Raw genomic sequence first — 72,089 nt, forward strand, 5'->3', positions numbered from 1 at the left:
CTTTGAATTGAACTTACTAGTATTTTTGTTCAAATACGGTCTAAATAAATACGGATAGTAATTACAGGAATAAATAAGTATGAACAGCGAGATAGGACGTGAGGAGCAACGTAGTACAAAAAGCCATTACAAGATGGCGCTGGCGCAGAACGCCATTTGACACGCGAGAGAAATATTACAAACGGTAAGCCAAAGATAGGGGCTGCTCTCATAGTATTAAGGACAGAAGAGTATATATCTCATTATGGTTTATTTCACTTACAGACACGTACACGTGTGGTGATTAAAGATAGGATTGGAATATAAGGAGTATATTGAATCGAGACTAGGAGGTAAGAATTAAAGTTTCTGTAAGGTTATGTGGTCTAACAGAGACCAATAAAGTCATAATCAACTTTGCATATAAATATAATATTGTGTTATGTGAGAGTATTACAGTACGCATATTTGAGACATATACATATATAATTTTGGATATACTTGCAGGATGTTACGTGAATAGATATCGGAAATACAGTTTGGAATACAGTGCTGGATACTTAAATTTGGAGGTGAGAGTCCCCAAATTTATGGTTTTAGATGAAGTTCGAATTGCCATGTTGTTGCGCTAAGTTAGGGCGAGGACTTATTATTTATAATATTCAGTCTCATTGGGCGTGGACCTAGCGTCTGTGGCATCACCAGGGACCCTTATTTAGGATACTTTGATCATGACATAACGTTAGTTGTCTAAATTAATTTTACTTTATGTCTGAACACAAGGCATTACTGATGAAAACACGACTTTGGTTTACATGTCCTCTCTTTCTGCACACACTATTAAGCATCTTACGGCTTGTGGATGTATCTCTTTTTCTCTCTCTATGAAATCTATTAGAGAGTAGGAAAATCTTTGGTTAAATTGTAAATAATGTATATAGATAATGTTACTTATTGTGGATATTTTGGGTTGCAGCCCTGAGGAAGTCAATGGTCTTACTGACCAGACGAAACACGTGTTGGCTGCATCGTTTCATATGTTGGATTTTTGATTTGGAATACGACTGGAACTTATGATTTGTGATACAACTGAAGAAATTGGATATTAAATGGACTGGTGAAAACCATAAAAGACTTTTGTGATACTGAACGAGTGCTCGGATGGACAATTTACATCCTTACAATAAGCACACTGATTGGAAGACAGAGTAGCTCAAGGGAAAGAGGGTGTGCAAGGACGAAACACTGCACGTCCACCTCTACCACCACCTCTATCAGATGAACCTAAGCTAACCTCACCTTTGTTTTTAAATCCTTAACACTTTTATACTCCTTGCCTTTTTCTTCCAATTCCTGAGGTTCATAATACTGGGCCATAGTCAAAAGGGAAACAGGGGAAGGCATAGACCATGAACTCTCACTGGCCTTTAGGCGACTAGCTATTCCTGGCAACATGATCGCGACAAATTTGTCAATGAACAGATGCTTGCCCGTGTCATCTGTCAATGACTGTTCACTAAAATCATGGAATGTCTCCTCAAAACGTGCAAAGAAATCAGAAACTGACTCATTCGCCTTTTGCTTACAGGATGCTAACATAGTCCAATCTATCTTTTCTATCTATCTTTTTAGGAGGTACAAGGGTTTTCAACTAAATTATGATAGCCTTTGGGAGGTCTATCTCTTGCGGCGGTTTCTGCATGGGTGCCCTTTCTGCATCTTTTCTCTCTATTTCTGTCCAAATATCTCCAAAAGTTGCATGATCATCTACTTTCCGAATCAATCTCTACATATCAGAGGGTAAGATAAGCCCAAAAAACATGTCAATATCAGGCAAAGTAATAGTGCAAGAACTAATACCTCCTTCAACTTCTTCATAAAAAGCAGCTGGATTTTTCCGCGGGTCAGACATAGCAGCTTTAAGATCCAAGACATACGCTGTACTCCAAGGAGTATAGACCCAATTATAGACAAAATATCCCTTCGCATCAGCTGAATCTTTAATGTCACTCTTTCCCGCACCCCTAGGTGGGACATACAAAGGCGCAGCTTCACGCATTGGTTTCCCATGAACTACAATATCTTTATTTGTCCCTGGAACTTCCTCCTGCGGCACGGGGGTCCGAGCTGTTTGGTCAGCTGCAGCAGCTGCCTTTTTCTCCTCTCGCAAATGTAATATATCAGTTCGCAGTTTAACCAAACGTCTAATTCAATCGGCCACCTGGGAAGGGGGAAAAAGACTATCACTCAATTGTTTATGATCAGTTTTTATATCAACAGGCTCTAATTCCTTGGAATGTTTCCTGAAATTTTCAGTTACTTCTCCAGTAAACGACTCTACAAAATATAACTGCTCTGACTCTGGCCATTGCTGAACATCTGCTATATTGTCTGGAGCAGAGGTGTCACCACGAGCTTCTTTACGAGCAGCAGATCTGAGAGTGGCCGCACGGTCAGCAGTCAAAAAGGAGCGAGTCTGTCGTTTAATGTCTAATTCTGTCCCTTTCTGACCTGAGGTAGATCGATCGTCAGTGACGTGGTGTGGGATAGGATATCCCACACCACGTCACTGATTTCCAAGGCACGGTCAGACTCCGTGTGTCAGATGTGGCGCCAACCCTATTTTTGGAAAAACAGTATAAATTCATCAGTTCAACCGAGTGCGCGGGGATAACATAGTTTTGTAGATCAATCGTCATCAGAATCATCCTCGGGGGCAGAGGGAAAAGTATATGGATGCAGCGATCGATCTGACAAAATTGAATCGTCCTGTGGTTTTTTAAGTAGAGGATGGAGAGGGCGCCAAACAGGATATTGGCCATTTATCTGTAGCCGATGCTCCTTATCCTCTTTCTCTTTTATTTCCTTCATTTCTTTATTTTTCATTTCCGGCGCTTTCAGATAGATATTTTTGCGCTGTTCTTTGTCTGCTAAAGCTTGCTCTTTCCTCACTCTCTCATGCGCTTCTTTCTCCCACATTCGTACACAGTCAAACATATCTAGTCAATTTTATGCTTAAACACACATTGTTCCACATACTGAATACTCTTTTGAAGATCAAATGACCCACTTATTGGCCATCGTAAATCAGGATCTCTTTTAGTGTATTTATTCCACAGTGCACTATACATTATGGACGAAATACAGTTTTTAATGTACATATACCTATTTGGTATCTCCTCAGGAGAATCCGGGTGACTTTGTTCTAAATCCATATTGGTACCTTCAAGAAAGCAATACATCCTTCAAAGCGTGCTTGAAACAGGCATGCCAAAAATATTATAATAAATATAACATTATAGCAAAATAGTGTTGTGTATCGAATTAGATGTCCGTATACAGGTTTTCCTTATATGTGTCCTTATATAGGCACAATTCGCTTTGCCCTTTTATAGGTATAAGTTCCCAGTCCTTATTTAGGCATTAGCCATGCTATCCAAATGCAGGCATGGTTACCTACATCCGTCCATCCCAACATCACAACGAGTTCTTAGAAACCAGACCCTTAAGCTGTTGGGAGTTTCCCGCCCAGGTTTATTGATTTCTCCAAGAACTCATTTATTAAGCATTAACCGCTATACCCTAAGGGTTCATTCATGACGTCTTCCTCTGCCCGACTTAACGTCAATGTAAACATTCATAAGCACCTTCCATGTATAAATATACCTTCCCTTACCATGGCAAACTACGGCTTGGCTGCACAGCTCGATACAACTGGCCACTGCATTAAGGAGGAGACCTCAACTTAGAGGAGCCTGTGTCCCGGCCTGACACACTGAAAAGACGCTGTCATCCCTGCTCGAAGAGAATCCAGCTTCCAGTGTTCTGACTCCCTTCGCGGGATGTTAGAGTTCGAGACCCGGAAAGAGATTCCAAACTCTCTCATTCGCAAGGCATGGAGCTGACTAGAGCCAAGAGGGACTCTTGGCATAACAAACTATAGCTTACCATACTATAGAAAACAGCACCTACTTCTTACCTTGTACTACACTTAGGTTAGGTACACTGGGGTAGAACTAGTTAGAGAACGCATCATAAGAGTACTCGCATTTTGCCTGAGTTATTTATGTATATGTATATGAATATGTATCATAGCTAAAAGACCATGCTATTGCAGTATTATTTCTTTTTACTGCTTACGCTGTACATTATATATCTTGCATTCTGTCTTATGATTGTAACAGCACATATCTCTTACACGAGAAATAAGACTGTTCAATAAATCCCTTTTATTGAAACGCCCGTCTACTCTTTCTGTGTAACTCTGCAGAAACTAAGCATGCACGATTAAGCTCAGTGAAACTGTTATCTATTGTTTCGCCGATTCTGAGAGTGTTCCGATTCTAAAGGAAAACAAAGTTGTCATGTTTATGCGGTTGCTAGAAAATACTCCCTTCTTGTTTGACAAGAAGTTTCTAGTGGCCTCTGAGTTAGCTGGCACAAAAAGTAATTAAGTTTAATATACTCGATAGGGGCATACTGACCTCAGTCCTATGCCAAAACTATAGTGTACATTATTCCAATGCGCAGAGCCTATTAGGGAAATAGGAACTACACTATAATAGTACTTATCGCAAATATAATACCGTTCAAGAATTCACAAGTTAGAGAAAAATCTCCACATTGCCTGCCTATATAAATTGCAATTTATGTATTAACCCGAACTAAACAGGAATCTTGGCCAAGTAAATTCAAAACAAAAAGTGTCGCTTTTGCGACCTTACCAAGCAAAAAGTCTCCAGCCTCCAACTGCCAAGCTCTGAATCGACCTAATGGTCACTGTAAGACGAACGCCAAAGGGATCTCATTCGGAGACCGGCACCACCTGGATGGGCTAATCGGGCAAATCGGAAAAGTACTTCGGTCTTTTAAGACAAGGGTCTCCTCATGCAGTGTACATCCTTAGCGAGATTCCAAACCTTGTTTGAGACCACTCCGCCAGGCATCCGAGTCGCCGATGAGCCCCACCTGACGGGTGCCAATTTGTGGGGGTGAGCCTTTTTAGGGGCTCAGCAGTGCAGGGGTTCTCCCTTCTTTGTGGACTGGTCCTTTAGACTGACAAAATAGAGGTTGGCACGGAAGCTGTAATATTAAAGAAATAGTTTATTAGGACTCATGAGTGGAACTACATCGATACATAACCCTCAGGCAATGTATGAGGCAGCACATGGAGTACACAAACCATGGTGCTTATAAACTTGGATAGTTGCAGTGTAAGCATGGAGGTTCAAAAAGAGGCAGTACAAGTGTACACACAAATAGCTAGTCACATATAAGGGCACATGAGAATCACTTAGTCAACAAAGTGGGAGGAATTAAATAGTTGCTAATGTCAGTTAAAATAGCCTGAGAGTTAAGTCTGTAGCAGGTGCATTCTAGCAGCTACAGGCCTTTCTGAGCATGTGCAGTGTCAGGCTCAGTGCTGAAGGAGTTAACTATAGATGATGACTCAGGTGTAATAGAGAAGCAGGCAACAGCGAAGACAGGGAAGCACATGGCAAACACATGGCTAACTAAAATAGATGCCACAAGCAAAATGTCTTCAGCTCATGCTAACAGTGATCTCTACCAAGTTTCCACACTTGGCCTAAGGTCCAGAATGGTTGAGTACATGGAAAAGGCATCCAAAAATCTTGAGGCCAGCCAGCAGCTTCAGAAGCACTGGTATGATCAAAAAGCTGCACTGGTTGAATTTCAACTTGGGCAAAAGGTGTGCGTTTTGGCACCAGTGGGACCAAGGGCACTCCAGGACAGATGGAGTGCCCCATACCCTATCCTAGAAAAAAAGAGTGAGGTCACCTACTTAGTTGCCCTGGGCACAAGCAGGACACCCAAAAGGGTTATCCATGTGAACCGCCTAAAGCTCTACAATGACAGGGCTGACATCACCATGCTGATGGTGACTGATGAGGAACAGGAATCAGAGAGTGAATCTCTTCCTGACCTCCTCTTCTACAGCCCAAAAGATGGGTCAGTAGATGGAGTTGTCTTTTCAGACTGCCCAACAGCAGACTAACTGCAAGCAAGTCTTGCAACAGTATGCTATGATCTTTTCCTTGTCCCCTGGTCTCACAAACTGGTGTACCCATGATGTGGACACTGGTGACTGTGCACCTGTCAAAAACAAAATCTATCGACAGTCAGACCAAGTCAAGGAAAGCATCAGAGCTGAAGTCAGCAAGATGCTGGAGTTAGGGGTTATTGAACCCTCTGAGAGCCCCTGTTCCAGCCCAGTGATTCTAGTCCCCAAACCTCATCCACAGGGTGAACGAGAGAAATTAGGTTCTGTGTGGACTATAGAGGGCTCAACTCTGTCACCAAGACAGATGCTCATCCTATCCCAAGAGCAGATACATTGATAGACAAATTGGGTGCAGACAAATTTCTAAGTACCTTTGACTTAACTGCAGGATACCGGCAAATTGGCATGGCCCCTGGACCGAAAGAGAAAACAGCATTCTCCACACCTGATGGGCATTATTGGTTCACTGCTATACCCTTTGGTTTAAAGAATGCCCCAGCCACCTTCCAGAGGTTGGTGAATCAAGTCCTTGCTGGTTTGGAGTTCTTTAGTGCAGCTTATATTGATGATATTGCTGTCTTTAGTTCCACCTGGCAGGAACACCTGATCCACCTTGGGAAGGTTTTAAATGCCCTGCAAACTGTTGGACTAACTATCAAGGCATCCAAATACCAGATAGGGCAAAGAACTGTGGTGTCCTTGGGCCACCTTGTTGGTAGAGACCAGGTACAGCCCTTACAGCCCAAGATTCAGGCCATCCTGGACTGGGCAGCTCCAATCACCCATACCCAAGTCAGGGAATTCCTCGGCTTGACTGGGTACTACAGGGGGTTTGTGAAGGGATATGGGTCCATTGTGACTCCCCTCATAGAACTCGCCTCCAAGAAAATGCCCAAGAAGGTTAACTGGACAGTTAGTTGCCCGAATGCGTTTGACAACCTGAAAGAAGCATGTGCTCAGCACCAATTCTGAAGGCTCTGATGCCTCTGAGCTAGGGATCGGAGTGGTCCTATCCCAGACCAATGATGAAGGCCAAGACCAACCTGTTGCTTTTATAATCAGAAGGCTTCTCCCCAGGGAGCTGCATTGGAGTGCCATTGAGAGGGAGGCCTTTGCTGTGGTTTGGTCCCTGAAGAAATTGAGATCATACTTGTTTTGGTACTCACTTCCTAGTTCAAACTGATCACAGACCTCTCAGGTGGCTAATGCAAATGAAAGGAGAAAATCCTAAACTGTTGAGATGGTCCATCTCCCTACAGGGAATGGACTTTGAAGTGGAACACAGTCAGACAGACAGACTGTCAGTGCCTATGGAGATGGACTTTCCAGATTCTTCCACTTAGACAATGAAGACTCTCTAGGGAAAGGTTAGTCTCATCATCTTTCGTTTGGGGTGAAGGTTGTGTGAGAAAGTGCCCTCTATCTTGCATGGTATGCCCCCACTTTTTTCTGAATTGCTGATGTTCTTTGACTGAGTGTGCCCTGGGCACCTGCTACTCAGGGACCCAGGGCCTATGCTCCTTCCCTAAAACTGCATTGAAGCCTAAACCCAATTGGCATCTCTGGCCACATGTCAGCCCCTGGTAAATGGTACCACAGGTACCCAGGGCACTGTGACCACAGAAGACCTCTAAGGGCTGCGGCACTTATTGTGCCACCCTTAGAGGCCCTGTACCCTGACACTCACACAGTGCCTTCACACGTTGAAACAACACTCTGCAGCCGGCTGCCCCAGTGCCGCTGAGGGTGCACCTTTTGTGCTACTTTGTTTCCCCATTTGCTCTGCCCTAAACCCTAGGAGCTTTTGCTCCCACAACCCAGGGGCTTGCTTTCCAGCAGCCACCAACCGGATGCCCCCTATCCCTCATTAGATAACATTGGGCCTCAACACTCTGTACCCGGCCGCCCTAGTGCCGCTGAGGGTGAAACAAAAGTGCTTCACTGACCCTGGGGGACGCCTGAGTCCAACCCCAGAACCTTAAATCCCACAGACGATTACTTACTCCTGAACCGTTAACCTGTTTTTCCTTCATAGGATAACATTGACAATTTTCTTCCAAAAGTTTTGAAATCTAAAAATACTCTTTAAAAATCGCTCAAATAACCAAAACGTATTTACTTACCTGTTTGCAGGAAATGTCCCAGTGCCGAATATAGGTATCCAGCACTGAGTTAGAAAAGTAACGTAAAAATTAAGTTACCTGTAATTTACTGAAAAAGCCTATTAATTTCACTGTACTGTATTTGTTACGTGTTGCATCCTACTGCATCCCCTGTAAATCAAACCAAGCACAATTTCTATTACATTTTCATCGGTAACACAGGCTAAAGGCAGTATGAGCTTACTGGAACAGATAGGCATTACAGTGATGGGTGACACATATCCAAACGGAACATTTCTCACACCAGCCAACCTGACTTTTTTCAGCAATCAGACATTATTGTTTAAATTTCCATACCACAGATTGCGTGCAGCGCTTCAGGAATTATATCCCACATTCCCAAAGGAACCCCCCACACTAGAGACGCTACAATTATTAATCACCACTTCAAACAATACACACATCGTAGCGAGACTCTACATGACCCTGCAGAGGGAAATTGGCCCAAACACGCACAAAGCACACAACAAATGGAATATATTATTAGCTACACCTCTGACTGTGGAGGAATGGCAAGCTTGCTGCGCACTTACTGAACTTCTCACACCCAATGGGAATTTACGTATAATACATGTTAAATACTTGCACCAAACCTGCCACGCCCCACTCCACCTGCACAAGCATGGCTTGCGTGTAGATGCAAAATGTAAACGCTGCAAGACAGACCAGGCCGATTTTGTGCACCTAACGTGGTGTTGTAGCAAAGTGAACTCTACTGGGAGAAGGTGGTTCTCAGTGTGATCCTGAATTGTAAATTAGATTTCTCGCCACAATTATGCCTGTTGGGTCACATAACACATTTGAAATCTGCCAAGAAAAAGCTAGCCGCCATAATGTTGCATTTAGCAAAACGTAGAGTAGCCATGCATTGGGATAGCAGGAGGACACCTATCATAGCTCATTGGATATTGGAATCCATTTACTGTAAAGACAATTTTTTGATACATGCAGAAGAGCTGCCCACAGCTGCCAAGCCCTCTTACTTCTGGTAACCTCTTACCACCTATTTACGTGGACATCCGGACCTCCATAACGCTGCTACTTAACTACTTTATATGTTAATGTTATGTGACATTGCTGGGATGTATCAGTGCTCTGCTAAATATTACCAAGTGTTATATTATGCGTATTCATTATCTGAATGATGTATAGTGGAAGATAGACTTAATGGTGTATGTAAACGTGATTTGTTTCATGTATGGAAAATCTTATAAAAAAAATAAACAATTTCTATTGCATTTTCAAACTGTTCTATATCCAGTAACTTATTACTGAAAAGTATTGAATGCTTACCTGTGCCAGGCTTGCTTGGTTCTAAAATTAAAACAACAGTATATATTTTTTATACAAACACAATTGGCCTAGAGTTCAGTTATTGAGTGTGTGAATTCATTTGCTGACTGGGTGTTTACATCAAGTGCTTAACACTGTCCTCTGATACTGCCTTACTGCTCGGCCACTCTACCACAAATAGACAGTACGGTTCTATCTAACTTTAACTTCTGCCTACCTCTGGGGTCACTTGGACTCTATACACACTAGACCTCATTTTGGTGTAGTATATATAGAGCCAGTTTCCTACAGAGGGGCATCCTCTAACTTTATATGTGGGGGTCTCACTGTAGATTGTGGTTACAATGGCCAACGCTTTTTCCATGTTTAGTGAAATTTGCAGGATACACAGGTCGCTGCCACTGGGGTCAGTACATGAATTAATAGCAGAGGGAGATGATTTGGGGTGTGTTGCAAATAAACTGGAGATGTGAACATTAAAATCACTATCCAGGCAAAGATAGAGCGGTCGTCCTCTTGAAGCTGTATGTCCCCTTAGATTTTGTACAAAGGTCGGTAAAGAAGGAAACCTGGTGTTTGGGATAGTTGATAACGTGCAGGTAAATTGAGGACCTGACAACTATTACTTTCAACTATCTGCATGTGTTTTGATAGCTTTAACAGTACCCCTCATAGTAGTTTTGTTCCAGATAGCCAGGCCCCGCCCCCTATATCAAGGCTTTGCTAAATTTGAGAAGCACTGGTACCCACCAAATTAAGTAGGTTGCGTCTCCCATGTTTCCTGTCATAAGATAATGTCATAGCTCCTCACATGTTTCTGCCACTCAGCTATGTGAATCTTGGTGTTAAGGTCGACCACATTCCAGCTAAGATTCCAACTGTAGTGTTATGTGCATTGGTAGATGGCACTAGGGAAGCAGGAGTTAGATCCCCAAACGTTGGTGGGGAACTGGGGGTAAGAGCTAAAATAGGCCTACTTGAGATAGTGGTCGTTTCAGTTGATTTAAATTTGGTCATTCCACACTACTCAATATCTCCATTATGTTTGGTGGCAGTTCTTGTCCCTTTAAATGCATTCCATGTGAACAGTTGCTATTGTTAACAGTCACCTTAGTCTGCTGGAGCAACTGTGTAGCCTGGTCAATTGCATTTTAGAAAACAGGAGATTGTCTTATAGGTAACACGAAACATATGACTGCTGTACAATATTACTATGCAAAGCAACAGCATGTTCCCTCTGTAGCAGTGAGCATCTGGGGCTAGATGTAGGTAATCCCATTTTACTGAGTCTAAAATACCGAATTTTACCGATTCGGTATTTTAGAATCGGTAAATGGGATGTACGCAAAAATTCGGTAATTTTTACTGATTCTGTAAAATTTGTTATCAGCCATTCGGAATTTACTGATTCGGTATGTACCATATCGGTATTTACCGATTTGGTAATTCCCATTCAATCCTTGTGGACTTTTGGCCCATAGGAATGAATGGGAAATACCGAATCGGTATTTACCGATTAGGTAAATACTGAATCGGTAAATACCGAATCGGCTAGGAAAGAAAAGTGAACCTAAGGTCAGCCAATCAGGTGCAACCACTCCCCTCCCAACCAGGAAGGTGCTACACCCAGGCAGCTGGAAGCAATTAGAAGGTACTGGAGAGGCTGTGAGAGCAGAGCTGAGTCCCAGAGCCACAGGAAAACTTGTGTGCTTTTAAATTTGGAAAATGGCAAGCAGCAGTGAAATGGAAGTTCCAGAGAGGAAGGGAAAAATAAAATTCAGCACCATGGAGCTGCAGGTCCTCGTGGAGGAGGTGGTGAAAGAACACCATAAATTGGTTGGAAAGCAGTCCCTGACTGTGGCTGAATCTGCCAAAAGAAAGATTTGGCTGGAAATACAGTCCAAGGTGAATGCAGTAGGAGTGATTCCACGGGACATAGATGACCTGAAAAAGAGGTGGTACGACCTCAGGAGCTTGACTAAGAAGAAAATTGCAGAGCTCCACAAAGAGGCAAACCGAACTGGAGTAGGGAAGAACCGTGCACCTCCCCTGACTGAGCTGGAGGAGCTGGTGGAGTCCATCATAGAACCAGAGAGCGTCTGTGGACTGGGAGATGCAGACAGCTCAGCCAGAGCTGCCACCAGAAAAGGTAAGAAGCATGCACAGCAATCACCCCCACCCCATCACCTTCCCTTTCCCCTATGTGGCAGTGTTAACCCCACTCCAGTAGAGGTAGCAGTATACAGGAGCAATGCATTATGGGAGATGTAGTCATTGAAATACCTACCATGACATACAGCACACCAAGCACCAAGTTATACAAAACATATCAGTCATAATCAAGCTGAGGCAATATGTACAGTGTTTCAGTGAGAAGAATTTAATTGTATAAGCAGTGAGACAGGAGCACAGAGCTAATGTACGCTTTTATGTCCACAGGCGAGACATCTCGCAGGCGTACCAGGGAGAAGGAAGGCACTGCACCACAGAGGGATGACAGCCAGGAGGCAGGCACAAGTGCAGGGAATGTCACAGAGGACACTGGTGCACCAACAACACAGCCACCATCCCAAGAGCTTGAAATGTCTCCACAGCTGCAGTCCTCCCCAGAGCATTCAGGATCCCCTCTGCTACTGTCCTCACCTGAACTGCCTGCATCACTTCCGCAAACAACACCTGCAGCTCAAAAGAGTAGGAGGCATACAGTTGGCCCACTGGTTGAAATGGAAACATCAGCAGGTGACATGGAGGGGGATGACACTCCAACCTTGGCTGGGGAAGGAAGCACTGCCACACAGCAGTCCAGCGCAGAGGGTGCCCGCACAGGACCAGGCGCCGCAGACTCAGAGATAGCAGTACTGCACAACATGTGGAGGATCCCAGTGTCTTCCGTGGGCTGGAAGGCAGCATGGTAAAGATTCAAAGAATGCAGGGGAAGGCCATCCAGCCTGTGCAACGCCAGATGAGGCACCTAAATGCAAACATGGAAAACATAGGGAAGGGCATCAGTGCACTGGTTGATGAGAACAAAGAGATGGCATCAAGTATGAGGGAGATGGCTGCAGGGATGCGGGAGATGGCCACAGGGGTGCGGGACATGACACAATCGGTGCAGCTTCTGTGCACAAAACTGGACCAGGACAGGTCAACAAGGTGCAAGGACAGGCAGCAAGCGCAGAAACACACTAAGGCAGTGAACCACCTGGCCACAGCCACTTCCTTTCTATGCAGACAATGCGTCAACATGCAAGAGGGACTTACACAAAGCAGTAATGAGGTGTGCAGGGGCCTTGCAAGGGTGACGAGTGCTGTAGAGGTGCTGCTTAATGCACAGTCAGCACGTACTGCTGCTCTGGATGTACCTGAAAGCGAGGAAAGCACCAGTAGGAGCAGCATGACAAGCCCCCCTGTTGCTGAGACACGGAGGAGCAGCAGGCACCATGGGGATCCAACAGCCCAGACACCCAGTGAGGACAGCCAGCCACTTTCATTTGGCACCGGCAGGAGTGGCCGTAAATGACTTATGCTGCCCACAGTCCATGACCTTTAATGGTGAAATGAGCCAGGACTACCATTATTACATGGATAATATTTGTGTTGCACATTTGTGCCCTTGAGTACCTGCGTAGTGCCAATGATTAAACTACGTTGGGTACATACTCCACCTGTCTGTGTCTCCATGTGATCTCTACCTGTCTCTGACTGCCATCTCTTGCTGGTGCAACTCCTGCTGTGTTGGGTTCAGGCAGTGCATGTTCATCATCGTGGTCCTTATAGTTGCTCAATTCCACCTCTATGCCCTTCTTTGTAGCAAGGTTGTGCAACATTGCGCAAGTTGCAATCATCTTACAGCGATGAGTGGTGAGTACTGCCGTGCCCCTCCGCTTTTGTGGAGGCAGCGGAACCTGCTTTATAACAGCCTAAAGGTGCGCTCCACAACGTTCCTAATGGATTTGTGTGCCACGTTGTATCGTCTCTGGCTCAGGGTTGAAGGGTTGAGGTAGGGTGTCAGGATGAACGAACGGACGGCATATGCGCTATCCCCTATTTGTAAATGAGAGAGCCATTAATCACAATCACACAAACACATACATCTGCAATATCTATCAGGGTGTGTCACAGTGTTTTACCTAGCAGGTATCCTTCTCCGAATTCCCCCGCTGTCAGGCGTGTGTAGATCCTACTGTTCTGAAAGATGTAGGAGTCGTGGGTACTTCCTGGGAACTTGGCCACTATGTCTGTGATAATGTTGTTGACATTTATTTTTATTTTTATTTTTATTTTGAAAGTTTTATATAGCGCGAACAAGATCTTTGCAGATATCAGAGCGCTTTACATAGAAAGGGGGAACATGAGGGAGCATAGTCAAACAGATACGTCAGTAGTGCTAATAGTACAAATACGTGGGAACATAGAAAATCACGTAAGTCGATAATACAAGTAAAACAAATGAGCAAAGGGGTCGACCAAGTAGTAAAGATCGGTGCAGAGTCTTAAAAGTGTCCAAAATAATAGTTCAAGTGTATTTAGCCATGAGGATAGCTTTTACTCCTTTCTTAAACAGTGTCGCGGAGGAGATGAGCCTCGTTTCAGGAGGGAGTGAGTTCCAGATCCTGGGTGCCATTCCTGAGAAGGAGCGTTTATAAGTTTTTTCCTTCCGAAATCTTCAAGGCTTCAGCAGAAGATTGTTTGTGCCTCTGGTGTTTCTAGAGCCGCCAGAAATTGTCAGCTTCTGAGTGAGATAGCCGGGTGAGCTCAGGTGGACAGCCTTGTGCGTCATGCAGGCGATTTTCAGATGTATTCTGGCTTCAAAAGGTAGCCAGTTCAGGTATTTCTAGTCAGGGGAGATATGTGAGCGTTTTTTTGACCCAGTGATGAGTCTCGCTGCAGCGTTTAGAGAAGCTCTTAGGTGTGCGGTAGTAGTTAGGGGGAGTCCGCAGGGGGCGATGCTGCCATATTCTATTCGAGGGATGAATAGTGCTTGGACTGCAGTTTGGAAGTCTTTGGCAGGGAGGAAGGGTTTAAGTTTCCTCAGGGTATTGACTTGGTAGTTCGCTCCCTTAGTAGCCTTGCTGATATGTTGCTGCATGTTGAGATTGGTGTCAAGTGTTATGCCTAAAGATTTTGCTGAGTCCACGATGGTGGGTTGGACATTGAGTGCAGTTAAGTGTTTAAGCCAAATTTGAGTGGTAGAGATCTTCGCGGGAGGAGAGATAAGAAGGAACTCTGTTTTCAGAGCATTGAGTTTGAGATGATTACCGGCAAGCCAGGATTGGGTGCTTCTGATCGTTGAGTTCAGGAGCAAAATGTCATTGGTGGATTGTAATTTGAGATATAGTTGGGTATCATCGGCGTACATATGAAAGTGTACATTGGATGCTTGTAACAAGGTGGTGAGAGGTTCCATAACTAGGTTGAACAAAGTTGGGGATAGGGAGGAACCTTGGGGGACGCCTAACGAAACAGGTATTGGCGAGGACATCAGGTTGTTGCTCTTGAATTTCTGCGACCTGTTGTGTAGAAAGGAAGTGAACCACTTGAGAACAGTCCCAGATAGACCCATTCTTGTGTTTAATAGTTCGAGTAAATTCTCATGTTTGACGGTGTCGAATGCTGAAGAGAGATCAAGAAGGATGAGGAGGCAGATATCGTTTTGATCTAGGATTTGAAGGGCGTCGTCAATTTTGTGGGTCATATCAGTTTCTGTGCTGTGTCCTGCTCGGAAGCCTGATTGATGAGGGTTGAGGAGATCAAACTGATCAATGTGTTTAGTTAGTTGTAGTTGTGCGCATTTTTCCAGCAATTTGGCGAGAGTGGCGATATTGGTAATGGGACGGTAGTTGTTTAAATCAGAGGGGTCGGCTGTAGGTTTCTTTAGTAAAGGTGTGACTTGTCCCACTTTGAGGGAGTCAGGGATGGTTCCTTGTTGAAGTGAGCTGTTGATAATTTTAGTCCAGAGTGGGAGGAGCAAATGGGTAAAGTCTTTCACAGCGTTAGCAGGAAGGGGGTCCGTGAGGTGATTGGATGGTTTCAAGGTGCTGAGCAGTTTGCCGATTTCTTCTTCAGAGTAGGTGACAAAGGATGACCATGTAGCATTGTTTTTTGGTTCAGTGGGTGCTATGCAGTGAGGTTTAGAGTAGAGGCTTGCGTCAATGAGGAGATCGCTCTTTATGTTGTCAGTTTTTTGGATAAAGAAGGCGGAGAAGTCTTCACAGGAGGGAGCCTCGCGCATAGTGCTGAGTGGCTGGGGTTGTTCCTTGGATTGTGTTCTGATTAGCTCAAACAGTTTTCTCAGACGTTTTTTTGCTTGGTCGAGCTGGAGGCTGAAGAACTCTGTTTTTGAGCGTTTAATTTTCCTGAAATAGGCGTTTCTCTTTTTCTTCAGTGTTTTTAGGTGCAGTGCAGATGGAGCTGATCTCCAGGTGCGCTCTGCCATTCGCATGGCTCGTCTATCCTCATTGAGACTCCCGTCGTACCATGGATTGGAGATTTTAGTGGAGACTCTTTTTAGTTGCATAGGTGCAGCCTCATTAATTATTGAGGTCATCGCGTTGAGATAGTGGTCAGTCAAGGATTGAACGTCCGTAGTGCCGGTAGGGGGAAGTAGGAGATTGCAGCTGTTAGGGGGTAAAGAGTTTGGGTTGAGTTTTTTCAGGTCTCTTTTCCAGATTTTGGGCTTGGAGGATTGAGCCGTGTTAAATTTGACTTTTTCATTGATGAAGAATGTGACAATATGATGATCTGACCAGTCACAGGGTTGGATAGATTCGAGTTGGATAGAGTCTTCTTTGGAGATGATAAGGTCGAGGATAGAGCCTTTCTCGTGGGTCGGGCTGTTGCATATTTGGGTGAGGTCAAGGGCATTGAGGACATTTTTAAGACTATTTACCACCGCGTCATTGTGATCGTTCCAGTGGAGGTTGAAGTCCCCGAGGTATATTTGGGTGAGCTGCCTTCCGGAATTGGTTCAGATCATATCCATGATTTGTTGGGAGAAGGTGGGGTTGTCCCCGGGTGGGTGGTAAATGCCGTGAAGAGAGCATATCGGTTTGCCCTCACTGATAATATCGAGGCAGATGTATTCACAGGAAGTTGGGGAGGGTAGGGAGGGGGAGGTGACTTTCAGAACAGAGAGGTTGTTCCTGTAAATGCATGCAATTCCACCACCTATTTTGCCGGACCTGTCAAGTCTAATGATGTGGTAGTTTGGAGGAACCAGAATGTCCATTATAGGTGTAGAAGATTCGGTTAGCCAGGTTTCAGTCATGATGATTAGGTCAAGCTCCAGTGTTAAGATGAGATCAGCGATGGCGGAGGAGTGTCTAGAGGCCGATCTGCAGTTGAGGAGAGTGCATTTGAGACGGGGTGTGTCGAGGGAGGTAGCGGGTTCTAGAGAGAGGGGGACTTTTCTAAGGTTATTAGGGATGGAGATTCTGTTGTTTAGTGTGGGGGGTCTAAGGGGATTTGAGTGTATCGTGGGAATGGCGAGGTGTGTGGTGGATGTGTGGTATAGGGGAGCTGGGTCGTAGGAGCGGAGGAGGGTGAGAGTGTCGAGGTCCGAAAGAGTGTTGCGTGGGCGACAGGGGCGGTTGTTGCGATTGCGGACAGGGATTGAAGTCCAGTGAGGGGAGTGTTGAGTGAGAGAGTCATCCGGAAGGGTGGGGGACAAGTTGGGGCGGTTGTTGCGATTGCGAACAGGGATTGAAGTCCGGTTTGTGGAGAGTTGAATGTGGGAATCATCAGAATGGGTGTGGGACCTGTTGGGAGGGGAGGTGGTGGTGGGCGAGGGGTGTTTGTTGTGATTGCGAACAGGGATTGAAGTCCAGTGTGGGGAGTGTTGGGTGAGAGAGTCATCCGGAAGGGTGGGGGACATGTTGGGGCGGTTGTTGCGCTTGCGAATAGGGATTGAAGTCCGGTGAGTGGAGTGTTGAATGTGGGACTCATCCGGAAGGGTGGAGGACCTGTTGGGAGGGGAGGTGTTGGTGGGTGAGGGGTGTTTGGGGTGTGTGAAGAGTAGTTCTTTGATGATGTGAATGTCTTCTTTGACGTGGAGGAGGGTGGCCATAATCATGTCCAGCGTGGGATAGGTGTTGGTGGTGGGGAGTGGGTGAGTCAGGGGTGAGTGACTGACCCGGGAATTGGCGTGCAGGTGGGGGGGTGGGCTGGTGTTCGTGCAGGGCTCCGTGGAGGGGGCCCGGAGGAGAGAGGGTTTGGGAGGGAGGGGTGTGTTTGAAGTAGGGGGGAGGTTGGTGGTATAGGTGAGGACCTTGGTGGTAGGCGGAGAGAGCAGGGTGGAGGATGAGTGTATGTTAGTGGTGGTGGGGGTGCAGGTAGGGTAATGGGGGCTGAGAATGGGGGGGGAAATGGGGTTGGAGATGGTCCTGTTGTGGGGAGGAGGTGTTAAATTTAGAAAGGTGGCGTGTTCTGCGTGATTAGTTAGAGGGTGGTAGTGGGGACTGAGAATGGGGGGGATAAAGGGTGGGATTTGTCGTTGTGCGCATCGGACTGTTGCTGAACTAGGTTAGACGGGTTGTGGGTGGGAGCTGTGATGTCAGGGATGAAAGGAGTGGACGTGGTATGAGTGGAGGTCCGTGGGTAGGTTGGGGGGTGGGGGTGCGGATGGTGTAAATGGGGGAGAGATCTGTGTCTGTGATTGCGGAGTGTGTGGTAGCTTCAGCTGGTGGGTGATTGACCAGGGTGCTGGGGGTAAAGGTGAGGTGCGTGTCGTTCTGGTGCTGAACTAGCATGGAAGGGTTGTGAGTGGGAGCTGTGAGGTCAGGGGTGGTAGGACTGGAGGTGATAAGAGTGGAGGTCCGAGGATTGGAGAGGTGCTCTTTGAAGGTGGGGAACAGGTTGTCTAGTAGTTCCAGGTTCCTGTCTCTGGATTGCATTAGGACAATCCCGTTGTTGTAGATAGTAATGGTGGCTCTGTCTGGGAATAGTTGGGATGGTGTGATGGATAATGTTAGGCCATGCGCTGATTTCCTGGAGGTGGAGACGGTGAGTAAGGTGAGGAACGCTTTTCTCCATTGAGCTCTGCGTATGGTGTGGAAGATGATATCGGTGTTCAGGGATCCATTGACCGGTGAGAAGTAGGAGTCGGCAAAGGGGGTTTCAGGGTGGGACCTCAGGCAGTTGTGTTTGAAGCGTTTAGCGGCTTTTTTGGTGAGTACGGGTGGGTAGTTGATTTTATATGTGTGCTTGCAGACGGGATCCATGGTGGTATAGGTAGGTGCGGGAGGGTGAACAATAATGATATATGGGAATAAAATACAAATGTAAACAAGTTACATGGATCAATAGTGACACTAGTGAGCACAGCATATGAGGTAGCAATCGGTGCATTACAGGAGAATAAAAGTGAAATGAGTGCAGGTTATAAAAAATTTACAAAAAATAAGTAAAATATATGAGGTAACAATCGGTGCATTACAGGAGCATAAAAAAGTGAAATGCGTGCAGGTTATACAAAAATCAAGTAGAAGTAAAATACTGCAATAAAAGGCAGACACTCTATCACAAGAAGGTGTAGGTACAAGGCTATGAAAAATGCGCGGTAGTTGAGATTAGTCTAAGATGGCCAGCTCTTAGGGTATGAACAAATAGTGAGAATGACTAGTCCATGATGGCCGCCAATGAGAAAGACCAGTCTAAAATGGCCGTCAAATAGGGGAGATAGAGACAGTAGTCCTCTGTTTGTTGTTGTTGCTTTGAGAGCAGGGAAGGGCAGTTTCACATTCTATTTGAGTAAGCCCAGATCCTAGCTTGCTGGGAGGGAGTCTTATCTCTATTTTGGTGGTCCTATGTGGAGGAGTTAAGTCGAGGAGCCTTGTGGGCCTCTGGAGGTACAGGAGGAGATTTATAGTTTCAGTTAATGACCTCTGCCATTTTGAACAAAGGAGGTCTAAAAATGTGAGCAAGCGAGTGATGTGAATTAAATACCTTTTAGATATTTTCTGCTCAGTCGGTCCCTTAATGTTGACAGTGGAGTTTTGCAGGCATCCCGTTTTGCAAACATCGAGGGTCTAAGCAAAATGTGAAATCTGAACGATGCGGTGAGCATCAACTTCTGTCAGGTTGCATGTTAGTCCCCATGCACGTCCGGGGAGCCTCGATCCCCGCCAGCGTCTGTAGGTCCGCAGGTCTGCTCCCAGGGTCCCGGCAGCAGCAGGGGGGGACCGCAGGGAGTCACATCCGCCGAGGGAACCTCGCTGTTGCCCGCTGAGCTGCAGCCCCTCCCTCCTCGATAGGCGATGTCGTGTGTCTCACAGATTACCTGTACATTGATAGAGTGGGTTGACTTCCTGTTTCTGTAAATGTACTCTGTGGCAGCAGGTGGGCATATTGGGATGTGGTTGCCATCAATACAGCCGATGACGTGTGGGAACTGTGCAATTTAATAAAAGTCAGTCTTGGTCTTGAGCAGTTCCGCGTGTGTGTTAGGGAAGCAGATGTAATGATGCATCCTTTGCATCATGGCCTCTAGGAACTTCCTGAAGTAACGGGACAGGCAGCTCTGGGACACCCCACCTACCGCAGCAATCGCTCCCTGGTAACTCCCAGATGCAAGCAGGTGTAGGCTACAGAGCACCTGCACATGGGGTGGGATGGCATGCGCCCTAGGGGTTGGGTGCTCCAAAAGTGGGTGAAGGTCCCTGATCAAGTCCAGGATGGTTTGGGGGTATAGCCTGTACCTTTGCAATATCTCTGGCTCAGTGAGTTGAAAGAGCGTTATCCTCTGTCTGTAGACTTGCTCTTCCCTTCTCCAGACCCTCTCTCCTGCTGCCTGTAGCCGTCTTGCTATCACGTAGAATGCCGCCATTCTGGTCACACTGTTGCATTTTGGGGCCTTTTTTTATAGCCTGCACCTGGTTACCACCTGCTTTCAATCCATGGTCATTACCGACTCTTAAATACCGAATTTCATGAAATTCGGTATTTTAGAAGTTACATACATCTGAAAACTAATTTTTTACCATTTCTTACTTACCGATTCGGTAAATAAGAATTCGGTAAATTCCGTTTCTGTAAATTCCGATTCGGTATTTTCCGATTCGGTAAATTCCGAATCGGTAAATTCCGATTCAGTAATTTCCGATTCGGTAAATTACCGACTCATATTTAATCAGTCGGTCTTTTTTCGGCACCTACATCACAAAAGCACAATACCGGTTGGTAACGGCCGAAATTCGGTATTTTTGGCTGTTACCGACCGGTATTTGCCTACCTACATCTGGCCCCTAATTCTGAACACACGCCTAACCGAATTGATTTTATAGGTTTTCTACATACATTGCTCTGAATGAGAGAGAAACCGACACCCGGATTAGCAAGTGCAGAGGTTTCTGATAACAAGAAAAAAAATCCATGAAAGAACCTTGAAAAATAGTTTAAACTGCTAGACGTTGAGCTAATCATATATGAAATCTCACTTATAAGTTTCAAACACGAGAATGAGGCTACCTTGTCAGAAACGAGAAGGCTGAACAAGCTGTGTATAACATGGGACCATCACGAGAACAAGATGGCAGCTAAGATTTTATCATGGCGCTAGATATTATACTGGTTTTAAAGCAAATTTTTGTGCAGTTTCTCAAAAGTCTTTGGGACTGATATTAACAAAGGTGGAAAACCAGGTGGAAGGAAATGGTATTCATCCTAGGAAACATGGCGGATTTTGCCCTCGTTGTGGCACAATGATCCAGTTTTTTGCTTGCTGGAACATGGGCATGAGGTCAGTGAGCACTACAGGTTAGTTGCGTGGTTGCCTTTTTTTCTTCCAGAATGTTATTTGCAGGGTTGATTCAGTTTTACTGTGGGAAAACTGAACCTCCATCCAATCCCAACTAGTCTTCTACATATCACACCATTTATTCAGAAAATTGGATGCTTGTCCAATCCAGTTTAGATGGTAAATGCGTGTCTAGAAATGTAATTAGAAACATCCCAAAATAGGGATTTATTCTCATCCCTTCATCGTTTTGCAATTCCTTGGCAGACTTACTCTCATATCTTCAGAACTCACAGGGCTCCAGTTAATGTGGGCAGCCTCCATGTTACTACACTGATGCGCGCTATTGGGTTACTCGACAGTAGTCCAATCGGTGTGCTAAGGCATTTTAAGCCACTTTGTGGCTATTTTAGGGCAAGTTTATTGACCATTACCAAAGACAAAAAGGCATGTTATCGTTTTTGGATGGAAAATCACGTTGGGCTATTGAATACTTATTTTAAATTAGGACAGTGGAGTTATACGTTGTACTAGCCCTTAATTTTAGGTCGAGCCTATATCGCTTGTGCTGCAGGATGATCTGTTGCATGTACATTTTGGGGTTTGCCTCCTCCCTTTGCTGCAGATTGGTTAAGGAAAGTGTCACTTGGAACAGCATGCTTTTCAGTTGGTTAATTGCTTCTATGTTCCACCTTCTTGTGTTCTTGTCCTCTCCTGGAGTTTTGGCCTAGTGATGCTTTTGGTTGGCCATCACAGCGCTTTCTTTGCATCCCACAAAAGCTTCACCTCCTCCCGCTGCTCGAGTGATGGATATCTTGTTTCAGGTTTTTGTTCTCCTTAAAGCTGATTAACATATACTGTTTGCTGGAGTGCTGCTGCCAACAATCAGTTATCACACGTGTGACTGATAAATGCAACAAAGCTGTAGCCCTTACAAGCCATGCTAGTTTAAAAAAGAACTGGCTATTTTTTCATATGTCTATGTTTACAAGAGCGCCTGTCATTGTTGACCAGTTTTAAATTGAAGTCTGGACAATTTGACCCTGTGATGGCGCTGGCGTGAGCGCTTCGGTTTACAGTGCATCTTCCTGGTGGTTCCTAATGGTTGCTAATGATGCTGGGTTGACAGGTTTGCTGGCTGGAGACTGAAGGTCTGTTCTTTATTATAACATTGCACATGTTTTGAGTCATATTTATTGAATGTTTTCTTTCACTTGTAGAGAGCTTTTATGGTACATAGGCAAACAGCCTCATTGGCAGTGCTCCTTCAGAAGGAGCATTTCAATGTGGCTTCCATTTAATAACTTGGTGCCCCGTTTTAGGTCAAGCCCACAGAACTAGCAGTGACGTCACGCTAAGTCATGTTAAAGAAACTTTATTCGGCCAACCTAGGGCCTAAAAGCAGATAAAACACAGTACCAAAACTGATCAATACAATATATTAAAAAGGACAGATTGACCATTCATATAACTGTTTCAGACAGAGTTTGTGGCTCAGAAAACGCCGCAACTAGAGATTTAAACTGCTCTGTAAAGTGAATATAGTGCAGTACATATATATACATATATAAACCACTGATAAAATATAATAAAACTACCAAAAACACTCAGTGCTAAAAAGCCAATAGATGAGGTGGGGGAACAGATCCAAGAACTAACACACTTAAGTTGTGAGCAGTTTTTTCCTTAGTCTTAATGCACCTAATAAGAAACTGGCAACTCCATAGAAAATCAGAGGGGAAGACAGCATTTGCAAATATATCAGAGCTGGTTTCACTAGTGCAAAGTAACATTGCTTTAACAATGGAAGAATATATTTTTTCCGTAAGTTACCATAAAAATCACAGAAGAAAAAGTGTATGAAGCTATAACTGGCAGAGTTAACCGGCGAAGGTGATGAGACGGCCATGCTCCATCTCTCTCTCTCTCTCTCTCTCTGGCTATCTTCTTCTCTCTGTTTACCCTCTCTCTCGCTGTCTGCCAGTCAGCGCTCAGCAATAGAACTGTGTGGGAAACAGAACCAGCGAGAGCAGCAGCCAGCAGTCCGTCACCATTCACGAGGGCGGCCCCTGTCCCAGAGACTGGCAGTCCCTACAGCCAATTCTATTACAGGACCGGAGGCTTCAGATTATGCTTCTCTTTCTATTTATTTGCTTCTCCTAGCAGCCAATGAAAACTTTTTTGTAGGCAAATAAAACTTCATTTCCCAGGATGCATAGTCTGCACATCACATCCTGTATGACCCTACAAGAGTCACCATAACCGGAAACTGAGCCTCTTTCTTTGCTGCTCACGCAGGAGTTAAGTTGCATTTATGATTACTTCAATTGCGATAGATTTGCCGCGATGGTTTATGTTTGTTTAAATCGATGGCACGTTGCGCGCTATGTTGATTTATGGCCCGCGCGGGCTCTGTTCTTGTGACTCTCCTGCTGGGAGCTCTAAGACATTGATGTTCACCGCCCGCCGGGGCTGAATTGGTGTTCAAGCTCCCGCTGGGAGTACAGGGTACCACGCTGCTCGCTGCAGCGCTTCGAAGGCTGTTATTGCCTGCGCACTCATCGGGGTTACCGCACCAGGCTTCCCTAGTGTGCCGGACGGCTGTAATTGAAAGCAGTAGCGGTCAGTGGTGGGAGTAGCTGCCAGGCGACATGGGGAGGTGGAGGGGCAGGGGCAGGGGCTGGGGGGTGGTGGTAATCTATGGATTACGGAGGATTACAGGTAAGTAAACATATACATAAATAAAACAAATTTTGTTGCGCGCACTTCATCCCCAAATGCAATGCAATGCACGCAACCAAATTAGTTTTATTTATTTATATGTTTACTTACCTGTAATCCTCCGTAATCCATAGATTACTACCCCCCACCCTGCCCCTCCCCCTCCTCACGTCACCGCCTGGCAGCTACTCCCACCACCGACCGCTACTGATTGAGAGCGCTGATCGCTCGGCCTGCATTAGCCTCGAGAACCTTCTTGGTGATGAAGTACTGGGTTTTTAGAACCCAGCGGTGCCAGGGGTACACCCTAAGACTTCGGGTCCTTCCTGATTAGACTACAGAAACTCAGAGTCTTCTAGGTGAAGTCAAAGATCGAATTTATTGGCTGCAACCAAGTAACAGGTATCCTAGAAGTACAACACGGTGTATATTCTCAGGAGACTGCTCAATCTTACAAAGCCAGCCATCTCTTTTTATACAAAATATTATGCTTCAGGCAAACATTCTTTATATTACAGTTGACCATTCACATATTTTCACTACAAAGAAAAAGCAGAGTCATGATGACAAGCCCATATTTCAGTTTGTCCAGCCCACAATCAATTATCCGGCAAGGCCCAGTATTTTCATCAGATATCGACGGACCCCCAATAAAAACGGGCACCTCCTCCTCGTAAAGCAAGTCATAAAGTAGGAAACAGGGACAGGTGTGTGCAAGATTAGGCGTGGTTTGTGTTCGATGAAAGGTTTATGGCATGTTGTGCCTTGATACTATCTCGTTCGGCCACTGGGAGAGGAACTGACCGAACAGGTTTGGCCTTGGGCAGTGGAGTCAGCTTGCCCAGGTCGCAGAGAAGTCAGGAAAGGTGTATGTGTCCTTCAGGATCGCGTTTGGCCTTAATCATTGGCCTATGTGAGGGCAACTCACAAAATGGCTGCCGTACACAAAATGGAACCCGAGGGTTCAGGACGAAAACTACGATTTCAAGGTGAAATCATCACTCGAATATGACGAGAATGCTTGTGCATAATGTACTAGCCATTCTCGGTCTTCTGATATCAAAATCATCATGGTACGATGATGTTTATAACACGAGTCCAGATTTTTTAGTACTACAGACCCTCCTTTTGCCCTTACATAGGCAATAACCTATACTCACGCTAATCTGAGTCCAGGTCTATATTCCTAAAGTCATTGAGATGTTGCTGTAGCATCATCCTATTACTTAGCTCGTCCCTTGATACAGGTTTCCTTACACATGATGTAGCACAGAGGCCACATATTGCAGGAGCACACTGTACGCACAGACAGAACAGGAAAAGAATGGCTAAGATCATCCCAATGACCATCAGAATTTTCCAACCCCAGGCGGATATCAGTTCCCAGAACCATCCCATTAACGACCAATCTCCTTTGTCCACATGAATAGATTCGGAAATCTTATGCAGTTTGGAGATGGCCTGGTACACTGTTGGAGCGTTATTTGGAATGAAAACACAGCAACTCGATTGGATCACTCTACATACCCCACCTCGGTCTGCAAGTATGACGTCTAACGCGACCCTGTTCTGAAGGGTCATAAGACGATCCGACTGGAGCTCAGCAGTCAAGTTACTAAGGGCACCGGCAGTTTCAACTACGGGGCGACTCAACCACCCTTGTCAATTGCCTAATGTTCCTGCTGTTAACCATGGGTCCCCAGAACGGCAGAAAACCTTTTACGAAGTCTCCAAATTCTTGTCCTGCAGTGTCTTCTTTACTGAAGACACCTCTAACAATCCTTGTCTTATGGTAATCTGCCGCAGCTGTGTAGGTGGGAGGCAACAGGAATGAAACAAAGTATGTGCCCGAAAAGTCAGGGGGCAACCATGTATAGGCTCTATCATGGCAGATGAAATAGGTACCCTTAGCTGCTAGGAACGAAGGGGAAGTCTGGGACGCAAAAACATACGTTTCAGTACAGATACTCTTCCCTAACTGAGCTCTGGGATTCTTGCCATTACCTTGCAGACATAGGTGACCCTGATGGGGTACAATCCAAATCGGGGAAGATCTCTTAGCTTGCTGTTTCTCACTCAGTGTAACTCCATATCCGGTCACGTTCCATCCTATATATACTAGTGTCTCATCTCTCGGGATAGTCTCATAGGAGATATCTTCCTTAATCATATTTACTATACCCCTGACTAGAGCACTATTCTTAGGATTGTCTTTTACAGAACGTAGGGGGTAGGTCTCATGTGCGTAGATGAACATTGTTCTGTATGCCCACACAGAACCATTATGGCTGAAAGGCAAAACCAGATAAGGGATACCTTTATCCATTGTGTGAGGAATAAGACCACACACCCAACAGTTAGTCGTGTTCATTACTAGTTGGTGTTGGTGCAAAAGCTGAACGAAGGAGTTATTAATAAACTCTAATCTCCTAGCGGATTCATGTTCAGGAAGAGGTTGAAAAGAATGTGAGGAAACAGTAGAAGGAGGAGGTATAGACGGTGTAGTGGGTGCAAATGTCACTTGAAAAGAAAATAAAACATATCCTATTAAAAACATCATTACACTGAACAACATAAAAATGCATAGTATCAAAAAGCGTTTCGTGGTCATCATTTTACATATTCTGGCTTTAAAGTTCATTGTTTTGGCAGGTCTCTCCATCTCGAAAAAATCCATCCTCTCTAAAATGCTGCTCGCGATGGTAGGGTGTTCTATGCTAAGGAATGCTTCTGTCAGTCCAGGGCAACTCCCTTAGACCAACCAGAACTGTCGACCTAACGTCTTCAGCTGCACCCCAAAGATTTGGGCAACCGCGACCCTACAGCGGGACCCGGATGGTGGTTCGAAAAACAAAAATAAAAAAGTTTCTCAGATGAGAGAGCTGCACTTTCAAAAATAGCAAAGAAAAGGAATATTTTTTATTAGTTCATAGTTCTCGGCCTCAGATTATATTGTTTCTTCCTAGGTACTGTCTGGTCTTGAAACAGGAGTTCAGGCTCTGTCGTGTCCAATCGAATTGACGGCGGCACAGCTTCTTGCAAGAGATTGTCACTTTCTTTTTCAGAAATTGTTCCTTTTACACGTGCATCGCTGAAAGGCAGAAAACGAGGAACAGTTTCAGTCTCTGAGTCGGCGACACCCTCCTGGACCCACCGGTCGTACGGCAGAGGTAAAGGCACCCTCTTGCAGTGTACACCGTGGATCCAGTGCTTCTTTCCTTTCACTCGAACGGCTGATCTCGTTGAGAGAAGAACTAGGTGAGGGCTGGTCCACCGGGGCTGGTCATTCTTTGTTCGCTGAAAATTTTTCACCAGCACCCAGGATCCAGGGTCGATTTGGTGTCCTGGAGCTTCAGAGACCTGAGGCAAAGTATTGTGAACCTGTTGGTGTAAAACAGGCAATTTAGCCGTCAATTCATACAAATAGTCAAGCAGTACAGGGTGTTCGATCTCACTGAATTTTGTAGGCCTTGGCACTCCCCATATGTTGGCCGGACGGCCGAACACTATTTCATACGGACTAAGTCCCACTCGCGAATGCACAGTCATTCTTGTTGATAGGAGTGCTAAAGGCAGAGCGTCAGGCCATTTAAGACCAGAGCTTGCTTGGATCTTGGCTAATTTTAGCTTTAACGTGCCATTGTAGCATTCTACTAGTCCAGCTGATTGGGGGTGATTTGCAGCATGGAATTTTTGTTGGATGCCTAGCCCTTCGCATACTTTCCTCATCACTCGACCCACAAATTCACTCCCATTGTCACTCCAGACCATTCTCGGCATTCCAAATCTAGGGAAAAACTCTTTCACAAGGGCTTTAGCTGTGGATAAGGCAGTGTTGTCTTTTAGGGGATATGCTTCTACCCATCTTGAAAAGGCACAAACAACATCGAGTACGTATTTCAAATTGTTGCACCTTTCCATGTGGATGAAATCTAGCTGCAAAACCTCGAACGGATACGTTGGAGGCGCAAAATGACCAGCTGGAGTTGGGGTTCCCCTACCAAGATTGTATTTCAGACACACCATACAATTCTTGACCACATTCTCTGCACACTTAGGAATTCCAGCATTTTGCCATACTGGAGCCAACAACTTACAAATCCCTTTCACACTGATATGAGCCATTCCATGGGCCATCGTAACCACTGCAAGCACATACACATCGGGTAACAACCATCTCTGATGCTCTGTCAATTCAACCCAACAACCATTGGCATCCATTTTACCTGTACTTTCTCTCCATACACTCAATTCTTTCTCTGTAGCTTCAGCTTGAATAGATTTCACACTCTCTATCGTGTCTTCACACATTCCAACGTCACCAACCCATCTTGCAGGGCCTGCAACATACATTTGGCTCATCACATCCCTTGCTGTTTCTTTAGCGACTTCGTCAGCAAATGCATTTCCACGACCAACATCATCCGTCACCTTCTTGTGTGCACTGCATTTTACAATCGCAACTTGCAACGGCAAGGTGAGTGACTCGAGAAGCTCATTCACCAACTGACCATGCTGTATCTTAGCTCCATGCGAAGTCAGAAACCCACGTTCTTTCCACAATCGTCCAAAACTGTGAGCCACACCAAATGCATACTGGCTGTCGGTATATATGGTCACTTTCATTCCTTTCGACAACACACACGCTCGTGTAAGTGCAATCAACTCTGCTGCTTGAGCTGAATTATGTGGGATACGTGCAGCTTCAACAATCGTATGCAAAGTTGTGACAGCATATGCTGCAGTCGTGTCACCATTCGGAAGCTTGAAGCATGACCCATCCACCCATAAGGTACCATGACACTTTACAAGAGGAGTGTCCTGAAGGTCTATTCTTCCTTTCGTTTCTTCTTCTGTTCTCAGAAAACAATCATGCTGTTCAGAAGCATCTAACTCTGCTACAATAGGCAACAACGTAGCTGGATTCAACGTGTTGCATCTCTTTATGTGCACATGACTCGCTAAAAGTGTCAACTCGTAACCTGACAACCGAGCACTAGTTAAGTGCTGTGTCTTGGTCCTGTTTAACAACGTGTTCACTGCATGTGGAACCATCACAATCAATGTATTATTCATCACTAAACCAGCAGACTGTCGAATAGAAACAGCTGCTGCCGCTGTGGCTCTTAAGCAACTCGGCAATGCTTTAGCTACCGGGTCCAAAGTCGACGAAAAATATGCACATGGACGCTGCTTGTCTCCGAACAACTGTGTCAACACTGACAATGCACAACCTTCTTTCTCATGGACATACAATGTAAAGGGCTTACTGTAGTCGGGGGTACCCAACACAGGAGCCGAACATAATGCATTGCGCAATTCGGAAAAACTTTTCTGACACTCTTCAGACCACGGAAGGGGATTCGGTGTATCTTTACAAGTTAATGCCACCAAAGGTTTGGCCAACAAAGAAAAATTCGGTATCCATTGTCTGCAATATGATGTAATACCTAGGAAAGCACGCACTTCTCTCTGTGTCCTTGGCACACTCAATTTCGCTATTGCCTGAATTCTTTCTGGGGTCAGTTTCCTTCCCTCCTTCGATAAGAGATGACCTAGGTAGGTCACTTCTTGTTGACAATATTGCAATTTGGAAAGGGACACTTTGTGGTGCAACTCAGACAAATGACGCAATAATGACAACGTGGCTTCTTTACAGATTTCCTCAGTATCTGCAGCAACAAGCAAATCATCAACGTACTGAATAAGGGTAGCGCCATCAGGTAAAACAATCGTATCAAGCTGTGTTTTTAAAGCCTGACTATATATCGATGGGCTTTCACAGTAGCCCTGGGGAGCGCGTTTGAAGCGGAAGCTTCGGCCTCCTAAACTGAAGCCAAAAATATCCCTACTCTCCTCGGCAATCGGGATGCTGAAGAAAGCATTCTTCAAGTCAATCACCGAGAACCAGGTCGCGGAAGCTGGAATCATAGTTAATAGGGCAGTGATATCAGGAACAACTGGAAATTGTGGCACAACGATTTTATTCACCTCTCTAAGATCAATCACGAACCTGTAAACAGGTGGCTGAGAAGGATCATTACGTTTCAAAACAGGCAGAACAGGACTATTGCAAACGTTGCCTCTTGTCTCTTCAATTACATCTTTTTCAATCAAATCGTAAATGATTGCTAGCAACGCTTTCTCACCTTCACTGGAAATCTTATATTGGGGAATTCGTGGCATTTTAACATTGGCTTTCAATGTCACAACATATGGCGGTATTTCCAAAAGACCTACATCATTAGGACCAGTAGCCCAAAGAATATCAGGAAGAAACGACAATTCTGTCGGAAGCTTGTCCTTTGACAAATACATTGGAGAGATCACTTTCTTACCCAGTGTAAGTTGTAGTCCCGAGGGAGAACAGTACAAAGTCGCATACAATCTTTTCAACAGATCCAATCCTAACAAGTTTTCACCACAACCTGTCGTTAGAATAAGGGGTGCTTCGAATTCACAAGGTCCAACAGAAAGGGACATAGGACTAGAAACCGGGTTTCTAACCGGGGCGCCAGAAAAACCTACTGAAACATTTGTTTCGCCAGACAAAGGTGCGCCAGGGAGTTTAGAGTGCATAATAGAACTCTTTGTAGCACCAGTATCCAACAAAAAAGGCTCTGACACACCTGATGTAATCACCTCAACATAAGGTCCACTCTGATCTACTGGAACTGAAACAGCTCCCTCTCTTTGTCTATGGCTGTCCTAGCAATCATTATCTTCCATATGTTCATCTTCTGCATAGTAGTCATCAGCATAGTACTGAGCTGTCCTACCAGACGCAATATTCTGCTGATCAAACCTATTCATTGAATTTTGAGGCGGAAGGGAACGTGCGTTCTGGGGGAAATTTCCACGTCCTCTACCTCTAGGCGCTTGTTAAACACCTCGACCTCGTGCACCAGAAGCACCATTCATACGCTGTAACAAAATAGGACAACTATACTTGAAATTACCCTCTTCCTTACAATATGAACACTGATTGGGACCTATAGGAACACGCTGTTGAGGATACTCGAACCTTTGCGAATTCCTCTGAAACTGTTGAGGTTGCTGATAGTTATTCTGACCACCACAAGGCGGATACGCTTGTTGTAAAAGAACCTTCGTTTTTAACTCTTTAGTTTTCTTGTCTGCCCTATCCTTCTCATCTTTATCCCGATTTTCATAATACTGTGCAGTAGCCAATATCTGTGCTAAAGAGGAAACGGCCCAAGAACTTTCTGAATCTTTTAACTTCTTACATAACTCTGGAAGCAAATTGTGCACAAACTTGTCAACGAACAACCGTTGACCACCTTCTGTACTCATATCTTGACCACTGTGGTCGATAAACGTTTATTCAAACCTGGTGAAGAAATCAGACACCGTTTCATCTTTCTTCTGCTTACATGCAGACAAATTATCCCAATTCACACGCATCGCAGGCATTAAAGTCTTCATGTAATTAATGATTCTACCAGGGAGGTCTGCTACTAAAGGCTCTGGTTTAGCACCACCAACTTGTCGATCATTTGCAGCACTAATATTAGCCCATGAGTCACCTAACTCTTGATCATGATCCGCATGACTAATCTTTCCCCATAAAGGCTGTGGAACAACATTTCCAAACAACATGTCTATATCAGCTAAATTCATAATGCAAGAGCCTGCAGTTTGTGACAATTCCTTGTAATACCCTGCAGGATTTTTACGGGGATCAGGCAATGTCTGCTTAAGGGCCAAGACTTCAGCTCGCTTTTAAGGAACATGTACCCAAACACGCTGAAAGTGTGGTGGAATGATCGGATTAGCATTCGGGTCCCCATCTCTCCAAACTGGGGGAACTTCTCTCATGGGATACTGTCTCGCCTTCTTTTTAACAGAGGAATCAGACTCGAACAACGACCGAGAAACACCTTCACTCCTGAATGACAGCAATGTCGCAACTGCTTTCTCAACATCTGAACCCACAATTGCGCCTTTCCCAAACTCAAACCGTATACGACACAACTCAGGCGGATTGGGCTCCAAATCATTTTCTTCTAAATCCTCACAAAGGAAAGTACACATTTTCTCAAAAACGTATCTCTGCTTTGGTGCTTCCCACTGATGGAAGACATCCATAACAGACTCTAGCTCATATCTCATCGGGTCGGTAACCCATTTATGTGCCAAATAATTCAATGTTTCCTTCTCCCTAGAATCAGGCAGTTGGCTACGCAACTGTTATTATTATTATTATTATTATTATTATTATTATGCGTTCTTATATAGCGCTCGATTACCCGTAGGCATCTCGGCGCTTGCCTTGGGAACCCGTCCTGGCTTTTCCCTGTGAGATACCCGTACTGTGCATCCCCAAGGTGAAAGCCAGGCATCCCGCCGCGGGGGGCCATAGTGGAGATTAAGCAGGCTAATGCCCAGAGCTGCAGAGTGTGAACCCGTGATTCGAGTAGGCACCGAAACGAGAATTATCGAGTCCGTGGATAATTGGGCTCAAGACCCTGCCGCGTCGGGAATTGAACCCTGGTCCCGGGTCTGACCTCTGCTTCAGGGTCTGCCTCCTCTAACCAGTGAGCCACACTTCTCCACTTCTCCACTTCTCAACTGTTTACGCTCTGAAACAGGTGTTACACTTGTTGCTCCAAAGAGAGGATATAGAAGGCTAGCAACAGTTCTAGTCATTCTCTGTCGAACAGAAGGAGAAGTCGATGAGAGGACAGGCGGAAGAGCAGAGTGAGGCAAGGCAGATGCAGAGGCAGCGTCAGGAGGAATACCAGGAGTGGTAGTCGATATAGTGGTCAAAGTTGTAGGAAGCAAAGGCAGAGCAGATGTCAAAGTCGGTGGCCCTTGAGGAGGCTGCACCGGAGGAATAGGAACCAACTGAAGAGCAGCCGGTGGTTGTGGAGGAGCAGGATGCAATACAGCCAAAGGTTGCGCAGCTAAAGGTTGCGGAGGTGCCGTAGCACTCTGTGCATAAGGGGGTGGCAAACTCAATAAATGTGACATTAGGGGGTCTTTTTCAAGTTCTTTTGCTGCATCTTGCTGAAGAGGCGGCAAAACTGGATAACATTTATCGATTACCATTTTACGTTGCCTGTGCAACTGTTCGCTCATCTGTTCCTCTTCATTATCTTTATACTGCATAGCAGCTTGCATTATCGAGATACCCCTTTCTCTCTTATTTTTCTTCGCTAATTTAATTTCCTTCTGTTTGGCTTCCTTACGCCATAGGCGGAAAGAGTCAAACATCGCCGGCCGGGCTTTCTTCTTGAAAAGTTTAACTTCTAGATTATCTAGGATTTCCGTGTCAAAGCTGCCATATTGGGGCCATTTTAAAACACCATCCTTTCTGGTGTATCTGATCCACACCTCATTATATGTGATAGGGCCTACGCCATGTTTCACATACAGTTCATAAGTTGGAGTTCCAATCGGAGGAACCGGACACGAGTCCTCCAATCGGGAATCCCTATTACAACCAAGACAAAACAAATTTCCAAGTCTGCTAAGACCAGGCATCTTCGCTCTCTAGTCTAGCTTCAAACTTCAAAGGATTATCGAATACGATAGTCTCGTGAATACACGAGTCCTTCGGCTTTGGTACTTGCAAGTTCCAAATCAAAGTTCCCAAGGGGATACCCAAACTAAGGACTGGGAGATGCTCCACTTATACTTAACTGAGGTATCGATGACGTCACCAGAAGACTAGTCTATCGTTTCGCTCTACCCAACATCAAAAGGTCCAAATCAGGGCGATAGTCAGGGCAGCAGCCCTTCGTAGCCGTCGGGAAGCAGGGAACCTCGCAGCAAAGACTTTCGGACCACGTCGACATGCAGGGGTCGATGAAGTGGCGGCCTTCCTCCAGAATTTTCACACGAAGCTCCTCACGAACCTCTGGCTTGGACCGGTACCGCTGATATCGCCCCACGTTGGGCGCCAGATGAAGTGATCAGGGTTTTTAGAACCCAGCGGTGCCAGGGGTACACCCTAAGACTTCGGGTCCTTCCTGATTAGACTACAGAAACTCAGAGTCTTCTAGGTGAAGTCAAAGATCAAATTTATTGGCTGCAACCAAGTAACAGGTATCCTAGAAGTACAACACGGTGTATATTCCCAGGAGACTGCTCAATCTTACAAAGCCAGCCTTCTCTTTTTATACAAAATATTATGCTTCAGGCAAACATTCTTTACATTACAGTTGACCATTCACATATTTTCACTACAAAGAAAAAGCAGAGTCATGATGACAAGCCCATATTTCAGTTTGTCCAGCCCACGATCAATTATCCGGCAAGGCCCAGTATTTTCATCAGATATCGACGGACCCCCAATAAAAACGGGCACCTCCTCCTCGTAAAGCAAGTCATAAAGTAGGAAACAGGGACAGGTGTGTGCAAGATTAGGCGTGGTTTGTGTTCGATGAAAGGTTTATGGCATGTTGTGCCTTGATACTATCTCGTTCGGCCACTGGGAGAGGAACTGACCAAACAGGTTTGGCCTTGGGCAGTGGAGTCAGCTTGCCCAGGTCGCAGAGAAGTCAGGAAAGGTGTACGTGTCCTTCAGGATCGCGTTTGGCCTTAATCATTGGCCTATGTGAGGGCAACTCAGAAAATGGCTGCCGTACACAAAATGGAACCCGAGGGTTCAGGACGAAAACTACGATTTCAAGGTGAAATCATCACTCAAATATGACGAGAATGCTTGTGCATAATGTACTAGCCATTCTCGGTCTTCTGATATCAAAATCGTCATGGTAAGATGATGTTTATAACATGAGTCCAGATTTTTAAGTACTATAGTAGAGAGGCCTGATCTGGCTGCAATAGATATCAGGCCAGAGAGTGAGCACACACTCCTTAAAACACAGATTTTTCCTTATGCCCTGTGGGCTGGAATAACTTCTCTACAGCTCTGCTGAGGAGCTCGGTACCGGTTTCTACTGTGTGCATTGGGCTGGCTCCCCCTCTTACTCCTCATCATATATTTAGCACCTGTACATCATGAAAGATTGGGTCAGGTACAAGGAGTATGATGTATACGAAGAAGAAGTGCATGCAACTTCTCTAGAAGACAATATTGTTGAGGCTCTGGACGCCTCCGTCCAGGAGTCTGTCATTCAGGCCATGGAGAAAGCAGTACCTGGTACTGTGCACAAAGCATTAGCCACTGCGTTGAAGCCCATCACTAAGCAATTGGAGAAGTTTGCCAAACGTCATGGGTTTACTGCCGAACCTCAGAAGAATGATTCACCCGGCATGCCTAAAGAGCAGTCTTGGCCCCATTCGGGGGGCACTTACAGCATTATCTAAACCTTCTACCTCGTCCAGTGGGTATTAAAACTAAGCATCAGGAGCATAGAGACACTGGCACCGATACTAACACAGATACTTCAGAGACAGACACCCCTGAGGAAATGGCTCCTCCCAAAAAACGGTCCAAGAAATCAAAAAATATCAAGCAAGATCTGTCCCAGACTTTGAACACTCCCTTCACTTTTAATCCGGCCGACATTGTACACCCTAGGTCATCGGACTGGACTCCGGCCCCTGAAGTGGCAGCATATCTACACAACAACCTGTGCAAAAGCTTCGATAAGGAAGTGTGTAACAGGTTGCGTTCCGAATGCACTAGGCCTGATATTCCAAATAAGGTGGCAGAGACGCCATACATAGACGTCAGCCTTCTAAAGAAATTTGCTAAAGACCCGAAGAAGGGAATCGATTGTGCCTGGCGCGGCTGCCAGGACACGCTTCTGGATGTGGCGGGGCCACTAGTGGAAATTCTAGAGATGGCCCTGATGGCGAAACAATCTGGTGCTCCCGCAGACCCTGACGTTCTGGCTGGATGGACCCAAAGGGCGACTTGCTTGTTGGGCAATGCCAATTGTGCTATTTCCACTGAGAGGTGTAAGCCACTTCTCATTAGAATAGATGCTAACCTGATGGAATTGGAAGCGTCAGATACAGGTCCTCTAGCAGAAGGTAACCTCTTCGGCAACCGCTCTGTGAAGGATGTCTCCAAATATGTAGGCACCTCCACCTCCCTGGACAATGCCCAATCGGGCATTAAACGAGTTTTCCAGGCTGAGCTTTTTTACTGGGCCGGGCGAGGCCAAGGATGCTCGCCAGGCTGTCAGTACCATCACGGTCCTCAACGAGGAGACTACTGCCGTGGTCGAGGAGAGTGGGACTCCACTCGTTGGGAAACTTTCTTCCTCACCAGGCAGCGCCTCAACAGAAGGTGCTTCAACAGCGGCAGACATCGAGGGGGCTTCCAAGCTCAAGAGTCTGCAGGTAAGAGCTTTAGACAGCTTTCAGTTACCCTTGGGGGGTCGTACGCAGTTTTCCCATCACAATTGGGCTCTGATTTCACGGGACGCATGGGTCCTTCAGACAATTCAGGAGTTCCACCTAGAATTTTATCAGACTCCTTTTCAGGTCATTCCACCCTGACCACTCTCTTTTTCCCAACTAGAATGCCATTTTATAGACACAGAACTCGACGCATTGCTGCAGAAACACGCAATTGCATATTGCGACGATGGTCCTCGCGGTTTTTGCAGTAATATCTTTTTGGTTCAGAAGCAAGGTGGAGGTCACAGGTTAATACTGAATTTAAGGGAATTCAACCATTTTATTTTTATTTTATTTTATAAAAATTTATAACGCGCAACAGCTACCCGCAGTGGGTTTCCCGGCGCAAGGGACAGACTGAAGAAGAAAGAACCAACCTCTCAAAAAACCGCACCATGAGTCACCTAGAACAGTATGCGAATCATTGGAAAAGTATGGTTTTCAATTTTTTCCTAAAACAAAGAAAATTAGTTTCTTACTTCAGAGTGATGGGTAACGCATTCCAGTATTTAGGGCCTAGATGGGAAAAGGCCCGACCCCCCATCCTTACAAGCTTGAATCTTGGGACAACAAAGTCGCAGTTGGCAGAGGATCTTTATGTGCGACTAGGCTTGTAGGGTTGGACCAGGCTCTGCAAGTATTTTGGGGCCGAGCCCTGCTTGATTTTATAGAGATAACATAAGGCTTTGAACTTGATACGACTGGAGATCCTAAGCTAGTGTAGATCGCGAAGAGCCTGTGAGGCCGATAATCTCCTCGGGATGTTACAAAGAAGTCGAGCCGACGAGTTTTGAACAACCTGGAGTTTGTTAATGGTAGCAGCGTCGGCGCCGAGATAGAGGACATTACCATAGTCCAGGCGAGATTTTACTAACGCCTGGACTTCGGTTCTTCTGGTGGTATAAGGCAGCATCCATAAAATTTTCTGGAGCCATCGCAAGGTAGCAAAGCAGATGGCGGCCACCTTGGTGGCCTGCTGTCGCATAGATAATTTGTCGTCTATCAAAAATCCGAGGTTGCGAACCACAGAAGTTGGCTGGGGAAGAGGACCCATATCACTGGGCCAATGTTGGGGGCCCCACAAATCTTTATGCTTCCCTAAAATGAGAATCTCGGTTTTGTCACCGTTTAGTTTGAGGAGATGCCTCTGCATCCATTCAGCTATACGTGACAATCCAATTTTCAGAATCGATACGCTGTTGCGCTCACTGCTGGAAAGGGAAAACACGATTTGGGTGTCATCGGCGTATGAAAAAATGGACAGCCAAATGTCCTCCGCGATGGTAGCCAGGGGTCTCACATAGATGTTGAACAATAAAGGGCTTAGTATAGACCCCTGCGAGACGCCGTGCACCAGTGGAAAGGTAGCAGATGTGGCTTTAGTGGAAAAGACTTGGAAAGTACGCTCACTTAAAAAGGAGGCAATCCAGGCCAAGGCCGGACCGTCCACTCCCAAGGATCGAAGAGAATTCAGAAGGATGGAATGGGACACGGTATCGAACGCCGCGCTCAAATCCAAAAGGATGAGTGCAGATGTTTCCCCGCGGTCGATATCGTGTCGTAAATTCTCAGTCACCCCGAGTAGAGCGGTCTCTGTGGAATAGTGCGCACGAAAGCCAGACTGGGAAGGGTGTAAAAATCCCGAACTTTCCACAAGATGGGTCAACTGAGTATTGACATGCCTTTCCAGCACCTTCGAGAGAGCAGGCAACAGGGATATGGGTCTGAAATTGGCGAGATTAGACGCATCAGCTCCAGTTCTTTTTTTTGAAGAGGAACAACCATTGCGTGCTTCCAAACCTGTGGCACATGAGACTCTATTAGTGATGCATTTAAGAGTCTCATGAGAACCCGCCGAGGTTCAAGGTCCAGTAGTTTGAGAATGTTCGCAGGTATAGGGTCGCGGGGAGAACCCGATCTTATACTGCTTAAGCAGGAGAGGAACAATGTGTCATCAAACAATTGCCAGTTAGTGACCTTCGCCGTTGGGAATGGCTGTTCTATCCCGACAACCTGCCCCAATTGATATGCATTTGCAGTTATGTACTCACAGTATGGGCAGCTCTCGCGATTTTACATTGTGAATGGTATTCCTTTTGAGCCTCTTTATAAACAATCTTCCGTGAGGCCGAATAAGAGTGCCTCCATTTTCTTTCTAGGGCCTTGCATTTGGAGCGTGAGGTCTTCAGTTCGACGGAAAACCAAGGGGCCGGGGGACGGTGGGACCCAAAATGTTTCGGAGTGAGCGGAAGGAGAGTGGTAACAGCATTGGTAAGCCAATGAGAGACCGAGGTATTTAATTCCGAGACTGAAACCTCACTGTCCTCAGGGCGGGTGTTCAAAAGGTGCAGGTTCAACTTAGTAATATCAAGTTTACCCCACCGATGTATTAATTCACCCTTACCGCAGTCACTGTTTGCTAAGTTCTTAGTATATACTAAAGAAAAGTAAACTGCGAAATGATCAGACCACTCTAATGGACGGGCACTCCGAGAACAGTCAAAAGGAAGATTGGAAAAAATAGGGTCCAATTGATGGGCAGCAGAGTGAGTGGGCCCAGAATTAAGCAGCGAGAGGTTAAGTGCCTCCAGATCAGATAAAAAACGCTTGCTGATAGAACATAGTGGATCTTCAAGATGCAGGTTGAGATGGAGAAATTTGCCGCCCTAAGAAGTAGGGGGGCTATCGTCTCTGCAAATGAAGATATCCAAGTAGGTGCGCTGCCAGGGGGCTGGTTAACCAAAAGGCCCGATAAAGTAAATTGGGGGTTAATTACTAGCTTAAATAATCCGGTTTCACTTCCGGACATAGGAAAAGCTTCAAGCCTACAAGTATAAGTGGACTTGAATATAATAGCAATACCCCCGCCTTTTCCAGATTCTCTGTCCAATCTCACCATTACATAGTTATTAGGAATAGCAATGGGGATGTCAGGACCAGAGCTGTTCTGGAGCCATGTTTCAGTAAGAAACAACGCGTCGGGTTGCTCTCCGACCAAAAAGTCGTAGATGTGATATTTGTGTTTCGGGAGGGACCTGCAATTAATACTCCAGAACTGGAGTAGAGAGCAGTTGAAGGGAGTTTTAGATCTCCTCCGTCTACCCCGAGTACGAATCTGTCGCGTTTCCTTACAGTTAGACATTCTGCCAGTACGAAAACTACAACCGGCGCATTTAAAGTTATGGATAGGAAAAGAGCAAGAGGTGCAATCTGAATGTGTAGTGGGACGTAGGGATTTTAGAGCCTCACCAGTATAGAAATGGTCACCATCAGAGCTGGCAGTAAAAGACATAGCCCCAGGGCCCGGTCAGGCGCGGACGGGCGCAGACGGGCAGAACTCTGGCGTAACTCCGGTGGAAATTCGCCAGTCGCGCTGCACGTGTCCGCTGCGCGTATGCGTGACCCCCTTAAGTAGAGGTCTTGCGTCCTTGTGACGTCTAGACCATAGAGCAAAGCGGCGCCGTCAGGCGTCCTACTCACCCAAGATGGCCGCCGATATTAACAGCCAGGAGAAGGGCCCGCAAGACGCGGTGCTAAACGATTATTGTGCAAGTGAGAGGGCGTAAATGTAAAAACAGGGGTAAGTAACACAATTATAAATAAAATACCAAACAGGATTTTAAAACGCAATTTGTGCGTAAAAGACGGCGTCTAAACAGCAATTCTAAGCGCAGCGCGCTCTGAGCAATTTTCGTGATGGTAGTCAATTGAGAGGTCAGTAAATGACCGTGCGCCTAGGTTATCCCCCTTAAGTAGAGGTCTAGCGTCCTTGTGACGTCAAGACCATAGAGCAAAGCGGCGCCGTCAGGCGTCCTACTCACCCAAGATGGCCACAGATATTAACAGCCAGGAGAAGGGCCCGCAAAACGCAGTGCTAAACGATTATTGTGCAAGTGAGAGGGCGTAAATGTAAAAACAGGGGTAAGTAACACAATTATAAATAAAATACCAAACAGGATTTAAAAACGCAATTTGTGCGTAAAAGACGGCGTCTAAACAGCAATTCTAAGCGCAGCGCGCTCTGAGCAATTTTCGTGATGGTAGTCAATTGAGAGGTTAGTAAATTTCATGACCTAACACCACTTCAAGATGGAGGGTATCCATCTCTTGGCAGACCTGCTGAAGGAAGGGGACTGGATGGTCTGTCTGGACCTGAAGGGCGCCTACTTGTCGATCCCTATATTTCCTCCTCATTGCCATTTTCTGCAGTTTCAGTGGCGGAATCGGTGGTTCGAATATTTGGTCCTTCCTTTTGGACTTTTCTCGGTGAAGGCGCGCGGGATTACCTGCTCAATTACTCATACTCACCTGGGCCCATAAACATGCACACATTTGAACAGGTAATCCTGCTTCTACTTACTGCATATCAGGATTTTATTTTCTTAGGACTTATACCTGTACACAATGACTTACCAAACCTTTGTCGCCTATGCTATAAGTCCTAGGGATCGAAAAAAGGGAGTTAGCATAATAGGTAGCAATTTAGTAATTATTATTATTTATTTTTTTTATTGTGTTTTTTTTATGTCAAAGATATGTTTATTAGTTTTTGTAAACAGTTCATGGCACAATCCGCCCAAGTTCCCACGCAGGGGCGACCCGCTCATATAGTAGGCAATAAACCGAACGAGGAGGAAACCCAACGGATGAGAGACACATGCCCCGGCCCCAATGTATACAGCTAAATACACGGTACAGATTCTGGAGAAGAAAAAAACGGTGCTTCAAGTAGTCCTCCTCTGACTTAGTGCAGTGTTAAATCTTCCAGTGTCCATCACTCCAAGGAGGAGCTAAAGTTTCTGACAGGTCTGTCTGTGGGCAAGTCTATGCTTTCCAGTAAACTGGGTCGCCCCCCTGGGGTTCAGGAAGCAATAAAAAGAAACGGGAATACAGGAAAGAAGCAAGGCGGTATTTGCAACCATGAGGTAACAAGAAAATGAACTCCCCCCCCCACCCTCCCCACAACCCTTCCCCCCCCCTCCCCCTCCCCTCTGGTGGTGGCAGCAATGTCAGTTGGAGTCCAGGAAGTGGGATGATCTAAAGCCGGAATAGATGCAGTGCCCACACTGTGGGAGGACACACCGCTGAGGGCAGCCCCCGGGACAGAAAGGTAACCAGCCGTCCCCACCTAAATTCAAAGTTTTTGAAGTCCTCTCGGAAGATATCCGACATACGTTCCATACTGAGGAGCCTCCATAGACGGGAATGCCACGAGGACATCGCCGGTGCCTCTCGCTTCTTCCATGCCGCTGCAATGGTGGTTTTGGACGCACCTATACAGAGCCACATAATTCTTTTGTCCGCCCTAGTTTGGTGCACCAGCATAGGGTCTCTGACCCCCAAAAGAATTCCAATCATGGAGGTCGGTATGGGATACCCCAGTAAGGCCTTCATCTGCGCCAGTATTTCCTCCCAAAATGGCCGGATGGCAGGGCAGTCCCACCAAATGTGCTGAAAATCTCCCAGGAACCCACACCCTCGCCAACACCTATCTGACGTGCCTGGGAAGATTCAAGCTAACTTGGATGGATACAGGTACCAATCCATCGTTGTCTTTAAGTGCGCCTCTCGCAAGTCTGCAGATTGATTGAATTTGAAGATATCGGACCATAAGTGCGACCACTCTTCGTCCGTGATATTCCTCTGGGCCAGTCCCTCCCACATCGACATGTATCGGGGTCTAGGAGTCGGTGATGAAGACAGCAGGTGTTTGTACAGGAATTAAATGGCCCCCTTCATAGTGGTAGATTTAACTAGGAAGGCTTCAAATTTGATGAGGGGTCTGGTTGCACCCTCCCACACCTGAGGTCCTAGGGCCCAGTGTAGCAACTGTGTGTGGTGGAAGCGTTCAGAATCCTCTACCCCATAATCTCTTTTGCAGTTCTCGAATGTGAGGGGATCATAGTTGTGGAACAGATGGGTCAGAGCCAGACAACCCCCCTCCCTCCAGGAGTCAAAGGGTCCTTCATGCAGCGCCGGGGGGAAAGCTGGGTTGAAATGGATAGGGGTGAAGGGCGAAGGGAAGGAGGTCCAGCCGTCCAGTGGGGTCACCGAGTCCCAGACTTTCAGGGTGGTACGTGTGGGAGTGCTAAGGTAGGTGTTCTTGGGCCTGTCCTGTTTCGCCCGCCAAATGAGGTCCCAGATCGTTCTGCCCGCCACACTACGGTCCATATGGAGACAGTGTTTCTCTGAGTCTTTCTGTGACCACTCGGTTAGGATCCTAAGTTGGGCTGCTTTACAGTAAAGGTGCATATCAGGTAGGCCAGCCCCCCCTCCCTCTGGGGGCGTCGAAGTAAGTAAAAGGAGAAACGGGCTCGCCCTCCCTGCCACACGAATCGCAGGATCATGGTCGTCACTCTTCTAAAGAAGTCCTTATCCATCTCTATGGAGAGTGCTTGGAATAAATACAACAGTTTGGGAAGGAGAGTCATTTTGACAGCGTGGATCCGCCCCAGCCACGAGAGGAATAGCGGTTTCCACCTCGTGAGCTCCGCTTGAATGCGCGTCAGGATAGGTGGGAAGTTAGCGCCATATAGGTGCTCCACTTTCGGTGTGAGCTGTACCCCCAAGTACTGAAGCGAGGAGGAGGCCCAGGAGAGGGGCGTCAGTGACCTGAGGTGGCAGGCCTCAGTCGGAGAGAGATTGATGTTGAGTATGTAGGATTTGGTCAGGTTGACTTTGAATCCCGCTGCTTTCTCAAAGCGGCTTAGAACAGCCTGCAGGTGTGGGAGGGACGATGTCGGATTGGAGAGGGACAGGAGGACATTGTCTGCAAAGAGGGATATTTTATGGGTCTCACCCGTGAATGGGAGACCTTCGATGCCCGGGTGTTCTCTGACGGCTATGGCCAAGGGTTCAATACTAAGGGCAAATAGTAAAGGGGGAAGGGGGCATCCCTGCCTAGTGCCTCTGGAGTGGAGGAATGGAGCGGACTGGACGCCATTCACCGCAACCCTGGATCTCGGTAACCTATAATTGGCTTGGAGCATTTGAATAAATTTGGGGGAGAAGCCAAACGCCGTGAGTGTTGCCATGAGAAAGTTCCAATCGACGCGATCGAAGGCCTTTTCAGCGTCGAGGCCGACTAGGATAGCCGGAATTTTAAATTTGTTCGCCTTTTCGATTAGCTGGATAATGGGCCGAGTGTTATCGTGCGTTTGGCGCCCCGCAATAAAGCCAGATTGGTCAGGGTGGATGATGAGCGGCATAAGGCTGTGAAGTCGTTTAGCCAGGATAGAGGAGTAAAGTTTGGCGTCTATATTCAGGAGTGCGATAGGCCGGTAAGAGGCGCAAAGAGAGGGGTCCTTTCCCATCTTAGGGATCACCGAGATCACTGCCTTGGCCATAGAGACTGATGTGTCCTCTTCGGAAGCCATTTGATTGAACAGCCTAACCAGGTCGTGGCCTAGGTCGGGGGCAAAGGTTTTATAAAAAAGTGCAGTATACCCATCTGTCCCTGGTGCCTTATGGGGTTTCAAGGCTTTGATAGCAGAAAGTACTTCATCCAGCGTGATTGGAGCAGTCAGCTCATCATTCCAGGCTGGGGAGACTTGCGGTATAGGTAGATTCCGAAGGAAGTCCCGTTGTGCGGCAGGATCTATGGCGTCCGCAGAGTACAATGCTCTGTAGAAGTCCCCGAAAGGTTCGCTTTGTCCTCGTCCCTGTGGGTGAGTGTCCCTGAGGTGTCCTGAATACCCCCAATGTAATCCCGCTCCCTTTTGTCTCGCAGCTGTCTCGCGAGGTGTTTACCTACTTTGTTGCCTTGGGTATATGAGAGGTTGCGCAGTTTAAGAAGGGTGAATTCGGCTCGATTATTATAAATGGCCCTGAGTTTGCCCCTAATGGCCGTGAGGTTGCAGAGTGTTTGTCTAGTGGGTGCGGGTTTGTGGGCACTTTCAACGGATGCCAATTCCTCCTCTAGTTCCTCCCTTTCCTTCGCCCTACGTTTATTCAGAGCGGAATTGAGGGCAATACATTTACCCCGAATCATCGCTTTAAGGGCGTCCCATGTGTTGTATTCAGAGGTATCTTCCGGGAGGTTATGTTAGTAGAAATCCCTGATAGTCTCTCGCAGGAGGGTGCACGAGTCCTTATCTCTAATAAGAGATGCAGGAAAATACCATTGGGCCGGGGAAGGAGCATTGCCGAACCAAGACAAGCAAATAGAATATAAACCATGGTCGGAGACTGATATGGGGAATATCTTAGCCTCTCTGAGGCAGCCCTGTAGGGACTAACTAGCAAAGATGTAGTCCAGCCTCGAGTAGGAATGGTGGACGTGGGAAAAGAAGGTGTAGTCTTGAGTGTGTGGATAAAGGGCACGCCAGGTGTCCAATAGTCCCATGTCAGTAATAAGCCCTTGAGTATCAGAGTGGAAAGAGCCCAGACCCGAACGGTTAGTATGTGTGCTATCAAGTGGGGGGTGCCATACCAAGTTGAAATCGCCCAGTACAAACAGGGGGCCTTCGGCAAAATCCGTTATTTTACCAAAGAGAGTGTTCAGGAAGGCTCTCTGACCGCTATTGGGGGCATACAGTGTCACAAAGGTGCACAACTTCCCTTGTAGTCGGCCTTTAACCATCAGCCACCGGCCGTCCTTATCAGTCAGTATATCCAGGGGCTGAAAGTGAGCTGAGGGACGAAAAAGGAGTGCCACCCCCCTGTGCTTGGTGGGAGCAGAGGATCTATAAATAAGCGGATAGGCCTTATGTTTCAGGCGAAAGTCCTCTGCTTTCATTAAATGGGTCTCTTGGAGCGCAAGTATGTCTATATGGTGGTCTAAGATGTATTTCCAAACTTTCTGCCTCTTCTGAGGGGAGTTAAGCCCCTTACCGTTCCAGGTACCTATTATGACTGGCATTGCAGTGTGTGTACCGGGTTAACCATCTCAGCGAGACCAACCGGGTTTCCGGGCAGGGACCGCCAGACGCTGCTCCCCCCTCCCCCTCCCAGAGGCCAGACCACTTCCCGTTCACCATCATGCCCACCACTCCCCTTAGGAGACATAGGTAATCTCCTTCGTGCCCCCTCCAGCCCCTGCTCCCCCCACTCCCCCTCTCTCCAGCTCCTGCCAATCCAAAGGATAATAAGTAGCCACCACCAGAATTCCCCCCCCCCTTTCCCCAGAACGAAAAACAAAATGAACAACCATAACCAAAGTTGTAGAACCTTGCGCGGCCGCCCCGTGGGACAACACACCCTACTCACAGGCAGGTGGGAACTACGGGCCTTGGGGCCCGGACCGCGTGGCAATACAGCGGTAGCTGTTAGAGTCATTGGAACAAAAAGTCACTCACAGTTCGATCCATGCAGCACAGCGTTCGCCACCCGTGGGGATAAGATTGTCCTTAGTGTCCCTTTCGGCACGAGCACTACCTCTGAGGTCGGAGGTAGCCCGCCGTAGACTCTGCGGCCACTCCCTGAGACGAAGAAAAAAGACAACGCTCCCCAACCGGCCCATCAGCCATTCCTCTTTGTCGTTGCTTGCGACCAGGGCGAGGTGGAAGCTACATTCCTCGGCGGGGACTTGGATGGGTCCGGCTCAGGGTCGCCCTCCTCTGTCGGCAGCCCCAGGAGGCGCAGACCCTCTCCCAGGGAGGTGATGTGGTGTTGTTTGTTTTGGAGCTCGAAACTCAGACCAAAGGGGTATGTCCACCTATACTTGACACCATCGTCGTGGAGCTTGGATGTGATGGGACGAAGGGCCTGGCGCCTCGCCAGCGTGGACGGAGCGATATCCTGAAATACGGAGCATTTAAAGTTCTGGAATGAGATGGAGTCCTTAGCCCTCGCAGCCTGCAGGACTTTTTCCTTCACCTTATACGAGTGGAATTTCGCCAGGAGGTCGCGTGGACGCCGCCGATCACCTTTTGGGGGAGGGCCCACTCTATGCACCCTGTCAAGCTTTATTTTAAGCACTGTGGGGTGGAGGATCTCCGCAAAGAGGCCCTCCATTAAGGCTTCCAGGTCGGGGCCCTCCGCGCCCTCCTCAAGGTCTTTGATGCGAACATTTTCCCGCCTTGCGCGATTTTCCAAGTCTTCGGACTTTAGCTACGCCTGTAGGAGCTGTTCCTTCAAGGACCGGATGTCGTCCTGGCATTCCCCTAGGGCCTGACTGTGCGTTTGGTGGCTAGCCTCCAGGTCTAGCACTCTCGTACCTACGGAGTCCACATCTTGTTGCAGGGAGGTCAGGCATTCCGTGATATCCGAGCGCAGTTGGTCAATAGATGACTTCATGTCTTGGCCCAGCTCCGTTCTCAATTCTGACTTGAACTCCTTAAACAGAGACTCGAGGTCCGCTTTGGAGAGGGCCATGTTGGCTTTTTCCGTGGAGCCCCGGAGTGCCGGCCTGGCGTCAGTTGGAGCGAAGAAATCCGAGACCCTGCCAGACCCTTTAGACGTGCCCCTCTTCAGCGGCATAAGGAGTAGGGTCGCTCTCTCCGATATAGCCACTCAAGCTCGCCGTGACTCTTGTGACCCCCAATCTAAAGTCTTGATATAGGGGAGTGGGCATCAGCTGAGGAAAAATGTAAGTGTTAGTCCCCGGCAGACGCAGGTGGGTCCGGTGGGTCCGATGCCCTCGGTGCAGTCCCTGTCACCTCCTCCTCCTCTCGCGTTTGGTCCTACAGGCCAGTCAGCTCGCCCTCCCGAGGTCTCCCGGCGTGGGCCCCTCAAACTCGTGTTCCTCCCAGGAATCGCCTTTTATTTCGGGTGCCCGTCACACGTGAATCGACTGTGCCGTGTTGGTGGGGTCTCCGCACCTAGTTGGATCGGGTGCCGTTGTGCAGGGGTCCCCTAGAGCCCTCGTGGCAAGGATCTATTCGGCATGTCCCAACGGCCGCCATCTTAGGGTCAGGCAACAGGGGTGTCGTCTCAGGAAGCCTCATGGCCAACCCGGCGGTAGGTGCACAGTAGTTGGACCCCCCAGGTACCTGGCAGCTCCGCTGGACCGTCACTTGTCCCACGTGGCACTGTTGACATTGGCCGGGGCTCCCGGTGATCATCTCGCTTCACCCCCCGGCCACCATTTTGCAGGCAGAGGACCGCGCCGGGACGGAGCTCAAAGAACGGCTCTCCGGGGCTTCCACAGTCAGCTCCGATGCTGCTCACTGCTCCCCGTGCATTCCGCCGCCTCAAGCGCTGTAGGACGGTGAGTTTCGTTCTGTTTTACCGCCGAACAGGGCCCGCTGAGTGCCGCGCGGACCGGGAGCCGAAGCAGGTCACGTCTGCTCGGCCATCTTGCCCGGCCACGCCCCCGCAATTTAGTAATTTACCTTTCCTGTAATAACCACAGACTCGGAAGTAGTTTTAAACACTTTATTTATGCACATTTTTGATGAGTCAGGGGCCACAACAGAGTGACCAGAAATTTTACAAGTAAGAATATGATTAATAAGACATACAGTTTGCAAGACATTATAGTAACACCTTTAGACATTGGTACCTTGGAAGGGTGAGAAAGGGAAATAGCATAAGGACATACCACATGGATTATATTTACCTAAAATAGTGTGAGGACCAACCCTGGCCACGGGCTGGGACAAAGAGATAGGTTCCCGACTAATCAGGTGCCAACGGAACAGGACATGTGCAGATCAGGACAGAAAACCTCCAATAGTGCAACATCAGCGTCACACCCCTCTCTACGACAATTTGGTTTCCCGACTGGGTAATCAATACTTCTCCCTCAGCAAACCCTGATTCTTCTGACAGAGTGCTCCGCCAGCACCTCATCTCTCGATTCTTCTTCAGCATACGTTGGGTCAGTGACAGATCTGTGACAAGTCGGATAAATTCACTAACTAAGCCTACCTTAGTTATACCATTTCAGTGTGTGTACCCCCTAAATGTTGCAGATTCTATGTGTTCCCTTCATTTGATTGATCAGAAAGACGAGGAGAGGTCATCACACCATACTAAGATGAGATCATTTCAATTCAATATAGTTGATCAATGTTCCCGCCCATAATTTAATTTCCCATGGTTTTATTCCACCCAGCAATATTATTTCATTTTAATATACAATGTTTAACAAATTCAGAAGATGTCTTCCTTTCCCAGGTCCTGGGGTGAGGTTCCCAGGTGCATTGCGGGTTAGACAGTCTTTGGCAAGGTTTCAATGCCACTGCTTGAGGTCTTTCAGTGCTCCCGGCACATGCGCAGAGTAAATTTAATATGGCGATTCGAGTCACCCTTCAGGCCCAAATACGAGCTATTAAAGAAGTCAAAGAGAGACACATAAGAATACAAAAAAATAAATGAATGCACTGTATGCCACTTATTTCTACTCTAACCCCATTACCTTACTTTAACTATTATAATTAATAGTTAAGCAGAACATACAAGTTTTATTTCAAGCAGGAGCATGTGCATTAGTATGTGTACCACGAAGCGGCCATCTTGCACTAGTGCGCAGATGCAAGAAGTTCCCACCAGAAGTGAAAGACGTCACACCACGTAGATGTGGCACTCACATGTACAGAAAGTTTCCCGCGTTTTCGACGGCCTTTTTAAGACACTCGGGTTATTGTTAGAAAAAAACATATGCATGCTTCCCCTTCTTACTAAAGATGTTGTGAAATGCAAGTATTAGTAAACGAAACATGTTGATTAATTAGTTACAGGTTATTTCGAGATGACTGAGTCCAAGCAAGTTTCTGTACATATGAAACCTTGCTCCATCAATCCCCTCTTTGATGGTATTCTACACCATCACTAATTATGGAACCAGATGCCAACTTTTAGAATTTTCCCAATTTTATTTCTTCCATTTCTTTAGGATTTCTTTTTTCTCTTTTCTCTTGGAAACCTTTCATTCTTTTGTAAATATCCCCCCTCAACTCTTCCAGTTGAATTTAATCCAGCTTTCGTTTCTTTCTTTTCTCATTTACTGCATACCACTTTCTGTTTCTGCAGCATTTGCACCAAATCATTATCACCAAAATTAGTAGTGATATCCCCATTATTGGCATCAGTACTTTACCTACAATACTTTTACCTACACTAGAAAGCCAATTACCTACAGAGGAGAGACCCTCAGTTAGTCTCTTCCATGCACTATCAACCTCCAGTGGTTTCAGTTCTTCTTCCAAATGAGTAATATTTCAGACACACCTTCCAATTTGAACACGTTTATCAGGTATGTAAGTGCAACAATGTTGCGCCTTCAGCATTTTACAGACTCCACCCTCTTTTGCCAATAATATATCAAGCGGTACAAAAGGGGGGGTGATGGAGCGAGCATCTGAATCAATCAAAAACTCACACCCAGTCAAAAGATCTGGGTTTAATCCATCACCGTTCTTTAGCCCACTCTGCCACCCCAGTTCAGACATGGCTATATGCAAATCAGTCTGACCCTGTGCCTCATGGGAACAGTCCAGCCCGAACTGCCAAGCCATGTCTTCCCTGGACCGGAAACAAGCTTCCGAGGACCGGTTTCTGGCATTCCAGACGTCTTCAGCCCGGCTTGCTTGAATCCAGTGGCAAAGTGAGCAAGGGACTCACGTCTGAGCATACCCTGCCACACTTATGGCGGCCAAAAGCGGTACAAAAGGGGGTGGTGATGGAGGGAGCATCTGAATCAATCAAAAACTCACACCCAGTCAAAAGATATGGGTTTAATCCATCACCGTTCTTTAGCCCACTCTGCCACCCCAGTTCAGACATGGCTATATGCAAATCAGTCTGACCCTGTGCCTCATGGGAACAGTCCAGCCCGAACTGCCAAGCCATGTCTTCCCTGGACCGGAAACAAGCTTCCGAAGACCGGTTTCTGGCATTCCAGCTGTCTTCAGCCCGGCTTGCTTGAATCCAGTGGCAAAGTGAGCAAGGGACTCACGTCTGAGCATACCCTGCCACACTTATGGCGGCCAAAAGTGGTACAAAAGGGGGTGGTGATGGAGGAAGCATCTGAATCAATCAAAAACTCACACCCAGTCAAAAGATCTGGGTTTAATCCATCACCGTTTTTTAGCCCACTCTGCCACCCCAGTTCAGACATGGCTATATGCAAATCAGTCTGACCCTGTGCCTCATGGGAACAGTCCAGCCCGAACTGCCAAGCCATGTCTTCCCTGGACCGGAAACAAGCTTCCGAGGACCGGTTTCTGGCATTCCAGCCATCTTCAGCCCGACTTGCTTGAATCCAGTGGCAAAGTGAGCAAGGGACTCACGTCTGAGCATACCCTGCCACACTGATGGCAGCCAAAAGCGGTACAAAAGGGGGTGGTGATGGAGTTGCCAGAAACCGGTCCTCGGAAGCTTGTTCCGGGCCAGGGAAGACATGGCTTGGCCGTTCGGGCTGGACTGTTCCTATGAGGCACAGGGTCAGACTGATTTGCATATAGCCATGTCTGAACTGGGGTGGCAGAGTGGGCTAAAGAACGGTGATGGATTAAACCCAGATCTTTTGACTGGGTGTGAGTGTTTGATTAATTCAGATGCTTCGTCCATCACCACCCCCTTTTGTACCGCTTTTGGCCGCCATAAGTGTGGCAGGGTATGCTCAGACGTGAGTCCCTTGCTCACTTTGCCGCTGGATTCAAGCAAGCCGGGCTGAAGACGGCTGTAATGCCAGAAACCGGTCCTCGGAAGCTTGTTTCCGGTTCAGGGAAGACATGGCTTGGCAGTTCGGGCTGGATTGTTCCCATGAGGCACAGGGTCAGACTGATTTGCATATAGCCATGTCTGAACTGGGGTGGCAGAGTGGGCTAAAGAACGGTGATGGATTAAACCCAGATCTTTTGACTGGGTGTGAGTGTTTGATTAATTCAGATGCTCCGTCCATCACCACCCCCTTTTGTACCTAATAATATATCAAGAGCAAGTCGATTTTGTAAAACCATTGATCTTATCGCAACTAATTTAGTATTGATCAATAAAAATCCTCCAGCAGTGTCAGTCGATAAGCGATCCACCACTGTAAACAATTTACAAATTCTTTGAGTTTTGAGAATTACTCCCACTGAAGTTATCAATGCACTAAATATTTCCCCTACAATTTCTGAAAAACTAGCTCTTTCACATCTTGTTAGTCCATTATTGTCTTAATTGCTTCCAGAGATTCTTTTTACATGGTATACCTGGGGGAATACTATTCCAAAATAGCAACTCCCATACCAATGATCAGGCAGATTAAAATAAGCCTTATTCCCCCCAAAATATTAGACTCCAGGAAATACTGGATCAGTTCCCCCTTTTAGTCCCCAACCCCCAATTATCAGGAAATTGTGTTCACATTCACTGGAACCAATGAATACATTGTTATACTCAGTTTTCAACCTATGGAGACAGATTTTCCCCTTATTTTCAAAGTCTAGAGACATAGCAGCATGAGTCTTGCCAGTTGCCATAAATTCTTCCCTTTCAGCCCATTTGGGTATCTGAGGTTTCGGATCAGTGGCCTTTCTGTGGAAATCCTGTCTCCTTTTCTCTACTACATTCAAAAATATTTTCTCTTCTTCATGTGATCTACAAGTTAAATTGTCTTTGTGTGCTTCAGCTACATCTATTGTTTTCATTGTTAGAAAATATTCATCTCTAAACTGCGAGTCTCTACTGCTAAGGACAGGGTTCATGTTTCTGCGTATAGGGATTTCAGAAAAAATGATATCTGAGTTAGAATAATAACACTGTAACTTTCCAGTTCTATAAAACAAACTAGTTAAAATACTACATGAAATACCATATGTCAGTGGTAAATGATGGTACATAACCCCTTCTGCTACTGATGTCGGTATTTTCATACAGACTTAGCAATCACTAACTTGCATTGTCTCTACATAGTGCACTGATAGATTAGCAAATACATTCATATCCGTCTCATTTCTATTTCTACTACGGTGTAATTCTATCTCATCTGGTGCTTCTAAATCTACTCTGTCTTGTTTACGGTTAGCTACCTTTCCATGAATACTAGTGTCATTCTGTTTATTAGCAGCCATCAAGTAAGGTATTGCTGTCAGTCCTAGCCATACTATAAGCACTATCAATACACTACATATGCATATTCTACAGCATGCCTTTATACCATTTTTTTTCGAGTTTCCAGTAACTCTAGCATCAGCCATTTTGACTAAGAAGACTTAGCCTCTCTTTGTAAACTTTACACAGAATATAACTGAATTTATCTCAAGTTGGTCTCACTTTTTTGATAAACTGATCAGCAATCAATTCTTCATCACTGTCATCACTGATTTCCAAATTCTCAAATTCCTCGGGAATTACGTAAGTCCATTCAGACCCTTGAATGTATTGTTCAGTCTTTTCAAGTGGGGACTTCTTCTTCTTTGTTTACTTGTCGATGGTTCAGTTTGACTTGTTACTTCATCCACTTGTTCAGGTTTTTCATTTATTGTGACTAGGCGATATTTCAGTCTTTTAACAAAACCAGGCCAAGCATCACCTTTTCTGAGTCTTTTAGCTGGCACTGTGCTTTCCGTTTCTTTAGATGTTCTTTTGTTTTCCTTGAGTTGTGGCACAATTTGATTTTCGTCGTCTTCAGGTATACTCTCTATCTGCCCTTGTCCAGGGCTTATCACTGTTGATGTTTCTGCCTGGATAGGTTCTTCTATACTAGTCTGACCTTGTTCAGGATTCTGTTTTGTTGGGCCTGGAATTCTTTCTTCTTGCTGAACACGCTTTTCTATACCTGTCGGGTCCTGCTCAGGTCTTGTAATTTCTTGATTGTCTTCTGCATGTGCGTTTTCTCTAGTACCTATCTGTCCCTCCTCAGACACACGAGTTCTGGTGGGTGTTTCGTCTGTCTGAGTATGTTGCTCTCTCCTTATCTGGTCCTCCACAGGATTACTATTAGCTTTAATTTCTGTAATCTCAGTGTGTTCTTCTGTTCCTGTCTCATCCTCACTATCACTCTGACTATCTAGATACGTTTGGTTTCTTGTTCTTATTCTTATTTCAGGTATGTCAACTACTGGAATCCATTCATTTCTGACTGGTGCTCGGTTGTTCTTCATCAACTACTTCAGGATCAACTACTTGAGACCCTTCAGCTGCGCAACCTTCAGCCTATACTTCGTCAGGTTCTGTTACTCTTTGGTATGGCTGGCATGGATACAGTTAGGAATTCCCTTGCACTTTACAGCTGTGGTGGTAACCAGTATCACTTGGTGTGGTTCTCCCCATTTTGGTGCTAGGCAAGATTCCCGAGTGTGATATTTTATCACTACCCAATCTCCGGGGTTCAAGTCATGTTCTGGAGTTGATTGTCTGGCCACAGCATCTTCCCCAACCTGGTGAGAGATAGAACGCACTTGGTCAGCCAACTCTTTGCAGTACTTTGACACTAAATCATCAGATATAGTTAACAGCTGGTGTCCTGGCACACATGCATGCCTCATTTCCCTTCTCATGAGTATTTCATGGGGACTCAACCCTGTTTTCTCATCTGGAATGTTTCTGAGTCCCATCAGGACAAGAGATAAAGCATCAGGCCATTCCAATTGGGTAGATTCACACATCTTTCCCAACCTTGCTTTGATTGTGCCATTCAGTTGTTCTACCACTCCAGACGCCTCTGGGCAGTATGCACAGTGCAGCTTTTGCTCAATTTTGAATGCTTCACAAATCAACTGACTTATTTCATTATTAAAATGAGACCCTCGGTCTGATTCAATCGTTACTGGAAAACCGAACCGAGGAATGAGCTCTCTTAAAAACAGTTTGGCTACAGTTAAGCTGTCATTCCTTCTGGCTGGATATGCTTCTACCCACTTGGAAAATAAGCAGACAATGACAACAACATATTTTAATCCTCGACAAGCAGGTAACTGAATGAAATCAAGTTGTAGTCTTATAAATGGGCCTTCTGCCTTCCCAATTTTCCCAGGGCAAACCACAGTTTTCCTACCAGGGTTCATTCGTTGACAAATGAAGCATCTCTGGCAAAGACTCTCTGCTATGTTCATGAACCTTGCATTAAACCAATCTTGTCTGAACAATCTTATCATTGCATATCTGCCTATGTGTGAGTCCCCATGGTACATCCTGGCCATTGGTGCAAGAATACAATCAGGTAGCACTGGTCTCCCATCTAGATAAACTATCACACCATCTTCAGGTCTTATCTGACACCCTATTTTCTTCCACTCTTCCTTTTTTTTGGGTTCTGCTTCATTTCGCAAATCTCTCACTTCCTCCCATGTATTTATTCATTTTAACAGCATAAGTTGGCAGCTGATTCCACATGCATCGACGCTCTTGTTTACTGTCATTCTGTATCTGGCACAATGTTGGGCCACTTGGTCAGCATAACAATTACCAGCTGTCACTTTGTCATTTCCAGATTGGTGAGCAGCACACTTGACCATGGCCAATTCTTTTGGCAATTGAATTGCTTCAAGTAATTCTTTTACAAACTGTCCATTTTTAATAGAGGTTCCTGAAGAAGTCATGAACTCCCTTTGCATCCATAGCTGACCAAAGTCATGCACAACCCTGTAACCATACTATCAGTGTAAATGGTTACTCTCCAATTTTTCCCAATTTTGCACACTTCTATTAAAGCAATCAATTTGGATACTTGTGCAGACTTGACTCCTGGTAAATAAGATGCTTCGACTATATCAGATAATGTACATACAGCATAAGCAGCGCTCAATCCTCCTTCCTCATGTCGCATACACGAGACATCTACACATAGCTTGTGTTCAGGATCTTTTAAAGGTTCTTCTTGTATGTTTGGGAGTGGTTTAGTACTGAATTCAGTGAGGTTGACACAATCATGTTTGACTTCCTCCCTTACTTCTTCAAAGTGTGAATTTGGTAACAGTGTTGCCGGATTTAGAACAGTACACCTGACTATTGTCACGTTCTCTGAACCGAGAATAACTCTTTCATATTTAGTCATCCGACTAGAAGTTAAGTACTGAGTACGTGTTCGGGTTAACAGAATCAGGACTGCACGTGAGACATACACTGTTACAGGGTATCCCATGACAATGGATTCACTTTGCTCAAGACTCATACAAGATGCAGCTACAGATTTTAGGCAACCTGGCAGTGCTGATTCCACTGGGTCCAATGTGGCAGAAAAATATGCCACAGGACGTCGCATTAACCCATGGGTCTGGGTTAGAACTGAGAGAGCACAATTGTCTCTTGTGTCACAAAATAGTGCAAACTCTTTTGAATCATCAGGCATCCCTAATGCTGGAGCTTCACAAAGACAGTTGTGTAATTTTAAGAAAGCAGTCATGCTTTCATCATCCCTTTCGACTGGATCGTTTGCCTGTTTCTTTGTTAGCTGAATCAATGGTTTAGCTAGCACTGCAAATCCCACAATCCACTGCCTGCATTAACCTGCAACCCCGAGAAACATTTAAATTTCTTTCTGAGTTTGGGGTAGTTTCATGTTTTGAATCATTTTAATTCTCTCAGAAGTCACTTTTCTGACCCCTCTTTTTCTCTGGTGTCCCAGATATTTGACTGATGTTGTACAATATAAAAAAAATTCAGGGAACACTTTATGTCCACTTTTTGCCAAATGGTTCAATAATGCAATGGAATCAATCATGCAGTCATTTCTGGTTCTCGATGCTATCAGCAGACCATCGATATACTGCACCAAAACAGACTGTCCAGGAAAGCACCAATGATTCAAGACACTTTTTCAAAATCGGATTTAAGATTGATGGGCTTTCCGTGTACCCCTGTGGAACACGATTCCAGACATAAACATGCTCAGTAAATTTGAACAAAAATAAAAAAGTACTGTCTGGATGCAATGGAATGGAAAAGAAGGCATGACATAAATCAATTACAGTGAACCATCCTGCCCTCCATGGTATTTGATACAGAATCACTGCTGGATCCGGTACTACTGGGCAACATGGGACAACAATTTTATTTACTTTTAGAAGGTCTTGGACCACCCTATACTTTCCATTGGTTTTTTTATGCCAATTATCGGTGAATTACAAAGACTGCTCATTATTTCTTCTAAAATGCGTTGTTCAACCAAACGCTCTATTTATTTTGCGACACCTGCTTTTATTCCTGGACTCATTTTGTACTGTCGAATATTTGGGTAAACTGCACCTTCTTTCACTGTCACTTTTATGGGATCAACATTTGCCATCAAACCTACTTCTTTTCCAGAAAAATCCCAAACATCAGGATTTACATAGGTTTGGAGCTCTTCTGGTAACTCTCCTAGGGACATCTTTTTAACTTCTGTTTCTTGTTTAGCTAACAGAATTTTGTACACTGCGTCTTCATCTGGAGTCTGAATTTCAACTCCATTTGGTGTGCAAAAGATTGTGCAATTTATCTTGCATAGTAGATCCCTTCCTAGCAAGTTTACAGGGCTAGAGTCGCACATGGCAAATGTGTGCATCTCTTTAAAATTACCTATACACACTTCCATTGGTTCTGTGACAGGGGTCCTAATTGGTTTATTAGAAACGCCCACTACTTGTATCGCTTCTCCCGAGAGTGGTAGGTTTGGGATGTCTGCAGTTCTCACAGTAGAACGGGTAGCACCAGTGTCCAACAAAAAGGTAACATAATTTCCCTCCACTTTTCCCTCAATGTAAGGACTTGACTGATCTACCGGTAAGGATGCGCCAAGTACGTATTCCTCTTCTCTCCTCTCAGGCACAGTCAATAGGACTCAGTTTAAAAAAATGTGTCCTGTAAAAGAAACTGTGGTGTTACCGTATTTTTCTTACCACTTCCCTCCTGAAATCCGGTGTCCACACTGTATTTGGCTTGACTCACAAAATCAGGCATAGGGACAGGAGGTAACTGATTCTGTATTACCTGTTGCCGCTGTCTCATTTAACCCTCATTCTGCGTCTGTGGATTTAAATTTGGATTTTGGACATTATTATTTTGTATTAATTTACATTAGTTTCTCCAATGCCCCAATTTTCCGCACCCATGACAGGGCAACTTTTTTTTTGCGTCTTGTTTACTCATTTTTCCTCTGGGCTTGCCTCCACTACCTTCATCTTGGCCTTCCCCTTATTTTCTGATTATTTGCTTGATGACTTAACTGAAGTTCCTGCTGTACTGCCATTTTTACTTGAGCCCACATTACGTTTTCTTCTAATTTCTTTCACTTATTATCAATTTCATCCTCACAATATTTTGCATACTTGAGAATTTCGTCGACAGGCTTCGCTTGTCAACATAATTTATGTTCTTTAATCGTTTGGGAGATTTCTGGTTTTAGTCCGGACACAAACCGATATATAAAATGTGTCATGTCCTTATTATCAATGTTTTCTAACCCACTGTATTGTTTAAATACCTGCAATAGGAGTTCATAATATGCATGTACAGATTTATCTTTATTTTGGGTGGTTCTGTCTATTTTTGTCCAATCCGTTTCTTTTGGAGGTATCTTTCCCTTCAAATAGGTTATTACTTGATTATACTTTTTCATTACCTCTTCTGACGGGGCATCCTGTCTTTGGATCTCTAGGGAATTCATCATTTGGCCAATCTACTGTAATTTTACACACGGTCCATAATTCAGCTGGAACAGCTAAGTCAAATAAACCATCTAAATCTTTTACAAGTACCTTCAAAACTTTCACAAATCTTTCAACTTGCCGGTACCATTCTACAGGTTTTTTTCTAAGCTTAGGGAAGTCATTAGTAAATGATAAAATATCCTGTCGGGACCATGGGACATGTACATAACCTTCTCCTGGCACTTCTGTCATTGGACACAAACTTCCAGCCTTTTCTGTTTCTTTTAGTAAATACTCAGATACATTTTTATTTGCCTTTTCTTCTTCTTTTTTCTTTGTCCATCTGGCTTTCCATTTGTCCAAATCTACCCATTTTTGCAACAACGACAATAATTATTTTATCTGCAATTTTCGCCCTGACACATTCATGTTTTCTAAGTCTTTATCAGAAAATTCCGCTCTATGTGGTTTCTGTAATACTTTTGATTTGCCAATGTCAATTCCCATTTCTGAAGCCAAATTCATTAACTTTTCATGGAATATTTTCGTATTTCGAGTAATACTTCTGCATATAAACAACAACTCTTCTTCATTAAAAGAATTTAACCTTTCCAATCCTACATTTCCAGCTACCATTTCTTCTAATTCTACCCCTAATTTAAATATGTCCATTACCTTTGGCTGTGTTTTTTGCTTTTCTATGGCCCATCTTTCTAATTTGTCAGGGCTCACTACAGTTCCACTTCTTATTCCTGAGGATGTTTCAATCTGTACTTCCTTTGAGCATCTGGGAGTAATTTTCCTGATTGGATCACCCACTGATTCTCGTATAGGTAAATCCATCAAGGAAATTACTGACTCGCTTTCACTTGCTTAATCATCAACTATTAGATTTTCTTTCCTGGGCTGTACTATGGGTGTAGTCAGAACTGGAGTTTTACGACTGGGTTGCTTATCTCCATATAAAGGAACTACAGGACCTATTGTTACTGGTATTGTCAGGGCTTCCGGACTGGTATTTAATTGGGTTATTATCTTTTTTTTTTTTCCAGAGTTTTATATAGCGCGAACTAGACCCGAACCGAATCAGGTATCAGAGCGCATTTTACATATTTTTCCAGTTACGTTACATTTTTACGTTTTCCAGTTACTTTCATTTTAGGCACGGGGAGATTAAGTGATTTGCCCAGAATCACAGGAGGTTTTTGCGTCGTTACCGAGACTCGAACCCAGTTCCTCCAGGTCCGAGGTCGAGCGCCCTAGCCGTTAGGCCAACTCCTATCTGTATTAACTCACTACGCTGTTTGTTTATTGCTTCTTTCTCCCTTTCTTGTAGCACTTTTTCCAATGAAGTTTCATGAATAATCTGTGGAACCAAGGGCGGTTGTAGAAACGGAGCACTAGGGATAACTCTATTGGTCTCTTCTTGATAAGGTGGCAGATTTTTAATTAATAAATCCTCTAAATAATCATCATCTGAATCACCACCACTAGTCATTAAACGTTTTGCTTTCTCAGTATTGTTACTTCCAGTTGGTTCTTCTGTGGTAAAGACAGGATATAATCCTTCCACTACCATAGACTGTCTCCATTGTTTCATCTGCTTATCTCGAGTCTCTTTTGGAAATCTGGGATAAAATCTGCTAAAAATTCTGTCACTTCGAGATCTATCTCGCTTAAAAGCCTCTGTCTCCCACTCTTCTAAAGCTTCATACTGCGTTAATCTTGGTCTGGGGTATAATTCATTCATGCAAGTTCGTAAATTATGCAATATTCTACCATTAAATGCACCATATTCTGGAAAAGCTAATATGCCATCGTCTTTGGTACACTCTATCCAATTTTCTAACCATACACAAGTGTGGTAGCCTCTTTCTATCATCATGTATGATGCAGGCGTTTTCAGAGGTGAGATAATAATCCCTCCTCCCGTTTTTACGGGTTTGTCTTTTTTTTAAATAATTCTTAATTTCTGCAAAAATTACATCTTTCTTTTTTCTCTGTACATGATATGGGGTCTTCCTCTAATTTGCTGTTCTCTAGCAAACCCAAAATATTTTCTATCAGGACGATTTCCTATAATTTCTGGGTCTAGATGCCACATATAATTACCGCTGTCTAACTTTCTACGAAATTTCAATTAATTTCATTAAATTTATTTGTTTACTTTGCAGAAATATTTCTCCAATATCAGCACGTCTCTTAGTTTCAATGACCAATTAGTATTTGACTTACAAGCTGCGTTAACCAATGAATGCGTGGCTTTTCTATGACGTGAGTCTCACTCTCTGCACTCACCCCTCCTTTACAATTTTCCCACGACTACACACCCGCTGTTTCTACCAATCCCAGTGCGGCTCTCTATGACGTCAGTGCAGCACCCGCGACTGACTTTTCCTTTGCAAGGTAATGCGACAACTCAATTTCTTACGATTTTAATTACACATTACATTAATTAACAACATGAAAACATTCGCCTCTGTGCCTGATTGACTAGATTCAAAGAAAAGACAATTTCTTTCACAGAGAGTAAAACTTTTTCCGTCTACTCTTCATACACTACGAGTAAAACAACCTTCTGTTTACTCTTCACGCAAGCAAAAATAACCTGTTACTCCTTCAGACTTACCCTTTCTAGGTGATATAAGACCAAAGTTTAATCAGCGAACTCCTTTGCTATCAATCACTCTAACTTTATACAAGAAAATAATCCCTAACTAGTGCTTCAAGCTTTACCTAACTTTCCGCACTTACTTCATCAAGGCAAGTAACCTCACCACAGTGTGGCTTCCATTTATCACCCACTATTCAATATCCCCGGGGATCTCCAGACAATCAAATAACAATACAAACGGGTTTTGGTTAATACATTAAAATCAATAATCAATTTGCAACTAACTACCTATCTTTAACTAAACCCTAACCGTCGCTCTGCTACCAGAATTAATACTGATGGCGCGCGGAATTACCAGCTCAATTACTCATTCTCACCTGGGCCCATACACATTCACACATTTGAACCTGTAATCCTGCTTCTACTTACTGCCTATCAGGATTTTATTTTCTTAGGACTTATACCTGTACACCATGACTTGCCAAACCTTTGTCACCTATGCTATAAGTCCTAGGGATCGAAAAAGGAAGTTAGCATAATAGGTAGTAATTTAGTAATTTACCTTTCCTGTAATAACCACAGACTCGGGAGAAGTTTTAAACACTTTACCTATACAAATTTTGAGGAGTCCGGGGCCACAACAGAGTGACCAGAAATTTTACAAGTAAGAATATGATTAATAAGACATATAGTTTGCAAGAAATTGTAGTAACACCTTTAGACATTGGTACCTGGGAAGGGTGAGAAAGGGAAATAGCATAAGGACATACCACATGGATTATATTTACCTAAAATGGTGTGAGGACCAGCCCTGGCCACGGGCTGGGACAAAGAGATAGGCTCCCAACTAATCAGGTGCCAACGGGACAGGACAGGTGCAGATCAGGACAGGTAACCTCCAATAGTACAACGCCAGCGTCACACCCCTCTCTACGACAATTTGGTTTCCTAACTGGGTAATCGATACTTCTAGCTCAGCAAACTCCGATTCTTCTGATAGAGTCTCCACCAGAACCTCTGCTCTCGATTCTCCTTCAGCATACAATGGGTCAGTGACAGGTCTGTGACAAGTTGGACAAATTCACTAACAAAGCCTACCTTAGTTATACCATTTCAGTGGATGTATGACGTTACAACGCATGCTATTACAACGCATGCCTTTACGACGCAAGTTTTATAACGCAAGTCGTTACAACGACTTGCGTTGGGGGGCGCTGGATAGTGAATAGTTTTTTTAAAAATATTTTATTATTAAATGCACAAAAAGCAATCCACAGTCCTATACAAAAAAAATAACAAGTATATAAGGCATGAGGTGACAAATGTAGTATCATTCGATAGACAATGGCATATACAGTAGGATTGCGGACTGATCGAGCTGCACTTATCAGGAGTACAGTTTTTAGTTTTTGCCACATTAAACCATAAAAACATAAATCAACATCACAAAAAAAAGGGAAAAAAAACACACTCCAAAAAGAAATCATATCAAAGAGATTGCAAGACCAATAGAGCCAGTCAATAAGCACTGTATCCGTTTGAGGCTCAAAATGTCGTAGCTGTGAATACAATAACCACACAGTACACCACAGGACCATGCGAGCAGAGCACCAATGGAGCAGGGTAGAGTTCTGTAATGAACAATCTTCGCGTGTGCCAATACATCACATCCCCACGTTAGCACCCAGCGCCAAAGAACAAAACTTCAGCACGCAGCGGGAAAACCCGCCGCGCGTATAAGGGTAATAGACGATTACTCACCGAACTGCAAAGCAGTAGTTAGCTAGAATACAATAATAAATGTTTTCAGAACAGAAATAACAAATGCCATCATAAACCACACAAACCTTGAGAGGAGCACTATTAAATTACAATTGTAAGCTAGCATAAAAAGGCAATGAAAGTTACAGTGAAGTGCACAATGGCCTCCCGCCATTGAGTACAGCACAGATTTTGGTTGGTGGTAGTGGTGTGACATACGTTACATATATTAATGTATGGTTAAAGAGTATTGTCTGAATGCAAGAGTAGAAATAAATGACTGTGAACCACCATTCAACATGCACACTACAGCTCGGCATGTGGGGTCAGCGTGAGTCACGCGCATAGCAAGGCAATGCCGAATACGTCGCTCGTGCCAAGCCCGCCCTAACCTACCCCAGTCGGCGCGATGGTATGAAGTGGCTGGGACTCCCGAGTGAGCTTCGCAATGTAGTTTCGGTACGGTCCCCAAATATCAGTCGGGCGGGAAGCAGTCGGAATCTGTTCTGAATATTCCACACTATTCACATTGCAGTAGGCCACACTTCTAAGCCACGAACTGAATGTCGGAGCGCGACGTGCACACCAGAGCAGCGCTACCTCTCTTTTGGCCAAGAGGAAGCATATGGACGCCAGTCTACGAAGAGAGCGGGGGAAATTTGCAACGTAGCCAAGCAACGCAATTTCTGGTGTGGGATGTAACGTCATGCCTAATATGTTACCCAAAACCCGGTGAACCTCTAACCAGTAAGTATGCAACCGCGAGCATGTCCAAGACAAATGGGAAAAGTCCGCCTGTGGGGCGCTACATCTAGGGCAGCAGTGGGGCCTACTAGCGTCGATTTTGTGAGCAAGTGCCGGGGTGTGATACATTCTCCTCAGGAACTTAAAGTGTATGAGTTTGTGCCTGCTGTTCATGGACACGTCCCTGGTAATAGCGCAACATGAGTTGGTCATCTGTAAACTGTGAGCCCAGATCGACTTCCCATGCCGCGCGCACCGCTGCATCTGATGAAGGTAGAGAGGCCAAGCACAGTTTATAGAGCCTCGACACCACATGAGCACCTGTCTGGTTCTGTATTATAAATGTGAGTGCAGGGTTGTCTTCAGGAGGAAGGGGGAACGTGGGGAATTCAGCACGTAGCATGGATCGTAGTCTCGTCAGGGAGAAAGCGTCCATGAACGTACGGTCAGTGAATCGGGAGGCTTCTGTCAGAGAGAAAGCGTGATCGTCCGGAAACAGGTCGCCAATCGTGAGCAGTTGGTATTTGGGCAGTGTGCGGCGAACCACCGACTCGCCGGTGATGGGGAGCCAGTGAGGATTAGGTAACGGTAACGCAGAGGAGTACATTTTGTCAGTGCGTAGCAGCCGACGCATCTTACCCCAGGCCCAGGCCGTGGTGGACATCGGCTGTATGTCCTGTGGGTCTCGGGGAAGCCCTTTGGGAAGGATGGCGTTAAGTGGCACCGGGAGCGCCGTATCGGCCTCAGGCCTCAAATAAGGAATTCTAGCATCCGGGTGAAACCAGGGATGTGCATACGAGCATTGTGCAACCAAGTAATAAAGATAAAAATCCGGCACCCCAAGTCCTCCTCTCTCGTACGGCAGCGTAAGCGTGCGCCAGGCCACACAGGGGTTTTTGCCGCCCCATACCAAACGCAACAGGGCAGTGCGGAGTTGCTAAAAAAAAATCTTAGTGAGAGGGATCGGGATGTTATTGAATAGGTATAAAAACCAAGGGAGGACTACCATCTTGATGATAGCAATCCGGCCAGCCATGGACAATGGGAGACGGAGCCACCGTTCCGTATTATCTTCCAAAAAGTCCAGGGCGTGTCCGTAGTTCAAACGGATAATGGACACTGTATCAAGGTGGACGTGGATCCCCAAGTATTTAACGGAGTCCACGCACCATTCTAGTGGGAAAGAGCAAGTCCACTGCACGGTGGCAGGGGTCAGCGGAAAAAGAAGCGATTTGTGCCAATTGATGTGGAGGCCTGAATAGTCACCAAAGCGCGTAATCTCAGATAATAATGATTCCAAGTTGGCATCAGGGGTGCGGACATACAGGACCATGTCGTCTGCATAGAGAGAGATGAGGAGTGGGCCGCTGCGGAATTGGAGCCCCCTATGGAGATGTTTATCCTGAAAATGCCGCACTAAGGGGTCCATCGCAAGGATGAACAGGAGCGGGGATAAGGGGCAGCCCTGCCGGGTGCCTCTGGAAAGTGTGAAACTATCAGTTATGGTGCCATTTAAACGTATACGAGCAGTGGGCGCCGAATACAGCAGTTCCACTGTAGCCACAAACATCGCGGGCATGCCCATCCTCCTCATGACAGCTAAAAAGAAAGGCCACTCCAGGGTGTCGAATGCTTTTTCCGCATCGAGAAACACCGCAGCCGCCGGGGTGGAGGAGTCAATCCTATGCAGGACTGTGAACAATGTACGAAGATTCAAGGAGGTGGACCTGTGAGGGACAAAGCCGGACTGGGCAGGTGAAACTATGGTATCCACAAGCAGCGCCAGTCAGATAGCTAGGACCTTGGCCAAAATTTTATAGTCTAGGTTTAGGAGAGACAGGGGTCTGTAGGAACTACAGAGTGAGGGATCATGACCCGGCTTAGGCAGCAGAACAATGACCGCCTCCCGGAACGTGCGAGGGAGGACGCCCGACTCCAGCGCCTCCGCATACATCTCAACAAGTCTAGGCACCAGTTCTTCCTTGTACTCCTTGTAAAAGTCTGCTGTGAATCCATCAAGACCCGGCGCCGAAGAACCCTTCAAGGAGTCAATGGCTTCAATTACGGAGTCCGGAGTAATGGGCTCGGCCAGAAAGTCTTGCATGTACTTTTCCAGGTATACCATGGCTATCTCATTTATATACGACCCGGGGTCTCGGTGCTCCCCAGACAGTGCAGAGGTGTAAAGGTGGCGGTAGTACGATAAAAAGGTATCACTAATGTCGGGAGTGGAAAAGTGTCGTGTGCCCTGTGAGTCAAGTATGTCAGTGATGTATGCTGCCTGTCGTGGTGGTCGGAGCAACTGCGCCAGCAACCTGCTCGGCCTGTCTCCCTCACCATATTGCAGCGCCGTGTGGTGTTTGCCTAAAAACCGTAGCTCCCTATCTGCAGCGTCTCGAAACTCTAGAAGCAGCTCCAGCCGCTTAGCTTCTCGGGCTGGCGAGGGGTCACTAAGTATCTCCCCCTCCACCGCCAAGAGCTCCACCTCCACGCGGGTCAAAGTGGTGCGAACCTCACGCAGAGCCCCAACATGCTTAGTGATACAGACTCCCCTAATGGTGGCTTTGAAACCCTCCCATAGCGTGGCCCAAGTGGCCACCGAGCCGGTGTTAATGTCGAAATAGTCATCGATGGCAGTGCGGACCTCCTCAGTAAAGATCGGGTCCGTAAGGGCTCTACGCGGGTAACGCCACTGTCTTTCGTACCCACCCAACCGCGGAACAGCCAAAGTCAACACCACAGGAGAGTGATCGGAAAGCGTGCGCGGAAGAGTGGCAAGATCAACCACCCACCCTGCCACGCCCGGGGAGAGTAGCCAGTAGTCAATTCTGGTGCTAGTGTTATGGAAGCTTGAGTGATGAGTGTAAGCAGGGGCTTGTGGGTGGAGTCTAGCCTCCACATCTATTAGAGAAAAGTGTGAGCAAATGTCCGCCAGCACCGAGCGGGCAAGTGGCTTGCGATCCGGGGAGGAAGCAGTACCGTCTCTGCTAGGGTCCATCAAGAGGTTGAAGTCGCCCCCCAATGCCAATAACTCGATGTCTGAGTGGAGTAGTGTAAGTTGCAGGTCTTGGAAAATGGCCGGCGAGTCGGTATTTGGGCCATAGACCCCCACCAATGCAATTTTGTACCCAAACAACACTCCAGTAATTAACGCATATCTGCCCTCCCCATCCGCTTTACTGCCAGTAAACACAAAAGGAACACACCTGTGTACAAGAATCGCTACCCCCCGTGCATACCTGCTATAACTGGAAAATACCCTGTGGGTTCCCCAACCCCTAGCCAGTGAGATGGTGTCTGCCTGTACCAGGTGAGTTTCCTGTAGGAAGAGGACATCCACCTTATGACGGGCTGCATAATTCAGGACCTGTTTACGTTTACGCGTGGTGTTCAAGCCACGAACATTCCATGACATCAACGTTAGTCTGGAAGGACCAGACTGCAGACCTATCCTGGCCATATCGCCCTACCAAGGACAATAAACGGTGAGCATGCATCTGACAGGCCAATTCTAGGAATCTCGCAATCACACACAAATAAAAATTTCCACAAAAACAACATACATCCCATCCCCCACCCACCACCCAGCCTCCCAACAGCCCAGGAGAGGCAGATCCCAAACAGGCGCTGAACAACAGTGCAGAACACAGATTGTAAAACCCATAGTGTGAAAAAGCATATCTGCAAAAAGAAAGATAGTAAACCCCAAGAAAATTGAAGCAAACAGGCATTCGCCATAGGGGGTAGCAACGCCACTCCATGCGGGCATCCCAGCAAAGCGACCAACGAACTAATGGTCATTCAATCGGAACCAGCAGAGCAGAACCATTAACAACAATATAGGAGGACCCATAGAAGAAGTGACAGTGGTTATTCAGCCCAGGCCGGTGTCAGCAAAAAGGTCAGCACTGGACTGTGTGTCATTCTGAGGCGGAGAGTGCGGCCTGTAGCCGGAAGCCGAGCCCTGTTGCTTCTTGTAGCCGTGACAAAAGTCTTGTGCGTCCGCTGGAGAGTCAAAAATGCGGAACCTGCCGTACACCTCAACCTTCAGTCTTGCCGGATAGAGCATGCCATACTTCAGGCCAAGGTTACGGAGGGCGGACTTGACTCCAGCATACTTCCGACGTGCCTCCTGCACCATGAGTGTAAAATCAGGGAAGAAGGACAATCTGCTACCCTGCCACTGCACCTCTCCCGCCTCCCATGCAGCGCGGAGCGCAGCGTCTCGGTCACAAAAGTTCATGATCCTGGCTATTATAGGTCGAGGTGGTTGTCCAGGGATGGCTTGGGCCCCAGCGACCTATGTGCCCGTTCGACAACAAAGCCAGCAGTGAAGGTATCTTTTCCGAATAGTTCGATGAGAAGGTGTTCTACAAAGGTATCAAACCGGCCCGTGGCAGTTGTCTCCGCCACGCCAAGGATTCAAATATTATTTCGCCGGCTACGCGCTTCCAAGTCCTCATTTTTATTGGCCACATCTTTGAGAATTTTCTCGACCCGTTCCAGACGTTTCAGCCTTTTCGCGGCGCCGTCCTCAACATCCGATATCCTGGATTCCGCCAGGTCGAGTCGACGGTCATGAGCCTGCACCGTGGAACCCATGTCCGAAAGTTTTTGTTCAAGGCTATCAAAGCGAGTGTCCAAGGCCTTGAAGCCAGCGCGCATTTCTCCCATCATGGCGGCGACCATGGACGCCGCGTCACCAGTGTCCGATGAGCCAGTAGCCCCAGAGGCCGCTCCAGGCGGAGGATCTGTGGTGAGGAGGGATGTTTTATCGAAGCTTAGCTTCCTCTGGTTGGGATCCCTTTTCCCCATCTCTAAGGCTGATTGGGATATGCAGCAGCAGCAGCAGCGGTGGAGGTGTCAAGCAGCGAGTCAGAAGGCAGGGCAAGATGAAGCCTCGGGCAGCCCCACTACAGGGGCCCCAGGTGCGTGCGCAGGTCCAGGCGACGGCCAATGAAGGTAAGCAGGACAGCACACTAGAGGACGGAGCTATGGCCTTCAGTGGCTGTGGTGGTCCAAGGCCAGAAAAGCAATGCGGATCAGGCTCCAGCAGGTATGCGTCTCCTTACGTAGCCCCGCAGGGTGGGGAGCAACCCTCTCCCGGTGACCAGCACTGGAGGAAGGGGGAGAGATCAAGTCTCCCAGCAGGCGTGCGTTAGGCGGGGCCGCTGTTTGCCGCCGGGGAGCGCCGCCGGAGTCCCTAGCCGCCCCGACCCCAACCCCCGACGCCACCAGTCGAGCACCACCGCCCACCGCCCGAAAACCAACGCGGGCCCGAAATCGAGGCCCCGGCCCCAGCGCGTCTCCAGGCCAAGGGCCGCGGTCGCGCACCAGGAGCCAGGCGCCCCAAGCCGGGAGCCGCGGAGGAGGGGCGATGCGTGCGAGGGCCCAGCGGGGACCAGAGGGGGGAAAGGAGGCACGGCGGCCGAGAGCCGCGCCGCACTCACCCAGCGCACCAGCGAAGAAGAGAAGATGGCGCCGAGGTCCGGAGGCCTCGGATCTCCTCCGCCGTGTACGCCGCCGTAGGTTGCTCCCGAGATGTGAAATTTCACCCAAAGGCGCCGGGTAGCATCAGCGACTGGTTCCGTGAGGCTGAGAAGAGCTAGAGCAGTGGATCACATCATGCTCGTTGCCGCCGGGAGCCCGCATGGAGGAGCTTCACGGCAGAGCAGCCATTTCGTTTGCCGCCGTGGCCACGCCCCCCCCTGGATAGTGAATAGTTTAATTTACTATTCCAACTCCAGTCCCCGTGGATAGTAGGAAAGGTGTTGGAAACTATTCCCTATCCTAGAGCGCCCCCAGCGCAAGTCGTTGTAAAAGTTGCGATGTAATGGTTGCGTCGTAAAGGTACTTCGTTGTAAAAGTTGCGTTGTAAAGGATGTTCCCCCATTTCAGTGTGCGTTCCACCCCCTTAATGTTGCAGATTCTATGTATGCCCTTCATTTGATTGGTCAGAAAGACGAGGAGAGGTCATCACACCATATTAAGATGAGATAATTTCAATTCAATATAGTTGATCAATGTTCCCGCCCATAATTTACTTTTCAATGGTTTTATTCCACCCAGCATTATTATTTCATTTTAATATACAATGTTTAACAAATTTGCAAGTTGTCTTCCTTTCCCAGGTCATGGGGTGAGGTTCCCAGGCGCATCGCTGGTTAGACACTCTTTGGCAAGGTTTCAATGCCACTGCTCAACTTCTTTCAGTGCTCCCAGCACATGCGCAGAGTAAATTCAATATGGAGATTCGAGTCATCCTTCAGGCCCAAATACGAGGTATTAAAGAAGTCAAAGAGAGACACATTAGAATACAAAAAAATAAATGAATACACTGTATACCACTTATTTCTACTCTAACAACATTCATTTATTTTAACTATAACATTAATAGTTAAGCAGAACACACAAGTTTTAGTTCAAGCAGGAGCACGTGCATTAGTATGTGAACGACGAAGCGGCCATCTTGGCACTAGTGCACAGATGCAAGAAGTTCCCACCAGAAGCGAAAGACGTCACACCAAGTAGATGTGGCACACGCATGCGCAGAAAGTTTACTGCGTTTTCGACGGCCATTTTAAGACACTCGGGTTACTGTTAGTAAAAACACATATGCAAGCTTCCCCTTCTTACTAGAGTAGTCGTGAAATGCAAGTATTAGTAAACGAAACATGTTGATTAATTAGTTACAGGTTATTTCGAGAGAACTGTGTCCAAGCAAGTTTCTGTACGTAGGAAACCTTGCTCCATCATCAATGCCGTGGTGCTTCACCAAGGTGATGAAACCGGTGATAGCACATTTACGAGAACAGGGCGTCCGAATGATAGTATATCTGGACAATATACTCATCATGGCTCAAAATCCGACTTTAGCTGCGCAACACTTGCGTATGACCATGTCTATTCTTCAGAATTTTGGGTTCATGATCAACGAACCCAAATTGGCTCTTTGTCCCTCTCAGATGAGGGACTTACTGAGGTTTGTCATAAATTCTCAGACAGCCCAGTTGAGCCTTCCTCGAGCCAAATTGAAAAAGATATCAAAAAGTAGCTTTCACACTGTTAACCAAACAGACGGTCTCCTTAAGGGTGATTGCCAGAATTGTAGGTCTTCTGGCATCCTCGCTACAAGTGATATTTCCTGGCTCTCTCCATTACCGGGCCCTGCAGCGATTGAAGATTCAACACTTTCAGAAGGGCCTGTCTTACGCAGATCGGGTTCCACTTTTCAACGAGGTGCAAGAAGAGATACAATGGTGGCTGGGCCACGTGAATGCGTGGAACGGCAGAGCCATCTTCGGCTCTAAACCGGAAGTAGTAATAGAGTTGGACGGCAGCCATTGGGGTTGGGGCACGCGCTGCGGAGATATCTCCACCAGAGGTCGTGGTCCCTGCGCGAACTCGAACTGCCTGGAACTGTTAGCAGGATCGTTCACGATAAAGACCCTCTCCCCCAAAGAAGTCTCCTGCTGCATCCTTCTGCGGATGGACAATGTCCCAGCAGGGAGATACATCAACAAGTTGGGAGGCAGAGGTCTTCGTTACTAGCAGAAATTGCAAAGGACTTCGGGCACTACTGCCTGAGTCATCAGATTTCCTTTGAAGCAGAATACCTGCTGGGGCAATCCAATGTAGTAGCAGATTGGAACTCCAGATATCTCAAGGATTACAGCGACTGGCAACTCCAGCCCCAGATATTCAGTTGGTTGCAAGCAGTGTGGGGTTCATGCCAGATAGAACTCTTTTTGCTTCCAGTCTGAATTGTCAAATCCAGATGTTTTTCAGCTGGGGGTCGGGTCCGTTAGCGAGAGCGACTGATGCGTTTCCCCTAGACTGGTCCAGGGGCCTAAATTATGCCTTTCCCCTCTTTATCTTGGTTCTGAGGGTCACCACACACGTACTCCTTCAATGGGTGAAGGTAATTCTGATAACACCACTGTGGAAGTTGCAGCCCTGGTTCCCAATACTTTTGGAGATGAGCTGCGACTTCCCCAGGATGATACCATGGTCATCGACGATGCTCCAGGGTCCTCATGCAGAGGTGCACCCGATTGTAGTATCGGGCAGTTGTCCTTGATTGCCTGGAGGCTTTCAGGCAACAATGGGAAATGCCAGGATTTTTGGACAAGGCTGCGACCTTCATTAAACAGGCCTGGGCTCCTTCCACCAGGAAGTGATACTCTTCTACCTGGAAAGGCTGGGTTTATTGGTGCGTGGAACAACAAGTGGATCCCTTGAGGTCCGAGTTATCCCAAGTTGTGAATTTCTTATCGGAGAAAGAGTCCGAGGGTTTGGCGTATCGTTCTGTGAACAATTGCAGGTCCGTTTGTAGGCATGCGTCCAGTTATCTGTAAATTTTTAAACGTATCCGAGTTGCAAATCCCCCCAAACCAAAGTATTCTTCCTTGTGGGATGTTTCCTTAGTTCTTTCCTTATTTGACAAATGGCCAGACAATCTTTTGCTAACTAGAAAACAACTATTTTCAAAGCTCGCTATATTGCTATGTCTCTCTGCCTGCCGACGTTCATCTGACGTCAAAGCTCTGGATCTTACAGGTAGAGTTTTTACTCCAGAAGGAGTTTCCTTTAATATTACTGCCAGAACTAAAACATTAAAAAAATGATTGACTATCATGCTTTCCCTACTAATGCAAAGTTATGTGTGGTTTAATGCCTTAAGGCCTATGAAGACTGTACTAGGTCCATACGACCTGATGGGTCAGCTCAGTTGTTGATTGCGTTACAAAAACCTTACAAGCCGGTATCGGCTGCTACCATAGCCAGATGGCTAAAATCAGTCATGCAAGAAGCGGGCATAGATACCCAGGTGTTTGGAGCACATTTGGTTTGGGTTATGCGATCTGCAGATTGGTCTTCTGAGTCTACATTTAGGCAATTTTAATATAAACCGGTGGGTGATGTAGTTTCGGTTGTGTTTAATAAGCGTTAAACTAATATAACTAATATAATATAACATAATCTGAAGCCTCCGGTCCTGCAATAGAATAAAAAATTAGCTAGCATTTGCGCCAAGAATTTTCAATTCTAATAATGACACGGAGGCGAGGATTATCCCACCCAGTTATATTACAATGCTTGTAATGTTTACCCAACCGTATGTATGTTATTCTGTTTAAGCAGAAGTTACTGAGTTTTTTCTGTGTTTCTTTCCTTTCAGAATCTGAAAAGAAGATGGAATAGAAGTAATTCTGGTTAAGAAGACGTTTTACTTTCCAGTTGGTTTGGTTCCTCCACGTTGGAGGATTTTGTTGGACTT

Source organism: Lissotriton helveticus, chromosome 2_1, assembly GCF_964261635.1.
Source record: "Lissotriton helveticus chromosome 2_1, aLisHel1.1, whole genome shotgun sequence".
NCBI lineage: Eukaryota > Metazoa > Chordata > Amphibia > Caudata > Salamandridae > Lissotriton > Lissotriton helveticus.